Genomic DNA, 72,089 nt, shown 5'->3' on the forward strand with positions numbered 1-72,089 from the left:
ATTGAGGTGAGCTGATCGCTGTGCTGTGACATGGCCTCCTCCACTCCCTTCATCTTCTCTCCCTGCTCCCTCACCTCGGCCGATGTCTTCGCCACAGCCAACTCACCGGGGCAAGTGCCTTCTCCTTCAAAGCCACCGCCATCTCCTTCAGCAACACCTCCATATATTTTGCGAACTGCTTCTCCAGCTCCAAAGACATCATCTCAGTCATCCTCTCTGCTATAAGCAGTGCGGCCCCACCCATTCGCCATCTTGCTAGCTCCCGGGCTGGCCCTCTCACTCGACGGTGAACCCTCACTCCCTCCCTTCTTCACGGCTGTTTTCCTTAAACCTTTTGACATTCTTTGCCTTCATTATGTCCTCCGACACTCAATCATTCACAAATTGCCCCCAGGACCGGACATAAAAACTCCTAAAAACATGCCGCAAGCGGGAGCCACCCAACATGTGATTTGCCCTCTACATGCTGCCGCCGGAGGCTAGTTGAAACAACTCTCATCCAATTTTCATGAACATTTTCCTGCATCATTTTTTAATGTGAGGTGAAAAAGTTGTAACTCATCCCTTATTCTAAATTGACTCTTTTTATTTCTAATCAATGACAAATCTGTAAAATATTTCAGTTTACACTCTTAAAATTTTAATAATTATTACATTTTCTATTGTCTTTTCCGACCCACAAAGCCATCTTAACTATAAGCTCTCATTACTGATAATATTCTAACGATTCTGACACCAAGTAATGTCGGCCAACCTTTCTTCCTTCCTGCAATGAAGCACACAGAACAGAGGACGATATTCAAAGTTGGCCTGCCAATACCTTGTACAAATATACCATCACCTACTTACTTTTATGTTCAATCCCCTGCCAAACACTTAAGAATGGTCGGAATCCACTCAGTTCAATCTCTCTTGGCTCTACATTGCTCTTTGATCCATCCAGACCATAAAGGATCAAACAGGCAAAATACTGACTATACTCAACCAGCTCCTGGTTGCAAAACTCAGAACAGAGTGTCCAACATTAGATGGTGACCAATGAGCAATATTTGATGCACAATCCTGATTGTGCTGACGACCAGTTAGTTTGGCTCGCAGTGTGGCTCACTTACATATGCTCGAAGCTATTCTCACACAGGGCCTGTCCTTTGCAGACCTTGTGCCTTTTTCAACGAACCAGAAGATTAAGGGACAGCCATTCCCTGGTTCATTCCCCAGGGCAGCGACTTGACCAGTCGGCCTGCCTGGTTTGAATTTAAGCAAAAGCTTGGCAGTTAACTGTTCCATTCTCCATGGCAATACCTCCGCCAATCAGCACCCTTTTCTCATGCAGCATGAATCCCTTTATATTTGCTACTCTTGCGAATCTGTCCTGATTGGCCAAAGTTGAAAAGCTTCACCAGCATGTCTTTTTTTCAGCAATACGCAAATGAAACATTTTAAGATACATTCAATCGGGTATTGTTTCAGCCACTTTAAGGCTTTTACTCAGTCGGTGAGCCTAGTTTGCAGTCCTCCAAGGGACCTTGTTTTAGTGTGAGGCAAGATGTCAATATGACTCTGCAGAGTACACCCGAGTACAGCAAAGAAAGTTTATTGAAGGTTATCAACTTCACTTATCTGTTTTCCACTGATTATCAACCTCTTTGTGTGAATTGATTATCGCACAGTGACCGTGATGTTTTGGTGCCTTTCCAAAGCCTGAATAACAAAACCTCGAGGTGGGTATCTGTGATATTTCAATTTACATTGGCTATTTTTGTGTCTTGTGTATACTATGTGGGCAGCACGGCAGCACAGTGGTTAGCGCTGTTGCTTCATAACGCCAGGGTCCCAGGTTCAATTCCTGGCTTGGGTCACTGTCTGTGCGGAGTCTGCACGTTCTCCCTGTGTCTGCCTGGGTTTCCTCCGGGTGCTCCGGTTTCCTCCTGCAAGTCCCGAAAGACCATACGACCATAAGACCATAAGACATAGGAGCGGAAGTAAAGCCATTCGGCCCATCGAGTCCACTCCACCATTCAATCATGGCTGATTTCAACTCCATTTACCCGCTCTCTCTCCATAGCCCTTAATTCCTCGAGAAATCAAGAATTTATCAACTTCTGTCTTAAAGACACTCAACGTCCCGGCCTCCACCGCCCTCTGTGGCAATGAATTCCACAACCCACCATTCTCTGGCTGAAGAAATTTCTCCTCATCTCTGTTCTAAAGTGACTCCCTTTTATTCTAAGGCTGTGCCCCCGGGTCCTAGTCTCCCCTGCTAATGGAAACAACTTCCCTACGTCCACCCTATCTAAGCCATTCATTATCTTGTAAGTTTCTATTAGATCTCCCCTCAACCTCCTAAACTCCAATGAATATAATCCCAGGATCCTCAGACGTTCATCGTATGTTAGGCCTACCATTCCTGGGATCATCCGTGTGAATCTCCGCTGGACCCGCTCCAGTGCCAGTAGGTCCTTCCTGAGGTGTGGGGCCCAAAATTGCTCACAGTATTCTAAATGGGGCCTAACTAATGCTTTATAAAGCTTCAGAAGTACATCCCTGCTTTTATATTCCGAGCCTCTTGAGATAAATGACAACATTGCATTTGCTTTCTTAATTACGGACTCAACCTGCAAGTTTATCTTTAGAGAATCCTGGACTAGGACTCCCAAGTCCCTTTGCACTTCAGCATTATGAATATTGTCACCGTTCAGAAAATAGTCCATGCCTCTATTCTTTTTTCCAACGTGCAAGACCTCGCACTCGCCCACGTTGAATTTCATCAGCCATTTCTTGGACCACTCTCCTAAACTGTCTAAATCTTTCTGCAGCCTCCCCACCTCCTCCATACTACCTGCCCCTCCACCTATCTTTGTATCATCGGCAAACTTAGCCAGAATGCCCCCAGTCCCGTCATCTAGATCGTTAATATATAAAGAGAACTGAACCCTGCGGGACACCACTCGTCACCGGTTGCCATTCCGAAAAAGAACCTGTTATCCCAACTCTCTGCCTTCTGCCTGACAGCCAATCGTCAATCCATGTTAGTACCTTGCCTCGAATACCATGGGCCCTTATTTTACTCAGCAGTCTCCCGTGAGGCACCTTATCATAGAATTTACAGTGCAGAAGGAGGCCATTCGGCCCATCGAGTCTGCACTGGCCCTTGGAAAGAGCATCCTACCCAAGGTCAACAACTCCACCCTATCCCCATAACCCAGTAACCCCACCCAACACTAAGGGCAATTTTGGACACTAAGGGCAATTTAGCATGGCCAATCCACCTAACCTGCACATCTTTGGACTGTGGGAGGAAACCGGAGCACCCGGAGGAAACCCACGCACACACGGGGAGGATGTGCAGACTCCGCACAGACAGTGACCCAAGCCGGAATCAAACCTGGGACCCAGGAGCTGTGAAGCAATTGTGCTATCCACAATGCTACCGTGCTGCCCAAAGGCCTTTTGGAAGTCAAGATAGATAACATCCATTGGCTCTCCTTGGTCTAACCTATTTGTTGTCTCTTCAAAGAACTCTAACAGGTTTGTCAGGCATGACCTCCCCTTACTAAATCCATGCTGACTTGTCCTAATCCGACCCTGCACTTCCAAGAATTTAGAAATCTCATCCTTAACAATGGATTCTAGAATCTTGCCAACAACCGAGGTTAGGCTAATTGGCCTATAATTTTCCATCTTTTTTCTTGAACAGGGGGGTTACAACAGCGATTTTCCAATCCTCTGGGACTTTCCCTGACTCCAGTGACTTTTGAAAGATCATAACTAACGCCTCCACTATTTCTTCAGCTATCTCCTTTAGAACTCTGGGATGTAGCCCATCTGGGCCCGGAGATTTATCAATTTTTAGACCTCTTAGTTTCTCTAGCACTTTCTCCTTTGTGATGGCTACCATATTCAACTCTGCCCCCTGACTCTCCTGAATTGTTGGGATATTAGTCATGTCTTCTACTGTGAAGTACTGCAAAGTACTTATTTAGTTCCTCAGCTATTTCCTCGTCTCCCATCACTAGATTACCAGCGTCATTTTGGAGCGGCCCAATATCTACTTTTGCCTCCCATTTGTTTTTAATGTATTTGAAGAAACTTTTACTATCATTCCTAATGTTACTGGCTAGCCTACTTTCATATTTGATCCTCTCTTTCCTTATTTCTCTCTTTGTTGTCCTCTGTTTTTGTTGCCTTCCCAAGCTCCTGACTTCCCACTACTCTTTGCCACATTATAGGCTTTCTCTTATGCTTTGATGCATTCCCTAACTTCCTTTGTCAGCCATGGCTGCCTAATCCACCCTCTGATAACCTTTCTTTTCTTTGGGATGAACCTCTGTACTGTGTCCTCAATTACTCCCAGAAACTCCTGCCATTGCTGTTCTACTGTCTTTCCCACTAGGCTCTGCTCCCAATCGATTTTCGTCAGTTCCTCCCTCATGCCCCTGTAGTTACTTTTATTTAACTGTAACACCTTTACATCTGATTCTACCTTCTTTCTTTCAAATTGGAGATTGAATTCTACCATATTATGATCACTGCCTCCTAAGTGTTCCCTTACTTTAAGATCTTTAATCAAGTCTGGCTCATTACATAACACTAAGTCCAGAATGGCCTGTCCCCTCGTGGGCTCCATCACAAGCTGTTCCAAAAAGCCCTCCTGTAAACATTCAAATAATTCCCTATCTTTGGGTCCACTGGCAGCATTATTTACCCAATCCACCTGCATATTGAAGTCCCCCATGATCACTGTGACCTTGCCTTTCTGACATGCACTTTCTATTTCGTGGTGCATTTTGTGCCCCTGGTCCTGACCACTGTTAGGAGGCCTGTACATAACTCCAATTATGGTTTTTTTGCCTTTGTGGTTCCTCAACTCTACCCACACAGACTCCACATCATCTGACCCTATGTCGTTTAGTGCTATTGATTTAATTTCATTCCTAATTAACAAGGCAACCCCGCCCCCTCTGCCCACCTCTCTGTCTTTTCAATAGGTTGTGAATCCCTGGATGTTTAAATGCCAGTCCTGAACCCCCTGCAACCACGTCTCTGTGATGCCTACCACATCATACCTGCCAGTCACAATCTGGGCCACAAGCTCATCTACCTTGTTCCGTACACTGCGCGCATTTAAATATAGCACCTTTAATTCTCTATTGACCGTCCCTTTTTGTTTTCTAAGTGTGGTGGACCTTGGTTTACTGAGCCTTTCCATACACTGTGTCATATTTTGTGGGATGGGGACTATCGTAACCTCTCCTGAGTTCTGTCTTTTCGTGCTTTTTTGTATTCCTAAGCAGCTACGCCTCCCACTGATTACTTCATCTCTTGGTTCCCTGACTTTCCCTTCCCCCCCAATCTCTAGTTTAAAGTCCTATTGACCACCCTATTAACTCTTTTCGCCAGAACACTGGTCCCAGCTCGGTTCAGGTGGAGACCATCCCAACGGTATAGGTCCCCCCTGTCCCAAAACTGATGCCAGTGTCCCATGAAAAGGAACCCCTCTTTCCCACACCACTCTTTCAGCCACGTGTTAACTTCCCTTATTCTTGCCTCCCTATGCCAATTTGCACGTGGCTCGGGCAGTAAAGGGCCTGTTCCTGTGCTGTACATTTCTTTGTTCTTTGTTCTTTGTAATCAGGATTATGACCCTTGAGGACCTGTTTTTTAATTTGAATCCTAGCTCTTTATAATCTCTAAACAGGTCCTCTTTTCTAGACTTGCCTATGTTGTTGGTACCGACATGGACCACAACAACTGGATCCTCTCCCTCCCTCTCCAGTATCCTTTCAAGCCGGTCAGAGATGTCCCGCACCCTAGCACCGGGCAGGCAACATACCATGCGGGACTCTTTATCCTGCTCACAAAGGAGGATAAAGAGTCCCGCATGGTATGTTGTCTGCCCGGTGCTTGTTAGGTGAATTGGACATTCTGAATTCTCCCTCTGTGTAACTGAACAGGCGCCGGAATGTGGTGACTAGGGGATCTTCACAGTAACTTCATTGCAGTATTAATGTAAGCCTACTTGTGACAATAAAAAAGATTATTATACATAGTGCCTCACACCATACTCCTCAATTAGTCTCCACTCCCAACTCCCCTTCCCATTTCTCCTTGACCTTCACCACCCGCTCGCCTCCCTGCCCCCCCCAGCCACTTATATATAACCCAATTCTTCCCTCCCCTTCCACATCCAGAAGCAGCAGTCACTCCAGCAGGGTGTATCCCAGCAACCTAGGGAACCCCTTCCAGACCTTTCGCGTAAAGTTCCGAACCTGCAGATACCTGAACTCACTCCCCCTCGGCTGCGCTACCCTCTCCGTTAGCAAGAATAAGATAAGAGTTAAACTGTTGTATGTTCTGCCCAGTTAATTATAGATAGACATAGATCTAGAATTTACAGTGCAGAAGGAGGCCATTCAGCCCATCGAGTCTGCACCGACCCCTGGAAAGAACAGCCCACACCTCCAACCTATCCCTGTAACCAAATAACCCCACCTTAACTTTTTAGACACTAAGAGCAATTTATCGTGGCCAATCCACCTAACCTGCACATCTTTGGACTATGGGAGGAAACCAGAGCACCCGGGGGAAACCCACGCAGACACGGGGAGAACGTGCAGACTCCGCACAGACAGTGACACAAGCCGGCAATCGAACATGGGACCCTGGAACAGTGAAGCAACTGTGCTAACCACTGTGCTACCGTGCCGCGGTATTGTTATTAATAAAAATTAATTGTTTAAATTTACAAACCTGGTGACTGAGATTATTGGGCAGCCAAAGACCAAAGACTTTGTGTATTTTCTAAGAATTAATAGACAATTTGAATTGTGCTGCGACTCCGGGTCGAGTGGGACCAGTGGGGCACTAGCCCAGGGTGTGATAACAATATATAATATATTCCCGTACGAACCTCCCCGAACAGGTGCTGGAATGTGGCGACTAGGGGCTTTTCACAGTAACTTCATTTGAAGCCTACTTGTGACAATAAGCGATTTTCATTTCATTTCTTTCATTCTCACTCCACAGTATAAATATTTCCCACTTTCTCTGTCTTTTAGCTTTGACAAAGAGTCATCGGAGTCGAAAACGTTCGCTCTTTTCTCTCCCTACAGATGCTGCCAGACCTGCTGAGATTTACCAGCATTTTCTCTTTCGTTTCAGATTCCAGCATCCGCAGTCATTTGCTTTTATTTTTCAATATATAATATATTATGGTCCAGAGTTTGTTAAGGCTGAGTTCTCTTTATCCTTGTTTGTTGAAGGCACCGGCCCTCGCGGTGGTATCCCTGATTCACTTCAACCATTGGTGGCCCTGTCTTCAGTTGTCTCGGTCCTAAACTCTGGGATTTGCCCCCTAGAACCTCTCTACCCCTCCCTCGGTTTTAAGATGTTCTTTGTCCCTTTGACTAAGCTTGTGGTCACTTGCTCTAATACCTTCCTTATATGACTCGGTGTCTAATTTTTATTGGTAACGCTCCTGCAAAAGTGTTGTGGGGCATTCTACTACTTCAAAGGTGCATTATAAATGCCAGTTGTTTGTTTGTTGTTTGTTTCACAGATGGCCATCACTTTCTAATGCTCCCAACTATCAGTTATTGAAGTGTGAAACTTGACTGTGAATACCAAAAAGTTAACAAAGTGAGCAAGTGGCCAGAAATGGGGATGTCCAGGATGTAGTCTCCCAGCAGGAATTGGTGCATGGCAATCAGGAGCAGGAACAAGTATCATTTTTCTCTTCCCTTGCCCAGGAATGCTTTGACTAATTGTGTTCACCTTAATAGCGCCTGACTGAGATCAGCGAACTCAGTATAGATTGGAGTTTATACATCTGACTTTAACTCTGACCTTTCAGGTGAGACGAGTTGGAGATTTCCGGTAAGTATTCTGTTTACCAAGCCTGATTGATTTTCTTTGGTGCAGTAATATGAGCTATATTTTCTCAGCTGTGGCACAGGTTTCAAAGAATTTAAGAACCCATATTTACACCTATACAGGTAAAGTCGCCATAGTCCCAGATGACCAGAGGCTGCTTTCCCCTTTGAGGGGTGAGAGCTGGCTGGTGGTGATTTAACCTGAGGGTCACCACACCTCAGGCGAGGGGCAACGTTGAGAAGGCAGAGACTTCATGAAAACCTCAGCGTGTACGGGAATTGAACCTGCGCAGCTGGCCTCGCCCTGCATCACGAACCAGTCTACCCAAGCTCAGGTTTGTGATGCAGAGGGAGGCTAACAGTATGGGTTCAATTCCCGTGAGCTTTCTCAACAGTTTTGAGACCAGGAGGATGAAAGGCCAAAAGTTTGTCGAGTAATTGATGGTGCATCAGTTCTAAAACTTGTACTTCTACAGTGAAATAATTACTTGGGAGTTCAACCAGTAAATGTCACCCTTTGATTTCATTCTTTAGAGAAACCAATCCATTTTATATGGAGGGACAGTGAGAATTTGCATTGGTAGCTGTTTAAGGTGGGAGATCTCAGTGCTTCATGCAATTAGAATGAGTGCACGTTTTAGTATATCCACTGCTTGTGCGGAAGCTCAAAGTTCCTCAGCCTGAGGAACTGAAGGCAGTATTCTGTGGCATTTTGGCAGCTAAAGATTCTTGGAAAGCACATTATTAGGTGTGGTCAACCAATGGCGAAGTTTATTGCTGTGGCAGGAGTTTGAAAAATAGCACAGAGGACTGTGAAAGACCATTAGAAGATATCTTGTCCATGAGACCCACTTACTGCTCCCTTGGCTCTATTCCCACTAAACCGCTGGCCCCCTAACTTCACCACCCGGCTCCCATATTAGCTGATGGTAATTTTCTTTCAAATTAATTCACGGGATGTGGACGTCACTGGCTGGTCCAGCATTTATTACCCAGCCCTAATTCCCCTTCAACTGAGTGAGTGGTTGCAAGGCCGCTTCAGAGGGCAATTAAGGGTCACCCACATTGCAGTGGGTCTCGAGTCACATGTAGGCCGGGAGGGCAGATTTCCTACCCAAAAGGACATCAGTGAGCCAGGTGGGTATTTTATGTCGAGAACTTATTCCGGAATTTTATTGGATTCGCCTGCCATGGTGGATATGAACCTGGGCCCCCAGAGCATTACCCTTGCTCTGTGGATTACCATTCCAGCGACAATACCACCATCTCCCCGTTGTTCACGCTGTCCTCACTGCTCAAGTTCTGAAACCCCCTCTTCCAAATCTACCTTCATCACCCCATTTCTCAAAAAGGCCCCAACACTTAACCCCTTTGTCCTTGCAAACTTCCGCCTCATCTCCATCCTGCATTCTTAAATAAATGCAAGACTTTTTTGGGGAAGAATATAAATGCACGCACTGTTGCCAACTGAATGGAATAGTCCTCATTCTCTACCGAATTATATTAAAACACCTTTACCAGTCCAATTCTCATCAGGATGGTTGATGCTTGTCTTCAGATGTAAACCTTCTGACCACAAAGAATTTTCAAGGTTGAAAGAGGTTGAAGTACTTTCAGGTGACTTTGTTTGTAATAAAAAGAGAACCATGAAACTGTATAATTTATCAATTGCGATAAAATGACCTTCATTAGTGAAGTTGAAAGACAAACAAATCACCTGTTTACTTGCGAGTATAAAAGCACCCAGCCCACTGCAGTCTCCAGCACAATTCGAGGGATTGTGTGGACCTCAATTGCCTCCCATTTTCAGCGACACTACATCGAGAAGCAAAATGAAATGGTTAATCATTGCCTTGGCCTGTATCCAACTCTCTGAGTGCTTCCACAAGTAAGTCATTCAGCAATTTAAAAACTGGACACCACTTGAAATTTTTACCAGATTATATGCTAGTTGTGCATGATATGAATAGGGATGTTTGCTTAAAAGAAAAGTTAATTCCATCAGATAACTAAGCTTAATTTATGGTTACCTAGATTAGAAGCAGACAAACAAAAGGTTGGTTATTGTCGTACTTTCCAAACTGAGCGACACGCTTTGAAATTCTCAATCCCAGCGGGCTGTGGATGCTCCAACATTGAGCACACTCAAGACAGGTGGATAACTTTAACGTCCCGCACTAGCCCTGGAGATAAGGTTTAAAATCAGTCATGATATTGAATAGTGTGGCAGGCTGGAGGGGATGGATGGACTACAACTGCTCCTATATCTTGTGTTCTTATAATGGACAACCCAAGGATATGAGCAACATGTTTAAGGCAAGATGGGAATTGCCTTTTCCAGTTTGGATAAAGAAGTCTCTGTCTCATTTGATCGTATCTGACCACAATACCTATCCTGTCATCGGGGACATGGTCGGGTAGTAGCACCACCACTGGATTGGTTACCCAGTGGCCCAGTCTAATGCTTTGGGTTCATGGGTTCAAATCCCTCCCAATGGCAGCTGGTGGGATTACAATTCAATGAATAAATATTGAATATAAAGCTAGTCTCAGCAATGGCAGCCATCATCGATTGTCCCCAATAAACCCATCTGATTCACTAATGCCCCTTTAGGGAAGGAAATCTGCCACCCTCACCCGGTCTGGCCTATGTGTGACTCCAGACCCACAGCAATGTGGTTGAGTCTTAACTGCCTCTGAATTATTCAGTTAGGCATGGGAAACAAATGCTGGCCTTGCCAATGATGCCCACATCCGTGGAACAATGAAGAAAAACTGTCCATTAACATGCACCGAAAAATAGAGGCAAGACCTGAACATCTTGCATGAATAAAGGGACATCTGAGAAATGGAGCGCTGTACCAACGCAGCAGGTTGCTAACGACTAACCTGGATTGCATTACTTCAATAATCCAAGCAAATAGTTGAGCATCTAATGAGGAGGGAGACTGAAGCCTGCAGAGACAACTTTGGCAAAAGATGAGCAATAATTCCTGAAACGTCCTGGTTCCTGTGTAGCTGAGACTAAGGCATTGTCACCTGTGCAAATTAAGGAACCTTCAAGGCTAAATAGTGGAACGCAGAGCTCGAGGTACAGAAATTATGGGATACATTTTACAAACTTCCGATCAAAGATTAAATAGGTAGAATCCATTGTAAACGTTGACTGGAGTTGGTTACTGAACTGCTAAAATCCTGGGTATTTTTGAGAATGATTCTTCAAAATAATTACTGAAGCACAAACACAAATTTGTATGAAGTCTGCAGCAATTAAATTTGATTCTGAACATGTCACTATGTGTATAATCTGGAAGAAATGGCAAGTTTAAGGGCCCTACCTCAATGGTCTAGATGGCTTTGGAATAACACCAACAGGGTAGGTTCGATCTCAATTCTAGCTGAGTTAGAACAGGGCCCTGCCTCCTCGTCCTGCCACGTAGCAAAGTTACAGTGGAAACTGTGCTTCAGTGACTCTCAAATAGAGTCAGAGAACTTTACAGCATGAAAACAGGCCCTTCGGCCCAACTTGTCCATGCCGCCCAATTTTTACCACTAAGCTAGTCCCAGTTGCCCACATTTGGCCTATATTCCTCTTTACCCTGCTTTCCCATATAACTTTACAAATGCTTTTTAAAAGACAAAATTGTACCTGCCTCTACTACTGCCTCTTGGGCCCCGTATCTAAGGAAGGATGTGCTTGGAAAGGGTCCAGAGGAGGTTTACAAGAATGATCCCTAGAATGAAGAGGTTGTCATATGGGAAACATTTGAGGACTCTGGGTCTGTACTTGTTAAAGTTTAGAAGGATGAGGGGGGATCTTATTGAAACTTACAGGATACTGCGGGGCCTGGATATAGTGGATGTGGAGAGGATGTTTCCACTTGTAGGAAAAACTAGAACCAGAGGGCACAATCTCAGACTAAAGGGACAACCTTTAAAACAATCAAGGGTGATCCCCCCAGAAGAAGTTTGTGTGAGAAAGGATCTAATTTCCCCACTCTTAATTCTCATGGGGACCTGAACTGTCTTGAATTGTGCCGAATCGCGGAATGACAATGCAGCTCATGATTCTCATTTTCAAAGTAAGTTTGCTCCAACCCATGATTATTTGATCACCATTGATTTGGCTTTTTAACATTTCAGAGTGATTTTACACCATGGCAAATCTGTGCGGCAGATCCTGAGGGAGCGGGGGGAGCTGAAAGAATTCTTAAAAACCCACCAGCGTGATCCCGCCTTGAAGTACCACCACCTCTTCCCTGAATACCAGTCGGAGGCTGCAAGTGAACCACTCCAGAGTTATGTTGACGTAAGAAAAGGAAAATCAATATAGAGTGGAGAGTGAGGCTGAGTTAAAATGCTATTGGTTTGAATTCCAACAGAGGCTGACTGTCAAACTCACATACCAGCAGGTACAGTGAGCAGTCAGACTGATTATAAGCTCTCATGGAGTCCCTACCGTGCAGAAGGAGGCCATTTGGCCCATCAAGACTGCACCAGCCCTTGTAAAGAGCACCCTACTTAACCTACACCTCCACCCTATCCCCTTAACCCAGTAACCCCACCTAACCTTTTTGGACACTAAGGGCAATTGATCATGGCCAATCCACCTCACCTGCACTTCTTTGGACTGTGAGAGGGAACCCACACAGACGCTGGGAGAAAGTGCATACTCCACACAGATAGTGACTTGAGGTTGGAATCGAACCTGGGTCCCTGGAGCTGTGAGGCAGCAGTTCTAACCACCTGGGCAGTGCCCACTCTGTCCACACTTTGATATCTCAGGGTTTATAATTCATTCTAAAGCTGCCACTTTGCCAAGGAGACGAGCACAGGAATGCCCCAGTGCAGGGCTCACCAACCTTAATAACAGGAACAGCTACTTAAAAGAATATTTAGTCAATAATGCAATAACACGAGAGCTGCCAATCTGCTACTCAAGTGCAGAAATAAGCAAAAACAGGACAGAGGCACGTTTCAACATTTTAAAGGATTAAATAAAGTAAATTGTCAGCTGAATTGTACTTTCTCACAACCCGAACAATGATTTCAGAAAAGAATCAATCCGTGATTACCATTAAATGACCGATCAAGGTTGGTACCTGGGGCCAGAGCTGCTGTTTGCTGACCCATCCCCCAGTCTAATGAGCCAATAGCCAAACCTTTCCTCAAGCTCTCATCTCGCGACCTCTGCCCTTTTTAAACGTTCCTATTTTTTTAATGACTGAAGCTTGAAATAATTTGAGATTGTGATATTTTGGCCTCTTCCACAGGTTAATGACAAAGTATGATTCTTATCCAGAGTGACAGTCATCAAGATTGATTCCGGGGATGAAGGGGTTGACGAATGATGAGAGATTAAACAATTTGCGCTTGTACTCGCTGGAGTTTAGGAGGATGAGAGGGGATCTGATTGGGTATATAAAATACTAAAAGGGATTGATTGATGGCATGGTAGCACAGTGGTTATCACTGTCGCGTCACAGTTCCAGAGACCGAGGTACGATTCCCGCTTGGGTCGCTGTGTGTGCGGAGTCTGCCCATTCTCTCCGTGTCTGCGTGGGTTTCCTCCCACATGTCCCGAAAGACGTGCTGTTAGGTGAGTTGGACATTCTGCATTCTCCCTCTGTGTACCCGAACAGGCGCTGGAGTTTGGCGACTAGGGGCTTTTCACAGGAACTTCATTGCAGTGTTAATGTAAAATGACTTGTCACAATAAAGATGAATAAAAATAAAAGTAAACATAGACCAAATGTTCCCCCTTGTGGGGCAATCTGGAATGAGTGGTCACAGGTGTAGGTTGAGAGGCGGTAGATTTAGCACAGAGATGTGGAGGAACTACTGCCCGGGGAGGGTGGTGAATTTGTGGAACTTGCTGCCTCAGTGCAGTGGAGGCTGAATCATTAAATGGTTTCAAGAGGGAGATAGAGAGATTTCTGATTTTTTTTAAAATCGAGTTAAAGGGATATGAGAAACGGGTGGGGAGGTGGACAGATCAGGAAGACATCGGCAATGGTCTGATTGAATGGTGGAGCGGGCTTAAGAGGCAGAATTGCCGACTCCTCCTAATTCCTGTGTTAATCAGTTCTAATTTTTGTTTCTCAATTTACACCAGAACTTCTATTATGGAGCCATGACAATGGGTTCCCCACCCCAGAGTTTCGAGGTCCTATTCGACACTGGCTCCTCTAACCTTTGGCTCCCATCCATCTACTGCAAGAGCCAAGCGTGCAGTGAGTATAACTCAAACAAGTGGTTATTTTCCCAGTTCTTCTTTGTCATTGGATGATCATATAACTTGCCACAGCCTTTGAGAGAAAGAAATCGTGATTCATTCTTCTCTTTTCAGTGAACCATAAGAGATATAATCCAAATAAATCCTCAACGTATTACACAAATGGACAATACTTCAGCATTGCTTACGGTTCGGGGAGTTTGACTGGATTCTTTGGATATGACACGGCTAATGTAAGTGTTACACAGCACGAAGCGAAAAGGATACCAGTCACTGAAAAAAACTTTGCATTTTTATGTCGCCTTTAATGGTCTCGAGACGTCTGAAAGTGCTTTACAGTTAGTTTAAAAACTTTTGAAGTATGTTCACTTTTTTAATACAGGAATCGTGACAGCCAATTTGGACATAACCAGGTCCACAAAAAAAATGAGGGAGTTACCAGGCAATCTGTTTTACATCATTCTGTTTGAGGGGTCTCTGCTCTTCTTTAAGATAGTGCTTGTGGGAACTTTTAAGTCCGCTTGAGAGGGCAGGCGGGGCCCTGGTATTAAGGTCTCATCCAAAAGATGGCACCGCTGATGGTGCTGCACCCCCTCAGTACTGTGCTACAGTGTCTGTGGAGTAGGACATGAACCCAGAATGCTCTGGCTCCAAGACGAGAGTGCGATGTGCTAAGCCATTGCTAATTAGTCCACGCTTAATACCTCCGTGATTGATGAAGTGGCTCCTTCAACCTCCTGTCGACCTCCTGCTAATTCCAGCTGTATTTCCAATCCAAGGATGATTAACCTGTAGGAGGTAGGGTAATACCAGGGCACACAAGGTTCGCCAGGGAGTTACGCCAGTAGAAGAGAGGAGACATATTGGGCCAGGTGTGATGATAAATCACTGTTTCCCCAGTTTTCTTTCATCAGATGGTCAATTACCTTTCTCCAACCTTTTATGAAAAAGATGATATATCAAACCTCGATTTTCAATCCTTGACAGAAGAGTTTTTCTGCAGATTTCTGAATTTCAGTCCACAGGACCCTGTGGCCAACGTTCAAAAAGCACAAACCCACTTGTATTTAACATGGATGGCACAGTGGCACAGTGGTTAGCACTGCTGCCTCACAGCTCCAGGGACCCGGGTTCGATTCCAGCCTCGGGTGACTGCCTGTGTGGAGTCTGCACATTCTCCCCGTGTCTGCGTGGGTTTCCTCCGGGTGCTCCGGTTTCCTCCCACAGTCCAAAGATGTTCAGGTTAGGTGCATTGGCCATGATAACATTGCCTCTGAGTGTCCAGGGATATGTGGGCTAAGTGTGGTTACGGTGTTGATGGTCTAGAACCGGAGCTTGGTTAGGGTGCTCTTTCAGAGGGTTGGTAGATCTTCGATGGGCCAAATGGCCTCCTTCTGCACTGCAATAGTTCTATGATTCTATGCAGCTGCCCAACGCAGTGTCGTGGGTTCGGATGAATCAATCGATGGATATGGATTTGGAATCATTAGTCGGTTGGATTTTAACTTCTTTCTAAGTTTAGTGTAATATTTTCTTTTATTTTTTTGAAAATCTTTTTGTTTTTGTCTTTTCTCATATTTATAAACAGTTGTTGCTTACAGACATTACATTTTTCTTGCCCCCGCTAATTTGTGTAATTTTACAGAGAGGTTTGTTTTGTCCTTCATTTGACTAACTGTACGTACATTTTGCAGCCCTCTGGATCGGTCTATGATATCCCCCCCTTCCTCCCCCTCCCATTGGTTTCAGCACCCTCCCTCTGCTCTTGTGATTTACCCATTTCTCTCCCCCCCCCCCCCCCCCCCCCCCCCAGGTTGCACAGTCCTTTGGTTCTTCATCTTTTTTTTCCCCTGACTTACTCCTCGTTGCTGCCCTCGAACAGGTTTTGGAACAGGCCGTCGAACTGCCCCCAAGTATCCAGGAAGCCTTCCTCTGACCCTCGGGTGACGTACTTAATCTTCTCCAGGTGGAGAAATTCCGAGAGGTCAGCGAGCCAGTCTGCAGCTGTGGGTGGTGCTGCCGATCGCCAGCTGAGCAGGATTCTCCGCCGTGCGATTAGGGAAGCGAAAGCAAGGGCGTTGGCCCCCTTCCCCATGTGTAGCTCTGGCTGCTCCGATATCCTGAAGATTGCCACTATTGGGCATGGTTTCACCCTCACCCCCACCCCCACAACCTTGGACATTGCCTCGGAGCAGGCTGTCCAGAACCCAGCAAGCTTGGGGCAAGCCCAGAACATGTGGGTGTGGTTGGCTGGGCCCCCCTGGCACCGCTCACATTTGTCCTCCACCTCCGGGAAGAACCTGCTCATTCGGGTTCTGGTCAGGTGCACACTGTGCACCACTTTGAGCTGCATTAGGCTTAGCCTCGCGCAGGAGGAGGTGGAGCTCACCCTGCTCAGTGCTTCGCTCCAGAGTCCCCATCCTACCACTGTCCCCAGTTCATCCTCCCATTTTTGTCTGGTCTTGTCCAGTGGAGTCCGGGCTCTGTCCAGTAGCTGTCCGTATATTTTCCCACATAGCCCCCACTTCACGCTGCTTGTGCTTATCAGGTCCTCTAGTAGTGTGCTTTCTGGGGCCCTGGGGTACCCTACTGTCTCTTGCGGAGGAAGTGCTTTATTTGGAGGTGTCTCAATTCCTGTCTTTTGTTAGTTTCCACTTTCTCGTCAGTTCGTCCAGTGTCGCCAGTCTGCGCCCTACGTAGACGTCCCCGACCGTCAGTGCACCCCCGTCCCGCCTCCATCTTTTGAAGGTGGTATCTAGCATGGCTGGGGGGAATCTATTTGGATCCCCAGGTAACGGAATCTGTTCTGGACCGTTTTGAACGGGAGCCCCTTCAGTTCTGTCCCTCCCCCTTTTGGGTTCACTGGGAATGTTTCGCTTTTGCCCAGGTTAGGTCTGTAGCCCGAGAAGGTTCCAAACTCTTTCAGTATTTGCAGTATTGCCTTCAGTCCCTCCTGTGGCTTTGCGACAGAGAGGAGCAGGTCATCTGCATAGAGTGAGACTCTGTGCTCTCTGTCTCCTCTCCAGATTCCCTTCCAGCTTTTCGCATCCCGCAGGGCTATCGCCAGGGGTTCGATCGCTAGCCGAACAGGAGTGGGGATAGGGGGAAGCCCTGTCTTGTTCCTCTCTGTAGCTGGAAGTATTCAGAGTTGGTGGTGTTAGTTCGGACACTCGCTTTGGGAGCGTTGTACAGGAGCCTCACCCAGGCTCCTAGCCCAAACCGTTCCAGTACCTCGTGGAGGTAGCTCCATTCAACTCTGTCAAAGACCTTTTCTGCGTCCAGGAGATGATCAACTCTGGTGTTCTCTCCCCGGGGAGGTCATTATCACATTCCGCAGTCGCCTGATGTTCGCTGTGAGCTGCCTACCCTTGACAAAGCCGGTTTGGTCCTCTGCGACCACCTCTGGTACGCAGCACTCCAGCCTTTTGGCCAGGACCTTTGCGAGTATTTTCGGGTCCAGGTTCAGCAGTGAAATAGGTCTGTATGATCCACATTCCATCAGGTCTTTATCTTTTTTGAGTATTAGAGAGATTGTGGCCTGCGCTATAGTTGGGGGCAGGGTGCCCCCTGCCAGTGAGTCCGCAAACATGTCCCTCAGGTGTGGGGCCAGGACTGGTGCGAATTTTTTGTAGAAGTCTGCCGGGAACCCGTCGGGCCCCGGTGCCCTCCCCTCCTGCAGATAGCTGATACTCTCCATGATTTCCCCCATGTCTATTGGTGACCCAGCTCTCCCGTCTGTCTTCCTCCACCACTGGTAGTCCCAGTCTGTCTCGGAACTATTTCATTCCCGCATCTCCGTTGGGGGGCTCGGAGGTGTACAGTCCCCGGTAGAAGGTCTCGAATGCCCGATTGACCTCCTTTGGTTCTGTTACCAGTCTGCCTTTGCTATCCTTAACCTGCGCTATTTCCCTCATGGCTGCCTGCTTTCTCAGCTGGTGAGCCAATAGGCGGCCAGCCTAAGGTAATATTTTCTGATTCTCTTTTTGTTTCCCACCCAAGGTTGCTGGCATAACTATTAAAAACCAGGAGTTTGGCCTCAGTGAGAATGAACCTGGGACTTCTTTTTATTATTCCAAATATGATGGCATCCTTGGTCTTGCATACCCATCACTTTCAGCAGGATACGCCACCCCAGTGTTTGATAACATGATCCATGACAATCTGGTGTCATCACCTCTGTTTTCTATATACCTGAGCAGGTAAGACGAATTAGGACCATACTGAAGTAATGAAATCAACTGAGGGGGGCTGCCTACATTGAACGGATAGATTTTGGTCAAAACACAGAAAGGTTTCTTAAGAAATCATGGGGAATGTCACAGCCTGAAAGCCAAAATGTTGATCAAAGCAAGATTTATCGCCAGCTAACAATTCAGAAAGAGCAGTCACTGCTGTCATGATATTCAAACACACACATCATGATAGACACACCAACAGACAAATCAGAACACACAACACCACAACCAATGACAGAAAGATATAAAAGCACAGACACGACCCCCGGTGGTCAGTATTAGCTGCAGAGGAGGACCAGGACAGATCTGTTACCAAACACACTCAGGGAGACAGCACGTGCAGAGTATCCAGAACGAACTGTATTATAAGAGTTAAAATAAAATAGAGTTGTACCACATACAACTGTGTTGGCTCATCTGTGCACCAGAGCACCCAACACCACATGGTACAGGAGTGGATCGATACCTGCCGGCATACCTCAGTGTACACAGACAACCAGCAGTGCCCAGGCAAAATGATAGAGCTCCCGGTTCCGCAGCCGCTCCAGTGCTACGGCAATCTCCGCGAAAACTGGCGGCGATTCCGGCAATGGTTCGAATTGTTCCTGGTGGCAGCTGAACTCCAAGACCTGGATGATAGCGAAAAAATTGAATTTCTCCTCACCATCGCCGGTGCAAGGGCAAGAGAAATATTCACAAGGTTCAGGTTCTTCAGGAGGCAGCAAAGGTACGATTACCAGGCAGTCCTGGACAAATTCTCCAAGTACTGTGAAGAAAACGCAATCCAATCGGCAAGTAAAGGTAAGAAAAGCTGCAGTACTCACCTCGTGGCTGGGATCCCGGAGCCCGAATTCCCAAAGGCCGAAATCCCGGGCCTGAGAGAGGGCTGGGTCGAGGTCGGCGGCCATCTTGCTAAAGGTATCACGCTAGCACAGTTGCGCGAGCAGTGCGCAGAACCGGAAGTTTCGTTTGCGCATGCGCGAGATGCTGCGCATGCGCAGTCCAGAAAACGGCCATCGGTAAAGGAACAGCGATCTGAGCATGCGCAGTCGCTTCCTACGTGCTACATACCGAGCGTCAGGATGTCAGAGGCCCCAGATTGCACCAATTTAAAAGGGAAACGTCCCAAATCAAAAAAACAAAAATCTGTTAAAGCTGTAAAACAACCTTCCCTCACCTGGAATGACAGCACATTGCCGCAAATTGACCCAGGAGATGAATTTGACCTCCGAAGAACCCTCCGACAAGCAGTTACCTACGCACAAGCCGATGATTCCGACCTCGAATACTTCGATGACGATCTTTACAGTGTTTCCGGACCTCGCGAGCCCAATGATAGCTCCGTGGTCCTATACGACTATGACTCGGACGAACCTTTCGTGTTGCACATTGGCGGCCCCCACATTGAATCCGACGCAGATGCGGATTCATTTTTCGGATTTGAGGATCTTCAATCCAGCAGATATGACGTTCCAATTTATCAGTACCGGATGATGCTGCAGCCTGACATTAACAGACAGGGAGCGGTGCAAGCACACGGAGAGCGCCCTGCTGCCACACAGAGCGTGGTCCATGTCCCGCTCAACGTTCCCGACTCTATGAAAGAAGACATGCAAGACTCCAGAGTGCAGTCCTCGCATGAACCAGAAGTGACTCCAGTGTCACAAGCTTCCACAGCAAGCTCGTGGACAGACTCCACAATTGCAGAAATGCAAGACTCCAGAGCGCAGTCCTTGCACGGACAAGAAGTGACTCCAGTGTCACAAGCCTCCACAGAGAGCTCGTGGACAGCCTCCACGATAGAAGCAACGCAAGACTCCAGAGCGCAGTCCTTGCACGAACAAGAAGTGACTCCAGTGTCACAAGCCTCCACAGAGAGCTCGTGGACAGCCTCCACGATAGAAGCAACGCAAGACTCCAGAGCGCAGTCCTTGCACGAACAAGAAGTGACTCCAGTGTCACAAGCCTCCACAGAGAGCTCGTGGACAGCCTCCACGATAGAAGCAACGCAAGACTCCAATTTGCAGTCCTTGCAGGAACAAGACCATGAGGGTCTAGCAACCTCTCCTGACCAACCAGCGGCAGTTGATGCAAGTCTGCCATGCTCACGTGAACAGCAAGAAGGCTATAACAGCCTACCATGCTCCACTACACAGCAGCATGACCATGACGGTCTCTCATGCTACAATGAAGGGCACAGCACTGAAGACTGTTCAAGCCCAACTGAAGACAAGCCAAAGGAATCGCCTCGTCCAAGCCCGAAAAAAAAAGGTTTATGCGCTGACCTTCAGGATCATTATAGCCGAACAGAGATTAATAATGCTGCACGGCCACAGAAGGATGCTGAGGATTTGCTAACGAAATTAATTGAATGTTTAACTTGCAAGGAGCAGACTGAGAATTGCCAGTGTTTTAGTACGGATCGGAAAAATGGACAAGACATTGATCCTCAGGTAATGGAAATAACACAACCTGAATCATATCTACAGCAGGGACAAATGTCTCCCTTCAACACAACACCGCAAAATCCCAACTTCGGAGACCAGCAGTTAGCCAGTAATGACTCTTCAAACCTTGAGGGGAACATTAATTGCATTGAACCTATACACATTCCACTGATTATTGAGCAGAACATTGGAGCAAGAATCCTGAGGACACCGACATCGAGTAGCCAGATAACGAATTTAAAACCCACAGCAGTTTCAAGTGAACCAAGTGTGCTTTCCACTAATGGTGAAGATGCAGATAAGGTCGACCCGATTATCCATTGTACCACACTAACCCCAGTGATTAAGCAGTTATGTATGGGGAGTATAATGTGGGCAATTGAGAACAGTAAAAGAGAGACTGTGACCATGCCAGTCCCAGCAAAATCAGACCCAGAGACCATGAAGGCATGTACATTAGACAAAGATACATATGAGGTACCTGAGAAGAAAAGTGAAACGGAATGTTCTTTGGAAAATAGTACAATGTCGATAGAAACATTGGATCCTATATTCGAGACCATACATATGGGAGAATTTGGGGGTAATAAACAAGGTTCTGCAATGTCTGGGGGAAGATTTAAAATTCCAAAGAAGAAAAGCCCAAATGAAGGACAACGGCAAGACAATGACAGTCCACCGACATGGTGTGCACCACCAGATGAAAACTCTGACAATTTACCCAACCCTAGTGAACAGCAAGCTGCTAATGAGGATCTATCCACGGGATGTGAGACGAGTGACGACAGCATCCCACTTCCCATGCAAAAGGTGCAAGGTGACAGACCTCGCCTAGTGCGTACCGAGGCACTCGACGATCACGGTGGGACCACTGACGACTGCGGTGGCAGCGCACCGCTTCCACCCTCGATGGCTCGACCCTCTCCACTGGTTGGTGCATTCCTGCATGTTCCGACTCCAGAAGTGCAGCTTCAGGGAATCTCGGCTGCCTCCAGTGAACCTGTTGGGACTCCGGACGGGGGGCATCGACGGAAGGCAGACCGGACTCCAGATGGGGAGCAGCCAAGCGCCGACTCTGATTTGCGCATGCCAGACCTTGCTCCGGACGGGCGGTGTCGCGGCCTCGGTGATGGCACGCTCAGGGTGACGGCGGATGCCACGGCGACAGGGAATGGATCGCGTGGCAGTCCCACTGGGTCGGCAGTGGCAACCAGCACCGGCGGTCCAAGATGGACACACCAATTCGCGCCATCGCCAGACGTTGATGCGAGCAACAATTCTCTCTCCAAGGCGACATGCTTCGACGTTTCTCTGCGGAGTCACCCTTCCGGCACAGCAGGTGGCCGGAACCAGCGTGCACGGTCTCGGCCAACTTCCACATCTGGCACAGTCATCGCCTTGCATGATATTAGTGATGGTGCTACTTCGATGGCAACGACCCATCGGCTACAAGATGCCGTCCACCACAAACATAAAAAGAAAAAGACTCCACCTTGTTCCTGGCATGCAGGGCGGATGGATTGGTGCGTAGGCGCAATCAGCGAGCTTTGCGCCGCCTTCCACGCTCGCAACTGAACCGTACGCACACGCCGGATCCTCCACTGGTTCCCAAGGATGACTTCGTGGAGATGCCACGGATCATGCCCCTTCCATCGCCACCAGAACCAAACCACAGCCAAGGCACCACTAACAAAGATGTTGAATGTTATATTTGCACGAATGAAAAAACCAAGCACTGCACGAAGTACAACAAATGGTAAAGTAGAGACTTCGGCAACAGCATCACCTCCAACAGTCCAAGGTGAACCAGTGTGACCCCAAATCTCCACAGCTGAACCGGCTTGAGGACCAGCCCATTCTTGAGGCGGTCACCCATTAGACTGGATTTATAACGCTGTTCATACGTTCAAAAAGTCAAACACTTCTGTATTATAACCTGTTGTTGTTTATTGTTCCAGATATCGTCTGACCAGACCAATGTTCAAGTTTTTTTTTCTCTCGCATCCAAGTTTTGTTATGGTACAACCTTGTTAGTGTGACGCACCCGACATCGCCCCATGTAAATAGTTACGTCATATACACACGCTGTACACAACACACACACACACTCTTAGATGCACTCACGACACAATTATATTTATAACCACGTAAGCACATATCTTTGTAAAAAGGGGGGATGTCATGATATTCAAACACACACATCATGATAGACACACCAACAGACAAATCAGAACACACAACACCACAACCAATGACAGAAAGATATAAAAGCACAGACACGACCCCCGGTGGTCAGTATTAGCTGCAGAGGAGGACCAGGACAGATCTGTTACCAAACACACTCAGGGAGACAGCACGTGCAGAGTATCCAGAACGAACTGTATTATAAGAGTTAAAATAAAATAGAGTTGTACCACATACAACTGTGTTGGCTCATCTGTGCACCAGAGCACCCAACACCACATGGTACAGGAGTGGATCGATACCTGCCGGCATACCTCAGTGTACACAGACAACCAGCAGTGCCCAGGCAAAATGATAGAGCTCCCGGTTCCGCAGCCGCTCCAGTGCTACGGCGATCTCCGCGAAAACTGGCGGCGATTCCGGCAATGGTTCGAATTGTTCCTGGTGGCAGCTGAACTCCAAGACCTGGATGATAGCGAAAAAATTGAATTTCTCCTCACCATCGCCGGTGCAAGGGCAAGAGAAATATTCACAAGGTTCAGGTTCTTCAGGAGGCAGCAAAGGTACGATTACCAGGCAGTCCTGGACAAATTCTCCAAGTACTGTGAAGAAAACGCAATCCAATCGGCAAGTAAAGGTAAGAAAAGCTGCAGTACTCACCTCGTGGCTGGGATCCCGGAGCCCGAATTCCCAAAGGCCGAAATCCCGGGCCTGAGAGAGGGCTGGGTCGAGGTCGGCGGCCATCTTGCTAAAGGTATCACGCTAGCACAGTTGCGCGAGCAGTGCGCAGAACCGGAAGTTTCGTTTGCGCATGCGCGAGATGCTGCGCATGCGCAGTCCAGAAAACGACCATCGGTAAAGGAACAGCGATCTGAGCATGCGCAGTCGCTTCCTACGTGCTACATACCGAGCGTCAGGATGTCAGAGGCCCCAGACTGCACCAATTTAAAGGGGAAATGTCCCAAATCCAATTTAAAAGGGAAACGTCCCAAATCAAAAAAACAAAAATCTGTTAAAGCTGTAAAACAACCTTCCCTCACCTGGAATGACAGCACATTGCCGCAAATTGACCCAGGAGATGAATTTGACCTCCGAAGAACCCTCCGACAAGCAGTTACCTACGCACAAGCCGATGATTCCGACCTCGAATACTTCGATGACGATCTTTACAGTGTTTCCGGACCTCGCAAGCCCAATGATAGCTCCGTGGTCCTATACGACTATGACTCGGACGAACCTTTCGTGTTGCACATTGGCGGCCCCCACATTGAATCCGACGCAGATGCGGATTCATTTTTCGGATTTGAGGATCTTCAATCCAGCAGATATGACGTTCCAACTTATCAGTACCGGATGATGCTGCAGCCTGACATTAACAGACAGGGAGCGGTGCAAGCACACGGAGAGCGCCCTGCTGCCACACAGAGCGTGGTCCACGTCCCGCTCAACGTTCCCGACTCTATGAAAGAAGACATGCAAGACTCCAGAGTGCAGTCCTCGCATGAACCAGAAGTGACTCCAGTGTCACAAGCTTCCACAGCAAGCTCGTGGACAGACTCCACAATTGCAGAAATGCAAGACTCCAGAGCGCAGTCCTTGCACGGACAAGAAGTGACTCCAGTGTCACAAGCCTCCACAGAGAGCTCGTGGACAGCCTCCACGATAGAAGCAACGCAAGACTCCAGAGCGCAGTCCTTGCACGAACAAGAAGTGACTCCAGTGTCACAAGCCTCCACAGAGAGCTCGTGGACAGCCTCCACGATAGAAGCAACGCAAGACTCCAGAGCGCAGTCCTTGCACGAACAAGAAGTGACTCCAGTGTCACAAGCCTCCACAGAGAGCTCGTGGACAGCCTCCACGATAGAAGCAACGCAAGACTCCAATGTGCAGTCCTTGCAGGAACAAGACCATGAGGGTCTAGCAACCTCTCCTGACCAACCAGCGGCAGACGATGCAAGTCTGCCATGCTCACGTGAACAGCAAGAAGGCTATAACAGCCTACCATGCTCCACTACACAGCAGCATGACCATGACGGTCTCTCATGCTACAATGAAGGGCACAGCACTGAAGACTGTTCAAGCCCAACTGAAGACAAGCCAAAGGAATCGCCTCGTCCAAGCCCGAAAAAAAAAGGTTTATGCGCTGACCTTCAGGATCATTATAGCCGAACAGAGATTAATAATGCTGCACGGCCACAGAAGGATGCTGAGGATTTGCTAACGAAATTAATTGAATGTTTAACTTGCAAGGAGCAGACTGAGAATTGCCAGTGTTTTAGTACGGATCGGACATTGATCCTCAGGTAATGGAAATAACACAACCTGAATCATATCTACAGCAGGGACAAATGTCTCCCTTCAACACAACACCGCAAAATCCCAACTTCGGAGGCCAGCAGTTAGCCAGTAATGACTCTTCAAACCTTGAGGGGAACATTAATTGCATTGAACCTATACACACTCCACTGATTATTGAGCAGAACATTGGAGCAAGAATCCTGAGGACACCGACATCGAGTAGCCAGATAACGAATTTAAAACCCACAGCAGTTTCAAGTGAACCAAGTGTGCTTTCCACTAATGGTGAAGATGCAGATAAGGTCGACCCGATTATCCATTGTACCACACTAACCCCAGTGATTAAGCAGTTATGTATGGGGAGTATAATGTGGGCAATTGAGAACAGTAAAAGAGAGACTGTGACCATGCCAGTCCCAGCAAAATCAGACCCAGAGACCATGAAGGCATGTACATTAGACAAAGATACATATGAGGTACCTGAGAAGAAAAGTGAAACGGAATGTTCTTTGGAAAATAGTACAATGTCGATAGAAACATTGGATCCTATATTCAAGACCATACATATGGGAGAATTTGGGGGTAATAAACAAGGTTCTGCAATGTCTGGGGGAAGATTTAAAATTCCAAAGAAGAAAAGCCCAAATGAAGGACAACGGCAAGACAATGACAGTCCACCGACATGGTGTGCACCACCAGATGAAAACTCTGACAATTTACCCAACCCTAGTGAACAGCAAGCTGCTAATGAGGATCTATCCACGGGATGTGAGACGAGTGACGACAGCATCCCACTTCCCATGCAAAAGGTGCAAGGTGACAGACCTCGCCTAGTGCGTACCGAGGCACTCGACGATCACGGTGGGACCACTGACGACTGCGGTGGCAGCGCACCGCTTCCACCCTCGATGGCTCGACCCTCTCCACTGGTTGGTGCATTCCTGCATGTTCCGACTCCAGAAGTGCAGCTTCAGGGAATCTCGGCTGCCTCCAGTGAACCTGTTGGGACTCCGGACGGGGGGCATCGACGGAAGGCAGACCGGACTCCAGATGGGGAGCAGCCAAGCGCCGACTCTGATTTGCGCACGCCAGACCTTGCTCCGGACGGGCGGTGTCGCGGCCTCGGTGATGGCACGCTCAGGGTGACGGCGGATGCCACGGCGACAGGGAATGGATCGCGTGGCAGTCCCACTGGGTCGGCAGTGGCAACCAGCACCGGCGGTCCAAGATGGACACACCAATTCGCGCCATCGCCAGACGTTGATGCGAGCAACAATTCTCTCTCCAAGGCGACATGCTTCGACGTTTCTCTGCGGAGTCACCCTTCCGGCACAGCAGGTGGCCGGAACCAGCGTGCACGGTCTCGGCCAACTTCCACATCTGGCACAGTCATCGCCTTGCATGATATTAGTGATGGTGCTACTTCGATGGCAACGACCCATCGGCTACAAGATGCCGTCCACCACAAACATAAAAAGAAAAAGACTCCACCTTGTTCCTGGCATGCAGGGCGGATGGATTGGTGCGTAGGTGCAATCAGCGAGCTTTGCGCCGCCTTCCACGCTCGCAACTGAACCGTACGCACACGCCGGATCCTCCACTGGTTCCCAAGGATGACTTCGTGGAGATGCCACGGGTCATGCCCCTTCCATCGCCACCAGAACCAAACCACAGCCAAGGCACCACTAACAAAGATGTTGAATGTTATATTTGCACGAATGAAAAAGCCAAGCACTGCACGAAGTACAACAAATGGTAAAGTAGAGACTTCGGCAACAGCATCACCTCCAACAGTCCAAGGTGAACCAGTGTGACCCCAAATCTCCACAGCTGAACCGGCTTGAGGACCAGCCCATTCTTGAGGCGGTCACCCATTAGACTGGATTTATAACGCTGTTCATACGTTCAAAAAGTCAAACACTTCTGTATTATAACCTGTTGTTGTTTATTGTTCCAGATATCGTCTGACCAGACCAATGTTCAAGTTTTTTTTTCTCTCGCATCCAAGTTTTGTTATGGTACAACCTTGTTAGTGTGACGCACCCGACATCGCCCCATGTAAATAGTTACATCATATACACACGCTGTACACAACACACACACACACTCTTAGATGCACTCACGACACAATTATATTTATAACCACGTAAGCACATATCTTTGTAAAAAGGAGGGATGTCATGATATTCAAACACACACATCATGATAGACACACCAACAGACAAATCAGAACACACAACACCACAACCAATGACAGAAAGATATAAAAGCACAGACACGACCCCCGGTGGTCAGTATTAGCTGCAGAGGAGGACCAGGACAGATCTGTTACCAAACACACTCAGGGAGACAGCACGTGCAGAGTATCCAGAACGAACTGTATTATAAGAGTTAAAATAAAATAGAGTTGTACCACATACAACTGTGTTGGCTCATCTGTGCACCAGAGCACCCAACACCACAACTGCTACGCAGTAGTAAAGGTAGCAGCAAGTTTGTGCCCAGTAAGATCTCAAAAACAGCAATGACCAGGTTATCTGCTTTTTAATTACGGAGGTTGAGGGGTAATTATTGGCTGAGGTCACTGGGAGGAATCCTAAAGTCTTTCTTCAAAATACCACCATGATATCATTTGTATCAATTCGAGAGGTAAATGGGGCCTTGTTGTAACACGGATCTGAAAGCCAACAACTCATAGGTGCAGCACTCATCCCCAACTGGAGTGTCAAGTGAGATTTCTTACTTCACAAGTTTCTGGAGTGGAATTTCAACTCAACCCTTTGATTTAATAGTGAGAATGTTACCAGTGCGCCATGGTTGAAGCTGAACCATGTCCTGAAAGTTGAATATGCCTCTAGCACACTTTTCACGAGGATCAGTATATCATCATGAGTTACTCAGACATGTTTGTCTGGAGCAGCGTCATGTGTGAGCAATAATCTTGATCATTAAGTGGATTTCTTGATTAGTAAGGGGATCGATCGGGGATTATGGGGAGAAGGCAGGAGACTGGGGATGAAGAACATATCAGCCATGGTCAAAAGGCGGAGCAGACTCGATGGGCCGAATGGCCTAATTCTGCTTCTATATCTTATGGTTTTGTGAGCCTATACTATAGAACACCCAAAATAATGCTAAACCTTTGATAATTAAAACACAGTGTCAGGAAATATGGTTATATTGAAAGTCGAGAGTAATTTTCCTCTGAAAACTTTAACAGAGTGATTTTTTTTTTAAACGACAGCCCAAAAACAGTTGACAAAGGTTCAGCTAACAGGTTAGGGGTTAACTAACAATGATCAAAACCAAAATTTGGACCATAAAAAGGAAGCACCTCAGACAATTGAGAAACGACACTTACACATGAGAAATGAATTGTGCAGTTTTCAAAAATGATGCATTTAGAAGAAATTGGATAAGATAGATTCACTGAACCAGCTCGGGGGAGTGTCATTCACTCGGGAGAATTAAGGAATATGTTACTTTGAAATTTGATAGATATCCTTAAAATATTTCTCCTTGAACAATTAAAAATGTGAAACTGGATCCTCTGTTAGATATAACATTTTACCATCTCTTGTTTTCCTGGATCCTATCTAATGTTGTGATTCACTATTTCCACTGAGCCTTTAAGTTGGATGTTAGGTTCTTGACTGAACTTTTTATATTTTAGAATTTATATTGTCACACATTGTCTTCTGTATCACTAACTATTGAGCCTGACATTGTAATCCCATAGATGAGGGAATACAATGAGAAATTTTTACCCACACTCATATAATATCGGAGAAAATTATAATCTGGCTTTAGTTTACTGAAAGACTATGTGAATAGGGTAAGTATCACGGCTGGCACTTACTCTTTAAAGGAGATGGACCAGTCCTTCAAACTCATTTAAGTGATTCTGGGATCCACCTTTCTCAATCTGAAGTTAAGGGGAACCATCTGAGAGGTACCCCTGACCTGGGATTGTCCCAAAAAGCAGTGAGGGTTATGATACAGTCCGTCACAAACTGTTGGCCACAGATTGTTGGATGCTAATTGTGGTGCTGAATGTAAGGCAATATATTTAGCTCAAGCCAGATATGGGACCATGTCAGTGCGTGGAGTAGACAGTGAGACTTGTGTTTCAGTCAGTAACTTGGAGCTAGATGACGGCAACTTATGTCTCAATACTGAAGCACTAATTGAAGTATTAGTAAAGCTGAACATACTTCTTTTCTCCAGGAAACCAACAAGTCAAAATGGAGGTGAAATGATATTTGGAGGAATCGACAATAGTCATTACACTGGTGCAATTACCTGGGTCCCTGTTCTTCAAGAAATGTACTGGCTTATCGCCATGGAAGGGTAAGTATGAATAAGTGGTTACTTAATACTGGCTTGTACTGGCAACAGATCACCATGAAAAACAGGTGATATAACTTTAATGTATGAGACCAGACAAGGATCTATAAAACATAATTTCTACAGAACAATAAACCCAAGCTCTCACGATTCCTGCTTACATATGTTTTTAACCTCATCTCTGTACATATACTTTTAAACTTGCTTTATTAAAAATGGTGCGAGTGCACAGGGCCGTTTCGTCTATCCAGCTCATTGTGACCAGTAACTTCTCATCCCGAAGGTTGTGTTGCCGGCCTGGAGATCGGTTTCGGGATATCTCATCTGGGCTGCAGACAAACTTGGAGTGGGAGGGTAAAGGTCAAGTTGTCGTGGTCCACGTTGGTACCAACGACATAGGCAGAACAAGGATAGAAGTTTTACTGAAGGATTATGGGCAGCTAGGAGCTAAATTAAAAAACAGAACCAAAAGGAATAATCTCGGAATGTCTCCTTGTATAAAAACAAAACTGTGCAGCCAGAGAGGAATTCTCCGGCCGTTCGCTGGTCCTGCTGGCAGCGCACGTTCGCCCGCGGCTCGCCCGCGGGTTTCCCAGCAGTGAGGGGTGGTTTCAGTGGGAACTCCCATTGACAGCGGCGGGAACAGAGCATCTCGCCGCCAGCAAACGGCACGCCTGCTCCCGCTGCCGCGGAACACTCGGCTGGTAGGCCGGAGAATCCACCCCAGAGTTTCAAAAAATAAATTTAGAGTAATCAATCATTTTATCCAATTGAGGGGCAATTTAGCGTGGCCAATCCACCTCCCCTGCACATCTTTGTGTTGTGGGGGTGAAACCCACGCAAACACGGGGAGAATGTGCAAACTCCACACGGACAGTGACCCAGAGCCGGGATCGAACCTGGAACCTCGGCGCCAAGAGACTGCAGTGCTAACCACTGCGCCACCGTGTTGCTGTATTCCACCCCAGAGTTAACATTTCCAGTTCAATGTGACTCCTCTTCTTTTGAGGATTTGTCCTTGTTAAAATAGGGAAATTCAAAGAGGATATAACGAAAGCAGGCAAATAAAGGTCTCGCAGAGTAACTGCTACGTGGTTCTAAATTACAACTTAACATAAATGAATACATCAATAATGGAATTCTGTTTTTCAGTGTGCTTCTCAATGGTCAGCCTGCCTTCTGTAGCCAAGGATGCCAAGCTATGGTTGATACTGGCACTTCCTACCTCACTGTACCAAGTCAGGAATTAGGACAACTCCTTCAAACCATTGGTGCCTATAAGGACGAGTATGGTGAAGTAAGTTTTTGTAACAAGTGCAAATGGATACAGATTCTGGGACAGTATCATAAGAAGGAGCACGAGTCGGAAATTCAGCCCCTCGAGCCCACTCCGACATTCAATACGATCATGGCTGATCTCTCGGCCTCAACTCCACGTTCCTGCCCGTTCTCCACAACCCTTCACCCCGTTACTAATTCAAAATCTGTCTGTCTCCTCCTCAAATTTACTCAATGTCCCGGCATCCACCACACTCTGGGGTAGTGAATTCCACAGATTCACCGCCCTTTGAGAGAAGTAATTTCTCCTCATCTGTTTAAAATCTGCTGCCCCTTATCCTTAAACTATTACCCCTTGTTCTAGATTGCCCCACAAGAGGGAGCATCCGCCCTACGTCTACTTCGTCAAAAATAATAATAATCTTTATTATTGTCACAAGTAGTTTGCTTTAAAGCTGCAATGACGTTGCTGTGAAAATCCCCTAGTCGCCACACTCCGGCACCTGATCGGGTACACTGAGGGAGAATTCAGAATTTCCAATTCACCTAACAAGCACGTCTTTTGGGACTTGTGGGAGGAAACCGGAGCACCCGGAGGCAACCCATGCAGACACGGGGAGAACGTGCAGACTCCACACAGACAGTGACCCAAGCCGGGAATCGAACCTGGGACCCTGGCGCTGTGAAGCCACAGTGCTAACCACTGTGTTACCGAACTGCCCATACCTTTTATCAGCTTACATACCTCAATTAGAACTCCTCTCATTCTTCTAAACGCAAGAACACTAGGACACATTTTGGAAGCAATTGGCTCATTCATATGTGTGAATAAAATGCTGAGTAAGACCCTCTCCTCTCTGGCAAAGCACCCCTCGCTGCAACAACTCTGTGTTAAGAACTTCCCCTTAATCACTATCCCGACTCTCTTAGTACAGATTTTAAATTGAGAAAGCATTGACCTGCACTCCATAGCTGATAGAAATGGTATTTTCTAATGCACTCTACCAAAGCTCTTCAATTTAAAAACTTCTCTGAAGGTCTACCTTCTCAACCTTTCCCCTCACCTGAGATGTGGTGTTTCCCTGGTTAAACCACCACCGGTCAGCTCTCCCCCTTAAAGGAGAAAGCAGCCTATGGTCATCTGCGACTATGGCGACTTTACCGTACCTTTACCTTTATTAGCGGAAATGAAGCTGCACGAGATAGGTTATCTGTGCAATAATACTTTACCCAATGATTTCTTGCTGTACGTTGTTTATTCAAGTTAAGAACACAGGCATACTGAATGTTTTCTTCTTTATGTCCTAGTACTTGGTCAACTGTGATACCGTTGGAAACCTGCCTTCATTGACGTTTATAATCAATGGAGTTCATCTCACTATTCCAGGCTCGGCCTACATCCAACAGGTATGTCCAACACCTGTCTTTTATTCTTTAAACCAACATTTGACGTGACTCAGTTTAGTCAAAATAGCCGGGAATTCTGCCTGCTTTGTTAATTCAGGGGATGTGGCTGACGAGGGAAGTCAAGGACAGCATAAAAGAAGAAAAAGCAGACAAAGTGGCGAGGATTAATGGGAATCCAGAGGATTGGGAAGTCTTTAAAAGCGAGTAGAGGACAACTAAAAAGCAATAAGGGGGGAGAAGATGAAATATGAGTGCAAGCTAGCTAGTAATATAAAAGAAGATAGGATGAGTTTTTCAATATATAAAAGGTAAGAGAGAGTCAAAAATAGTCATTGGACCACTGGAAAATGTGGCTGGAGAAGTAATAATAGGAAACAAAGAAATGGCAGAGAAACTGAATAGTTACTTTGCATCAGTCTTCATGGTGGAAGACACCAATGGGATGCCAGAGCTCCAGGAGAATCAGGGGGCAGAGGTGGGGGGCGTGGCCATCACTAAGGAGAAGGTTCTGGGGAAACTGAAAGTTCTGAAGGTTGCTGAGCATAAGTCACCTGGATCAGATGGACTACATCCCAGGATCCTAAAAGAGATAGCTGAGGAGATTGTGGAGGCATTAGTGGTGATCTTTCAGGAATCACTGGAGGCAGGGAGGGTCCCAGAGGACTGGAAAGTGGCTAATGTAACACCACTGTTTAAGAAGGGAGGGAGGCAGAAGACGGGAAATTATAGGCCAGTTAGCCTGACTTCGGTCATTGGTAAGATTTTAGAGTCGGTTATTAAAGATGAGATTGCGAAGTACTTGGAAGTGCATGATAAAATAGGACTGAGTCAGCACGGCTTTGTCAAGGGGAGGTCATGTCTGACAAATCTGTTAGAGTTCTTTGAGGAAGTAACAAGGAAGTTAGACAAAGGAGAACCAGTGGACGTGATTTATTTAGATTTTCAGAAGGCCTTTGACAAGGTGCCGCAGAGGATTGCATTGGATTGGATTAGATTTGTTTATTGTCACGTGTACCGAGGTACAGTGAAAAGGATTTTTCTGCGAGCAGCTCAACAGATCGTTAAGGAGTATAGGTTAAGTTAAAAGTGGATCTGTTTGGGAGAGCTCGCAGAGAGTCGCCTCGCTCCGGCGCCATCTTAATCCTGTTAAATAAGTTAAGAGCCCATGGTGTTAAGGGTAAGATCCTGGCGTGGATAGAGGATTGGCTGACTGGCAAAAGGCAGAGAGTGGGGATAAAGGGGTCTTTTTCAGGATGGCAGCCGGTGACTAGTGGTGTACCTCAAGGGTTGGTGCTAGGACCACAACTTTTCACAATATACATTAATGATCTGGAAGAAGGAACTGAAGGCACTGTTGCTAAGTTTGCAGATGATACAAAGATCTGTAGAGGGGCAGGTAGTATTGAGGAAACAGGTGGGCTGCAGAAGGACTTGGACAGGGTAGGAGAGTGGGCAAAGAAGTGGCAGATGGAATTCAATGTGGAAAAGATTGAGGTTATGCACTCTGGAATGAGGAATGGAAGCATAGACTATTTTCTAAATGGGGAAATGCTTAGGAAATCAGAAGCACAAAGGGACTTGGGAGTCCCTGTTCACGACTCCCTTAAGGTTAACGTGCAAGTTCAGTCGGCAGTTAGGAAGGTAAATGCAATGTTAGCATTTAAGTCAAGAGGGCTAGAATACAAGACCAGGGATGTACTTCTGAGGCTATATAAGGCTCTGGTGAGACCCCATTTGGAGTATTGTGAGTAGTTTTGGGCCCCATATCTAAGGAAGGATGTGCTGGCCTTGGAAAGGGTCCAGAGGAGGTTCACATAAATGATCCCTGGAATGAAGAGCTTGTCAAATGAGGAACAGTTGAGGACTCTGGGTCTGTACTAGTTGGAGTTTAGAAGAATAAGGGGAGACCTTATTGAAACTTACTGGATACTGCGAGATCTGGATAGAGTGGATGTGGAGAGGATGTTTCCACTTGTAGGAAAAACTAGAAGCAGAGGACACCATCTCAGACTAAACGGACGAACCTTTAAAACAGCAATGAGGTGGAATTTCTTCAGCCAGAGGGTAGTGAATCTATGGAACATTTTGCCGCAGGAGGCTGTGGAGGCCAAATCACTAAATGTCTTTAAGACAGAGATAGATAGGTTCTTGATTCGTAAGTGGATCAGTGGTTATGGGGAGAAGGCAAGAGAATGGGGACGAGAAAATATCAACCATAATTGAATTGGGAGCAGACTCGATGGGTCGAGTGGCCTAATTCTGCTTCTATGTCTTATGGTCTTATGTGGGTGTCACTGGCAAGGTCAGAATTTGTTACCCATCCCTAAGTGTCCTTGAGAAGGTGCGGGCGGCCAAGCCACAGCATTGGATACAACTGAGTGGCTTGCTAGGCCATTCCCAAGGTCAACCACATCGCTGTGAGCCTGGAGTCACATGTAGGCCAGATCGGGTGAGGGTGACCGCTTACAATCACTAAACGACACAAGTGAACTAGATGGGTTTTTGTAACACTCTGGTAGTTCCATGATCGCCAGTACTGTTGGCAACTTTATAAATCCAGATTTCATGTAACTAATTGAATTAAAACTTCCCCTTTGAACTAATGTCTCTGGATCATTATTCCAGGCCTCTGCTTTACTAGGCCAATGAGATAACCACTGTGCTACTTCACCCCCATTAATACTTTGTTAACAGGGAAGCATTAGAAATACAGTACTGGTCAAAGATTTCCTTTGTATGCTGGTTGCAGTAAATTCACAAACCTTTTATAAGGAAGATGTTTATGAAGTTGAAGTTCTGTGGAAGGGTCATATTGACTTGAGACGTTTACTTCCATCCCTTCCTCCTTGATTCCCCTCTTTGGAATCCATGCCATCGTGCCACAGACCATTCTACTCACTGGTGCAAGAATCATAACATTCCCATTTTCAAATGGCTGAAGAATTGAAGACCCAAACTTGAGCTATTTCAATGGGAGTCAAAAGCCTTAAGCCAGAGATAGCTGCCTACCAACAATAATAATGCAAAAAAGATTCACATTAACATGAATCACTTTGAGCAATTTGTGCAATTATTATCATCAAGTCTTTTTAAAAAATCTTTCTTTTGGCAGTCTTTCTTAATAAGGCTGGAAAAGTGTAAGCTTAAATTATTTCTGTAGGATTTTATTCTTGAAAACTGAAGTTAATAAACCTTTGCTAAATATTTGCTTCTTTAATCTCTTCATGAGTCTAACGCAGTGCTGTCGTCCCATGTTTTCCAGGTTTCTGGTTATTGTGTTGTTGCCATTTCGTCCACCTACCTGCGTGCTCCTACCCAAAATGGCCTCTTCTGGATCTTGGGTGATGTCTTCCTGCGGGAGTTCTACTCAATTTATGACCGGGGCAACAACAGAATGGGATTCGCTACGTCTGCCTAAACTCTTGTCATTTATGCCTCTAGCCCTGCAAGTAAAGCAGTATCTTCAATTGACTCCCTGTCTGACATCAATTATCTTCCTTCACGGACTGATTGCAGTATATTCCGTCAAACACTTTGGAATGTCCATAATTGCAAATTAGGATATGACCCGGGTGTGACAGTACTCATTAGCCTTGGTTTTGCCTAGTTTCTGCTACAACTCTTAACTGAAATATTCCATTCTTTATTTGATAAAGCCTTTTCTCCTGAAGATTACCATTTCCTCTTGTGTGTAAACAGGGAACACAATAAAGCATTGCAAAATATTCTTCCTGGTTTGTCTGCTTTTTGTCTTGTTAACGTTCAAATATGGTCACGCACCTGTAAACTAATAGATTTCCTATTCCAGTCAATCTCTGGTGTTAAAGTACAGTCTGTTTTTCATGTTCGACCCAAGTGATTTCCTTTTCCTTGTGACCCAATCTGGCAAAGCCTTAATTTTAAAATTCTCAGCCTTATGAAAATCTCCCTCCATAGCCTCACCGCCCCACATCTCTGTAACCCCTTCCAGCCTCACCGCCCCACATCTCTGTAACTCCTTCCAGCCTCACCGCCCCACATCTCTGTAACCCCTTCCAGCCTCACCGCCCCACATCTCTGGAACCCCTTCCAGCCTCACCGCCCCACATCTCTGTAACCCCTTCCAGCCTCACCGCCCCACATCTCTGTAACCACTTCCAGCCTCACCGCCCCACATCTCTGTCACCCCTTCCAGCCTCACCGCCCCACATCTCTGTAACCCCTTCCAGCCTCACCGCCCCACATCTCTGTAACCACTTCCAGCCTCACCGCCCCACATCTCTGTCACCCCTTCCAGCCTCACCGCCCCACATCTCTGTAACTCCTTCCAGCCTCACCGCCCCACATCTCTGTAACCCCTTCCAGCCTCACCGCCCCACATCTCTGGAACCCCTTCCAGCCTCACCGCCCCACATCTCTGTAACCCCTTCCAGCCTCACCGCCCCACATCTCTGTAACCACTTCCAGCCTCACCGCCCCACATCTCTGTAACCCCTTCCAGCCTCACCGCCCCACATCTCTGTAACCACTTCCAGCCTCACCGCCCCACATCTCTGTAACCCCTTCCAGCCTCACCGCCCCACATCTCTGTAACCCCTTCCAGCCTCACCGCCCCACATCTCTGTAACCCCTTCCAGCCTCACCGCCCCACATCTCTGTAACCCCTTCCAGCCTCACCGCCCCACATCTCTGTAACCCCTTCCAGCCTCACCGCCCCACATCTCTGTAACCCCTTCCAGCCTCACCGCCCCACATCTCTGTAACCCCTTCCAGCCTCACCGCCCCACATCTCTGTAACCCCTTCCAGCCTCACCGCCCCACATCTCTGTAACCCCTTCCAGCCTCACCGCCCCACATCTCTGTAACCCCTTCCAGCCTCACCGCCCCACATCTCTGTCACCCCTTCCAGCCTCACCTCCCCACATCTCTGTAACCCCTTCCAGCCTCACCGCCCCACATCTCTGTAACCACTTCCAGCCTCACCGCCCCACATCTCTGTAACCACTTCCAGCCTCACCGCCCCACATCTCTGTAACCCCTTCCAGCCTCACCGCCCCACATCTCTGTAACCCCTTCCAGCCTCACCGCCTCACATCTCTGTAACCCCTTCCAGCCTCACCGCCCCACATCTCTGTAACCCCTTCCAGCCTCACCGCCCCACATCTCTGTCACCCCTTCCAGCCTTGCAACCCTCTGAGATCTCGACATTCCTCCAATTCTGCCCTCTTGCATGTCCGCAAATTTATGTCCACCATTGGTGTTTCAGCATCCGAACGTCTGCAGTGTTTTGCTTTGCAAGTCTGAATTGACAGAAAGATACTGCAGAGCAGGAGGCAATTCCCACATTACGCCTAAAATGCTGCTGCCCTCTCCCCAGAGATGTACAGATATTTCCTTCTCAAGCTTTTATCTCTTTAAAATTTCGAGCACCCAATTATTTGTTTTTCAATTAAGGGGCAATTTAGCATGACCAATCCTCCTACCTTGCACATCTTTGTGTTCTGGGGGCGAGACCCAAGCGGACACGGGGGGAATGTGCAAGCTCCACACAGACAGTGACCCGGAGCTGGGATCGAACCTGGGTCCTCAGCGCCGTGAGGCAGCTGTGCTAACCACCGTGCTGCCTATCTGTTTGAAATGTAGATAATCAAAATTAACAGATTTATTTTTCCTGAACCCAAAGTGAGCCTGCAAACTACTACCTGCCCAGTAAATAAGACATTAATAATTAATAATATTTATTGTCACAAGTAGGCTTACATTATTAACACTGCAATGGAGTTACTGTGAAAAGCCCCTAGTCGCCACACCCCGGCACCTGTTCGGGTACACTGAGGGAGAATTCAGAGTGTCCAATTCACCTAACAAGCACCTCTTTCGGGATTTGTGGGAGGAAACTGGAGCACCCGGAGGAAACCCACGCAGAGACAGGGAGAACGTACAGACTCCACACACACAGTGACCCAAGTCGGGAATCGAACCTGAGACCCTGGCGCTGTGAAGCAACAGTGCTAACCACTGTGCTACTCTGCCGCCCAGGTTGTGGGGTTGGGCGGTTGGTTTGGGCTGAAAGGCAGGAGAGTTGATGCGAGCCAAATTGAAAGGTAGGACAATATTGGAAGCGGTTGAAATGTCTCTTCTCCAGGTGCCTATGTTGGAATGTATGGCAGGGATGTCGAGGCAATTGGACATCATCAAAATGGAAAATAAGGAACTAATTTGAAAATTGTAAAATAAAGTTGTACATTTAATGTTGAGTTGATCTGACAGAGAGCCAGCTTTGTTAGGGTTCATCATGTGGAAATAATCCAGTTAAAGTTTTGAGATTGTCACTAATAAAGTAGATCGTGTGATAATGACATTCAGTAGGCACTCAAAGCTGACAATACAAAGTTAACTGGAATAGGACGATGCAAAAGGATATTGAGGGATGAAGTGACAAGGCAACACTGGAATTCAGTGTGGGAAAGCATGATGCCATCCACGTTGGACCTAAGAAAGTTGGCCAGAGTAACTTCGAACAGGTGAGAAAGTGGGAGTGTGGATGAGCTGAGTGAGACTCAGGAGTCCAAGTACAGAAATCACAAAAAGGTAGTTAAAAAATAACTATTGGAATGTTGGCCTTTATCTCAAGAGGGTTAAATGCGAATGTGTGCAATGCACAGGAGCGATAGACAGACCCCTTCAGGAGCACTACATTGAGTTTGGGCATTCCACCTCACGAGGGGCATATTGGCTTTGCAATAGGTGCAGTGCAAAATTATACCTGGGCTTAACGAGTTCAGTTATGAGCATAGGTTGAACAGACCAGGCTTGTGTTCCCTGAAGTATTGAAAATTAACGGGGATCCAGTTCAAGTATTAAGATGAGAAAATGATTTGATGGAGCAGATAGAAACGATGTCGTCTGTTTGGGAGTCCAGAACAAGAACAAAGAACAATACAGCACAAGAACAGGCCCTTCGGCCCTCCAAGCCTGTACTGGTCATGATACCAACCTTAGCCAAAATCCTCATCACTTCCTAGTGCCGTATCCCTCACTACAATCCTATCCATGTATTTGTCGAGATGCGTTTTGAACGCCGTTAATGTATCTGCTTCCACAACCTCCCCTGGCAACACGTTCCAAGCACTCACCACCCTCTGTGTACAAAAACCTGCCTCGCACGTCCCCTCTAAACTTTGCTCCACGGATCTTAAACCTATGCCCCCTCGTGACTGGTCTCTCAACCCTGGGAAAGAGTGCCTGCCCATCCACTCTATCCATGCCCCTCATAATCGTGTAGACCTCTATCAGGTCACCCCTCAACCTCCGTCTTTCTAATGAGTCCGAATCTATTCAGTCTCTCCGCATAGCTAACACCCTCCATACCAGGCAACATTCTGGTAAATCTCTTCTGCACCCTCTCCAAAGCCTCCACATCCTTCTGGTAGTGTGGCGACCAGAATTGTGCGCAATATTCCAAATGTGGCCTTACCAAGGTTCTATCCAACCGCAGCATGACTTGCCAGTTTATATGCTCGATGCCCCGTCCAATGAAGACAAGCATGCCGTATGCTTTCTTGACGACCTTGTCCACTTGTGTTACCAGCTTCAAAGATCTGTGGACCTGTATGCCCAGGTCTCTCTGACTTTCTATATTTCCAAGAGTTTTGGGATTTACGGTATATTTCCCCTCTACGTTGGACCTACCAAAATGCATTTGCTCACATTTGTCTGGATCTAACTCCATTTCCCATTTCCCTTTCCAAATCTCCAACATGTCCTGCTGTATTCTCTGACAATCCTCAACACTATCTGCCACTCCACCAACCTTGGGTGTCATCCGTGAACTTAATCAGACCGGCTACATTTTCCTCCAAATCGTCTATGTACACCACAAACAACAGAGGCCCCAGCACCGATCCCTGTTGTACACCATTAGTCACAACCTTCCATTCAGAAAAACACCCTTCCACTGCTACCCTCTGCCTTCTGTGACCGAGCCAGTTCTGTATCCATCTGACCGCCTCACGTCTGTGCTTGGGCCTCTGGCGATTGTTGCAGAAATGGCCACCGATTCCCCGTTTGACGGGGGGCTAGCATGCCGGCACCATAGAACACCCAGCCCTAGCTGCCGATACGGCCCGGAGAATTGCCGGGTCCGTGGCCGCGCATGCGCATGGTGACGGCCTGCAGCGGCCACGCCGTGCTTCACGGCGGAGGCCGCTCGCGGATCCGGCCCGCGAAATTATGTATCCCCTTTGGCCGGCTCGCCCGCCCTGGACCACCCGCCAACAGTGCCCCCAGCCCCTGGTAAAGCTGCCCTGCCCGTGGATCGGCCCTCCCCCGATCGTGGTTGCGCTGGACTAAGTCCCTAGCCGCCACGCCGAGTTCGTGGCGGATGAGACCACACACGACCGACACTGTTGGGAACTCGGCCGGTTGGGGGCGGAGCATCAGGCGGTGGGCTCAGGCAATGTCCTGAGGCTGTTGATACGTCGCGCAGCGCACTCAAAACAGAATAGAATGTTCCGAGGAAGACATCTCCCAGAATCCACAGTGGTCCATCATTGGTCGGGGGATAGACGTAGGTTGGCTCCAACCCAGCAATACAGTATCCATTTTGCTGTAAAATAATGACATGACATTCGCCGAGGTTCTTGTGCGATTTAACCATCTTTATTTCAGCAAATTGATCAACATCAGGTCAGGCGAATATGTTCATTGAAATCTATCATTCCCTGTGCCAAGGCGTGTGATGAGCAATCATTCTAGAACTTTACCAGAAAAAACTGAAACATGGTATGTTATCCTGATGTCCTTTCCCTGGTGGGGAGGGGGCAGACAATCAAGATGAACGTACTGCCCAGGTTCCTCTTCCTGTTCAGATCCATACCGATCGATATCTCCAAGTCTGGGCAGACATTTCCATTCAATAGACGATGATTATGGCATTTGTCTGGGGGGGGGGTGGGGGAGGAATCCAAGAATCCCCAAAACAGTCCTCATCAATCTCTGCCACAGTCTGATCCTTGCCTGCCTGCTGAGTGATCGCTCACACCCATCACCTGCACGCGATGATGTATTGCGGAAGAAAGTGACAGAGGAATGTTACTGGTAGCGCACAAGGGTGTTTCTTGTTCAATATGTCTCCCCACTCTCCCGATGGCGCAGCCCGCAAGCCCCCCACCATGTCACTCCCCCACCTACCCCTCCCCCGGTGCCCTCAGTGATCCTCAATGTGCTTTGCCCTCCGAGCTCTACCACTATGTCGAGGTGTGTCCCCAGGAGGCACATCTGAGGTAGAGGCAGTCAGCTGCTTACCTCGTCCCGTGGCCTTCGCTGGCTCTGGTGGGCGCCCTCTGGGGGCGGAGGGCCCCAGCTCACTTGTCGGCGTCACATGCACAGCCGGCAGGTTGGCACTCAGTGCCCCATACTCCCGGTCGGTTCCCATAGGGCCCTGGGATTCACCTGGGGACGGAGGGGCAGCTGGTTCGAACCTGGCTGCCCCTGCATCACCTGGCTCTGCCAGCCCTGGCGGGTCCCCATGGTCTGCGCCATCGTGGCAGCTCCCTTGGTGATGATCCTCAGTGATTGGGCCATGCAGCCCCTCAGCCATGCGACTGGGACAAGCTTTGGCAGTGCCCACCTGAGAGCGGGACATGTCACCAATGTTGGTCTGGTTCTGGGGGACATCCCCCAGTGAGTCGGGCATTCTTCCGAGACCCTCAGCCATGACCATCACCGACTACGTGACACCTTGGACACGTTCACTCTGGGTGCCAATGTCGTACACCAGACTCTCCACTGCGTTCGCCACTCTAGCTGTGTTGGCCTCGGACCACGCATTTCCAGTGCCATGCCCTGCGTCCGACTCCTCCAAATGGATCTGCTGGAGTGATGGTGACATCTACTTCTGAATATCCCAGCCGCTCCCTATCGTCTTCATCAGCTCCGGGTAACTCTGTACCAGAGGCTCAGCATCAGGCTGGGACCCAGCTGGCTCCTGCCTCCACCTGATGTACATCAGCAGCAGTGGTGCTCACCACATTGTGCCCAGATGCCTGACGACTAACATGTTCCACTGAGGTGTGTCTATCTGCGCTGGTGGAGGGTGGGATTGACAGCTGTGCCGTGACGATAACAGTTGCTTCCTCGGAGCTCTCCTCCAATGTGTCCTCCTGGAAGGCTGGAGAGGGAGCCGCCCGGAATGGGCCGTCGCCGTCGGCTGGAGGACCTGTGGGAGAATGGACATGTGGTCAGTGGGAGGTGATGTGTTGGGTGTTCTGGATCACAAACAGGTCACCAACACTTGAAGTGGTGCAACTCTATTTTATTATAAGGTTAACTATTTAAACATACTTGAACTGTGGGTAAATACGATACCAGCTTTAACTAAAGACCTTTGCCTAGTCCTAACCAGTTGATGCACTCAGCACATGGTGAATGTCTGTGTTGCAGGCTGCAAGCTCTGTGCTCCTTATTGGCTGCTACTCCCAAGAGCGGGAACTCTGATGTCCCCTGTCTTTATCGTGCGTGTACTCTCACTGGTGACTGGCTGCGATGTTGTGTGTGTTGATTGGTCCCACTGTGTGTACATCAGTGTGTGTCTGCACCATGATATGCTGGTGTATATTATGACAGGAGGGATGGGTCAGTTTATAAGGCAACAACAACTGATGTTTGACTGGTGCCCCGGGTGGAGCCCGGTGGTCCCTCACCTCTGCGGCATCCACCAGCCTCCGTGTGGGTGACCATCCTGTCCTCTGTCACCCCAGTCACCTCCAGGGCCCACCCCTCGAAGGAGGTGAGGACTCTCAAGTCCGGCACCTCACCCTCAGTCCGAACCCTCTCCCGACGATTGTGGGGGAGCTTTTCCTGAGGAGACACAGAGAGGACACTGTTACCCACACGCGTGGTTCACAGTTGTGGGCGGCGTGGTGTGTGTGAAGGGAGTGGACTTCAGTAAAGCCTTTGACAAGGTGCTTCATGGCAGACTGGTACAAAAGATGAAGTCACACGGGATCAGAGGTGAGTTGGCAAGATGGATATAGAACTGGCTCGATCACAAAAATTGTAGCTGGTCTGATTAGTAAGTTCATGGATGACACCAAGGTTGGCGGAGTGGCTAATCCGGACAAAAGTGAGGTAATGCATTTTAGTAGGTCTAACATAGAGGGGAAATATAGAGCAAATGGCAAAACTCTTAGGAATATAGAAAGTTAAAGAGATCTGGGCGTACAGGTCCACAGATCTTTGAAGGTGGCAACACAAGTGGACACTGCCCTCCCTTCATCAATCATCTTGTCACCTCCTCAAAAAACCCAATGAAGTTAGTGAGGCATGACCTCCCCTTCACAAAACCATGCTGTCTATCGCTAATAAGTCCATTTGTTTCCAAATCGGTATAAGTCCTGTCCCTGAGAACTCTCTCCATTAATTTACCGACTAGCAACGTGAGGCTCACCGGCCTATAGTTTCCTGGATTATCTCTGCTACCTTTCTCAAACAGCGGTACCACATTATCTATTCTCCAGTCCTCTGGGATCTCACCTGTAGCCAATGAGGAAACAAAGATGTCAGTCAGGACCCCCAGCAATTTCTTCCCTTGCTTCCCTCAGTATTCTGAGGTAAATCCCATCCCGTCCAGGAGACTTATCTACATTAATGTCTTTTTAAACACCCAATACCTCTTTCTTTTTGATATCAACATGACCCAGGCTGTCCACACACCCGACCCAAGAATCATCTTCCACAAAGTCCTTTTCTTTGGTGAACACTGATGCAAAGTACTCATTTAGTACCTCTCCCATTTCCTCTGGCTCAACACATCGATTGCGCCCACAGACCTTAAGTGGTCCAATCTTTTCCCTGGCCACCCTCTTGCTTTTTACATATGAATAAAAAGCTTTGGGATTCACCTTAATCCTACTTGCCACCGACTTTTCATGACCCTCCTAATTTCCCGCTTCAGCACCTTCCTACTTTCTTTATACTCCCCAAGGGTTTCGACTGCCCCCACCCTTCTAGACCTTTCAAAAGCCACCTTTGTTATTGTAATTTGCCTTCCCCAGTTTAGCCTTAGCGCGAGGGTTACCCTCATCCCCGTCCATAGGTACCCTAAAACGTACTGAATTGTGGTCACTACTCCCAAAATGTTCCCCTACTGAAACCTCAACCACCTGTCCAGGTTCATTCCCCCATACCAGGTCCAGTACTGCTATCCCTGGTTGGACCATCTACATATTGTATCAAGAAACCTCCCTGGATACACCTTACAAACTCCCCCCCCCGCCCCCCACCCTGGGAGTGGCATGGCTACTAATTATCAGACCCGGCAGAAGATTAAAGACCTGGCCAAAAACTGGAGGAGACCTGCGGCGCAGTAACAATTGGAAAGATAGCGGCGTGGGAAGGGTTGTCACTAGTTGGAAATCCCCAGATGGAGCAGCTGATGGTGTTTGTCAGAGAAGAATTCTGCCAGCAACGAAAGGAGATGCAGGAAGATCGGTCAAAGGCCATCGAGGGAGCGGTAACACCCTTGAAAGGATCCTTGGAGCGAGTCGAGAAATGTTTGGAGGCACAGGGGTCGCAGATCCGGGAGATGGAGAAGGTGATGTCCGATCACAGTGATCGGGTGGTGGCATTCGAAGCGTAGGTGGGACTCCTGGGGGGCCTTTGCAAGTCGCTGAGGGCAAAGGTGGAGGAGCAGGAGAATAAATCCAGAAGGCAGAACCTGCATATCGTTGGCTTGCCTGTGGATGTGGAAGGCACGAGAGCCACGAGATACGTCTCAAGAGTGGGGGAGCCGCCGTGGCGGTGATTATGAGGCTCCACAAGCTCATGGAGAAGGAGAAGATCCTGCAGTGGGCCAGGGAGAAGCGAAACTGCGAATGGGAGAGGAACAGGGTATGAATCCATCAGGAAATTGGAGCTGGCGAAAAGGTGACTCAGGTTCAACAAGACCGAAGCGGTTCTATCCCGAAGGCAGATCAGGTTTGGGGTACTGTACCCAACGGAACTGTAGGTGACTTTCAAAGGCCGGGTGTGATATTTTGAAACCCCATCCCTCCATCACTGCCCCTACAGCCCTTTACCCCTCCCATTTCTCATCTGCATGCTGTTTCCCGGGAACATTCCTGGGGCTTGCAGGCATTGTCACTGAACTAGTAACCCAGAGACCCAGCACAACGCCAGGGGAAACCCAGATTGAAATACCAGCACTGCAAATGGCAAAATATGAATTCTATAAAATCTGTAATTAAAAGTGACCTTGAAAACCTTGTTGATTATAGAATATACAGCCCACGATGTTGTGCCGACCATTTATCCTAATCTAAGATCAACCTAACCTACACCCCTTCAATTTACTGCTGTCCCTGTGCCTGTCCAAGTGTCACTAATGACTCTGACTCCACGACCTCCGCTGGCCGTGCATGGGATGAAAATCGCTTATTGTCACGAGTAGGCTTCAATGAAGTTACTGTGAAAATCCCCTAGTCGCCACATTCCGGCGCCTGTTCGGGGAGGCTGTTACGAGAATTGAACCGTGCTGCTGGCCTGCCTCGGTCTGCTTTCAAAGCCAGCGATTTAGCCCAGTGTGCTAAACCAGCCCCTGTAAAAATTGCTTATTGTCACAAGTAGGCTTCAAATGAAGTTATTGTGAAAAGCCCCTAGACGCCACATTCCGGCGCCTTCCACACATGCACCACTCTCTGTGTAAAGAACCTACCTCTGAACAGGAGAGGCGAGTGGGAGAGCTGCCGTTTAGGTTAGTAGAGGGAAGTTTTAGGTGCCTAGGCATCCACGTGGCGCGGGAATGGGACCGGCTGCATAAATTGAATCTGGCCCGGCTGGTGGACCAAATGAAGGACGATTTTTGGAGATGGGACGCGCTCCCATTGTCTCTGGCTGGGAGGGTGAAAATGGTGAAGATAACTGTCCTCCCGAGATTCCTATTTGTATTTCAGTGTCCCCCCATTTTTATTCCGTGGTCCTTTTTTAAGTGGGTCAACAAAGTGATCATGGGCTTTGTCTGGGCGGGCAAGACCCCGCAGGTAAGGACGGTAATGCTTGAGCGGAGTCGGGGAGAGGGCGGGCTGGCGCTGCCAAATTTTAGCAACTATTACTGGGCGGCTAATATAGCCATGATCAGGAAGTGGGTGGTGGGGGAGGGGTCGGCATGGGTGCGCATGGAGGTGGCTTCATGTAAGGGCACCAGTTTGGAGGTGTTGGTAACTGCACCTCTGCCGTTCCCGCCGGCACGGTACTCCACCAGTCCAGTGGTGGTGGCGGCCCTGAGAGTTTGGGGCCAGTGGAGGCGGCCTGTGGGAGCATCGGTCTGGGCCCCAATCTGTGATAATCGCCGGTTTGTCCCGGGGAGTATGGACGGGGGGGTTCCGGTTATGGCGGAGAGCGGTGATTGAGAGGATGGGGGATATGTTCATAGAGGGGAGCTTTCAGAGTATGAGGGCGTTGGAGGAAAAGTTTGGGTTGGCGAGGGGAAACAAATTCAGGTATCTGCAGGTTTGGGACTTCCTTCATAAACAGGTGTCAACCTTCCCGCTCCTACCGCTGTGGTATTATAGGTATTACGGTACCTGAGAGGCTGAAGTACCATTGGTAGAACCTGTATGCTTGCTGTTGGCTAGATTGTATAATAGCTCCACCCTGATAGGCGGGGTATAAGAACCCGTGCCATCCCAGCAACCCTCATTCTGTACCTGAGCTGCTGGGGGAAACATCTAGCTTATTAAAGCCTTCAGTTGGACTACAACCTCGTTTTAGTGGTCATTGATCGTGCATCAACCGCTAAGGGGGATTCAGGACAGGGTAGTTTTGACGAATGTGATATAAAATAGTTACTTTAGAGTTACTAGTTAATGTAATGTAGAAATAAGCCACTTTGATTCTTGCAGTTAGGGACAAAGGAATTTGAGACCGCATGGAAAAAGCAGGAAGAGGTGTGTCTATGAGAGTGATGCTTCATTGATAGGGGCCAGAGAAAGGGATTGGAAGTGAGCCAATCAGAATAGATCGAACAGGTCAGGAGGGACATAGGCTGACCTATGTCCGTCGAGTATGTGAAACTTGATACCATTTGAATTGATTTTGCAGAGATCCCTTTGTCTTTTAGTTCAGTCGTTTTCTGGAGTGTAAGAGGCTGGATGTCCTGTTACATTTCTGTAAAATGATTCAAGCTTGCAAGCTAAATAAATAACTTCTGTTTACGTGCGAATCCGTCTCAACTTTTATTGAGGCCAGACTGACAGAGAAAGAAATTTGGAGATCAACATTTGGTGCCGAAAACCGGGATTTCTCTGGGCGATCCTGATCCAACTGCGAAATCAGAATTAGACTGATTATGAACAGGAGGACGGGAACAAAGGGCCCTCAATGTAGAAATGGAAAACGACCAGCATTGATTGTTCCCCTCTTCTTATCGTCTGATTAGTCTGGTCACTCGCGGTTGGCACAGAAAGACCGCCTCGACGAAATCACAGGTCAGTCTGGGGATTAGCACTTTAATTGATGGGATTTCATATTGTTGTTTCGGCTTGGGTTAGGGTTTTGGGCTGATGGGACTTTAAATAATAAAGGTTCAGTCTATTATCAGGGTTCAGAGGCTGATGTGACTTAAATAATAAAGGTTCCGTCTATTATCAGGGTTCAGAGGCTGATGTGACTTAAATAATAAAGGTTCAGTCTATTATCAGGGTTCAGAGGCTGATGTGACTTAAATAATAAAGGTTCAGTCTATTATCAGGGTTCAGAGGCTGATGTGACTTAAATAATAAAGGTTCAGTCTATTATCAGGGTTCAGAGGCTGATGTGACTTAAATAATAAAGGTTCAGTCTATTATTAGGGGTCAGAGGCTGATGTGACTTAATTAATGAAGGTTCAGTCCAGTATAACTGTTTTTAAATCTGAAGATGGTTCAACTCTATGTGTGAGTGTTTTAAATATATAGTTGATTAAGCTAAAATTGTCTCCTTGGACTGTAAAGTTCCGAGGTCTAGTTGAGATTGTGAGGTTGAAGCAGAAGTCTCTCAAAGGGTTAACAGCAGCAGGCGGAGTTGAAAACAGACAGTGCTTCTCACTCAGGCCTTGAGATAACAGCACCAGTCTGCAGTGTAATCGGATACCTTTCCTTTGAGTCAGTGAACACCAGCAAAGTTACGTTTTGAATTAATTAAAGGAAACCAGTGGGTTTCTCCACCTCTTTGATAAAAGTTATTATTTTCGAAAGCAATTGATTGAAATTGCCAGAATCTTAAATTTTACTTACTTGAAATAAGGTTTATCTCATTTTATCTGGAGATTAATAGAAACTTAAAGAAGATCATGGACACCATTTTAAAAAGTGTCAATCTGGAGATGATAGTTGATTTTGCTAATACTTATGTGTATGTAACAGAAAAAAACTTGTTAAAAGAAAAATTGTTAAGATAAAGAAATAATTAAGTTGTAAATGTTATACAAGTTTGTGTTAAGCAAATTGTAAATTTAGTTCTGAGTTGAGATCAGAGCTAAGCTTGCAAGTTGCAGTAATTCAATTTGAATTTTCAAACATTTTTAAGTTTAAAAAAAAAAAAGAGAGCAAATAGAGAAAAGAAGGACACAGTTCTTGAATGCGTTGAATAGCACATTTCAAAGGCCCATAAATCTTTCTGTTATCTTAGACCTAAAACCTAGGAAGATTGACGAGCCATAGGAATGTCTGGGGCGTTTTAATGAAATCTACCGGGGGCAGTCAGGCGATTTGCTGTATCAAAATGGTCAGAATTCCCCTCAATACTGTGCTATGTTAATGCATTGCCTACCACCTTCTGTGGTTACTGCTGTGAAATGTAATAACATGAATTGGACAGAGAACGACCCTTCCCAGATGGCAAGGGCAGTCAGATTTTACTGGAAGGAGGGTGTAGGCCAAGAAGGAGGCTCAGTTACAAAGGTTAAGACTGAGTATGTAATGAAAAAGGATGATCTGCGATCCCAACAAGCGGCAGAAATGGTAGTTTACCAGCAGGAGCTCCAATATAGTGACTTTGGGTGGGTGGATCAGCGAAGAGGAGGATGAGACAACAGTGCTATATTTCTATCACCCCCCAGTGGTGGACGTTAGACATTGAACAGCCACTATCACTGCATCACGTTACCCTGGCCTATGACAGAACTGGACGAAACAGGGAGTTGGAGGACAAATACCGGCCATTACTTGAGACCGAATGGCCAGTCAAGGTTACAGCCACAGTCACGGGAAAAGAAGGTACAGCCGATTTTGTTACAATATCACCACATTTATGGCCACAGTCAGCTTCGGTAAGCCCTCATATTACACGTCAGGTCCATGACCAGTACCATGCCAGGGATATGGGGCGAATGGTCAGCATCTTACCGCAGCTCGTCAGAATAGGTATGAGATATACCTTTTGAACAATCCACGTCTGACATTTAAACACTGTACCACTATCAATCCAGCCTGTTTTCTTAGTGGTCCCCCTGTCCATGAAGACGCACCTGGCCACGACTGTTTAGCCTTGATTCAGGAAACTACCACAAAAGGGGCGATTTGAGTGACATTTCGTCAGAACAACCTGACATGATTATGTGTGGTCAAATATCCCACCGGGGTTTAGTTAATGACCTACTGCAGGCCCCCCTTATGCCAGCGCATATTTCCGTTATTAAATGCGCTGCCCACACGAATGGTACAACCCCAGTTGACGTTGGTAATGAACGAGCAGATTGTGCAGCGCGCACAGCCGCACAAATTCAGCAAGTGATGGTGCCTAAAATGTTAAGTCAGACTAAACGATCTACTATGAATGTGTCTGCTTCTGACAAGCCAATGCCAACCATCCAAGACGTCATAAGGTTACAGGAGGACGCTCCTGAGAGTGATAAACAAATGTGGAAACGGTTAGGTTGTACATATGATTCTGTTTCCTCTTTATGGACCACGCCTGCACATCAGACTTGTATGTCTGATGTACTGGCTTTATGGGTCATCGAATGTGTACACTTTGCAACTCATTGTGGGGCTCGGGGGACTAGTGATTTGTTGCTGGACACTTGGTGGCACCCTAAAATGCAGGGGTTGGCCCAAAGTATCAGTAATCGGTGTTTGATTTGTCAGCAATATAACACCGGAAAAGGTATCCCTTGTGGGAAGGGGCAAACCCCGTTGCCCAGTGGTCCCTTTGAGACGCTCCAAATGGATTACATTGAGTTGGAAAGGTGTCAATGTTACAAATATGTTTTGGTCATTGTGGATGTGTTCAGCAGATGGGTCGAGGCATATCCGACTATCTATAGTAAAGCTGCTACTGTGGTTAAAGTCTTGATGAGGGAAATCATTCCCCGGTACGGTATACCAGCTCAGTTAAGTTCTGATAATGGGCCTCATTTTATTGGACAAATTAACAAGGAGTTTTGCTCCCAGTTGGGCATACGCCAGCAGTTACACTGTGCTTACAGACCGCAGGCAGCCGGGGTGGTTGAAAGACACAATCAGACCCTCAAAACTAAATTGGCTAACTTAAGAGCAGACACGGGACTGACATGGCTTAAGTTGCTCCCCGTTGCCCTCTTCCAGCTGCGGGTTACACCTGCGGGACCAGCCCGGCTCTCTCCCGCCGAGATTCTCTATGGCAGGCCTCTTAGAACTCCTTGGAGCCTGCAGGTTCCCAGACGGGTTCAGTTTCATCAGATGACTGAGGAAATGACCACCTATGTTCTGGCCCTTACGCAAGTGCTCAAGGAACTCCATGGCCAAGTCCGCGCGGCTCACGAGCCATTGCCCCCAGTACCTAGCTCACTTTCAGTCCAGCCCGGTAGTTATGTCATGGTCAAAAAATTGGACTAGGAAGGGGTCGGAGCCGCGATGGGACGGGCCCTTCCAAGTTCTCCTTACCACCCCCACAGCAGTTAAAGTGAAGGGGCGAAGTGCTTGGGTCCACCTACATCACTGTAAATTGAGTCCATCTCCACTACTGTAAAAGGTCGGATACTAACCTGCCTCCCTTCTCCAGTGCTATTTTACAGGTGTGGAGCATGATGGAGTGGCTACGCATCGTCTCTCTGATATTTGGCCTCACTTCGCTTGGCGTGTTATTGGCGATGGACATGGAAAAGGGGAATATTATGTATCTGTGTAGCCCCAACCAATCTACAAGGATACATCACCTATGCAAAGGTGATGTTCTTCACTGCCCCCATATACGAGGACATGGTATCGACTCATGGAAGGTCATCAAAGTTAAGGAGAATGCGGGAGTCATGAAGCAGCTGCACCGGCCCCGGCGATGGGAAGGGAACATTATATGGACATTGCCTTGTTTTTGGAATACATGTAAATTTGATTTTGGATGTGTTAAAAGTGGTAGCTATCGGCTGCATCTTTGTGGGCCTGGCCATCCTTAAATGTGTGATGGGTAGAATGCGGGGTGCACTAGATCAGATCACCGCCCCAATCACCGAGAAAAAAAATTTAACTGTTAAAATCCATGAGGGTGAGGCAGATGAAGGGGGGCTAAGGCAGGAATTGGAAATGCAGCGACGGATCTTTTTAGATGAGGAACCGTAGCTATAGATTGGATAGTTCGGTTATCATGGAATGATAAAAGGAGGGAATGACGAATGTGATATAAAATAGTTACTTTAGAGTTACTAGTTAATGTAATGTAGAAATAAGCCACTTTGATTCTTGCAGTTAGGGACAAAGGAATTTGAGACCGCATGGAAAAAGCAGGAAGAGGTGTGTCTATGAGAGTGATGCTTCATTGATAGGGGCCAGAGAAAGGGATTGGAAGTGAGCCAATCAGAATAGATCGAACAGGTCAGGAGGGACATAGGCTGACCTATGTCCGTCGAGTATGTGAAACTTGATACCATTTGAATTGATTTTGCAGAGATCCCTTTGTCTTTTAGTTCAGTCGTTTTCTGGAGTGTAAGAGGCTGGATGTCTCTTACATTTCTGTAAGATGATTCAAGCTTGCAAGCTAAATAAATAACTTCTGTTTACGTGCGAATCCGTCTCAACTTTTATTGAGGCCAGACTGACAGAGAAAGAAATTTGGAGATCAACAGTTTCCAGAGGGTGGGTAGGAGCAGGAAGAGTCTCGGACATTTACAAGGACCTTATGGGGTCAGAGGAGACGGCGACCAAGGAGCTGGAGCGCAAGTGGGAGGAGTAGCTGGGAGGAGAGATAGAGGATGGTCTCTGGGCTGACGCGTTGAGTAGAGTCAACACGTCTGCAACATGTGCCAGGCTCAGCCTGATACAATTCAAGGTCGTTCACTGGGCTCACATGACAGTGGGCCGGATGAGCAGATTCTTTGGGGTGGAGGACAGGTGCGCAAAATGTGCGGGAGGACCAGCGAACCATGTCCACATGTTTTGGACATGTCCAAAGCTTAGGGGATTCTGGGAGGGGTTTGCGGACGTCATGTCCACGGTGTTAAAAACAAGGGTGGCGCTGAGTCCAGAGGTGGCGATTTTCGGGGTGTCAGAAGACCCGGGAATCCAGGAGAACAGGCAGACGTTCTGGCCTTTGCTTCCCCGGTAGCCCAGAGACGGATACTATTAGCACGGAGGGACTCAAAGCCCCCGAAGTCGGAGACCTGGCTATCGGACATGGCTAGCTTTCTCTGTTTGGAGAAAATCAAGTTCGCCTTGAGAGGTCACTGTTAGGGTTCACCCGGAGGTGGCAACCGTTCGTTGACTTCTTTGCGGGAAATTATTCGTCAGCAGACGGGAGTGGAAGTAGTTTAGATTAGAGTAGGGGGGTCAATAAGGATGGGACGAGAGGTAAATGGCTTTTGCACTATGTTTATGGTTTCATGTATATTGTTTATTTTGTTGTTGTTACTATACCGAAAATACCTCAATAAAATCTTTATTAAAAAAAAAAGAACCTACCTCTGACATCGTCCCTATACCGTCTTCCAATCACCTTAAAATTATGTCGCCTCGTGACAGCCATTTCCGTCCTGGGGAAAAGTCTCTCATCACCTTGTACACCTCTATCAAGTCACCTCTCTTCCTTCTTCACTCCACTGAGAACAGCCCTAGCTCCCTCAACCTTTCTTCATGAGACATGCTCTCCAGTCCGGGCAGCATCCTGGTAAATCTCCCCCGTACCCTCTCCAAAGCATCCACATCCTTCCAAGAATGAGACGACCAGAACTGGACACAATATTGCAAGTGTGGTCTAACCAGGGTTTTATAAAGCTGCAGCAAAACCTCGTGGCCAACACACCATACGCCTTCTTAACAACCCTATCAAACCTGGGTGACAACTTGAGGGATGTATATACGTGGACCCCGAGATCCCTCTTTTCCTCCACACTTCCAAGAATGCTGCCTTTAACCCTGTATTCAGCATTCAAATTCGACCTTCCAATATAAATCACTTCACATTTATCTAGGTTGAATGCCATCTGCCACTTCTCAGCCCAGCTCTGCATCCTGTCAATATCCTGTTATAACCTGCAACAGCCCTCGACACTATCTACAACTCCACCAACCTTCGTGTCATCGTCAAACTTACTAACCCACCCTTCCACTTCCTCATCCAAGTCATTTATAAAAACAGTACGAAGGCTTACAACACCAGGTTAAAGTCCAACAGGTTTGTTTCGATGTCACTAGCTTTCAGAGCGCTGCTCCTTCCTCAGGTGAATGAAGAGGTATGTTCCAGAAACATATATATAGACAGATTCAAAGATGCCAAACAATGCTAGGAATGCGACCATTAGCAGGTGATTAAATCTTTACAGATCTGTTTCTGGAACATACCTCTTCATTCACCTGAGGAAGGAGCAGCGCTCCGAAAGCTAGTGACATCGAAACAAACCTGTTGGACTTTAACCTGGTGTTGTAAGACTTCGTACTGTGCTCACCCCAGTCCAACGCCGGCATCTCCACATCATTTATAAAAACCACACAGTGCAGAGGTCCTAGAACAGATTCTTGCGGGACACCACTGGGCACCGACCTCCAGGTGGAACACTTTCCATCCACTACCACTCGCTGTCTTCTTTTGGCCAGCCAATTCTGTATCCAGACAGCAAAGTTTCCCTGTATCCCATGCCCCCTAACTTTCTGAATGAGCCTACCATGAGGAACCTTATCAAATGCCTTACTGAAATCTATATACACCACATCCACTGCCCGACCTTTATCAATGTGTCTCATCACATCCTCAAAGAATTCAATGAGGCTTATGAGGCATGACCTGCCCCTCACAAAGCCATGCTGACTATCTTTAATCAAACTATGTTTTTCTGAATAATCATAAATCCTATCTCTCAGCATCCTTTCCAATATTTTGCTCACCACAGACGTAAGACTGTTGGTCTGTAATTCACAGGGATTTCCCTATTCCCTTTCTTGAACAGTGGAACAACATTCACCTCCCTCCAATCATAGGGTACTACTCCAGTGGAGAGTGAGGACGCAAAGATCATCGCCAACGGCACAGCAATCTCCTCCCTCACAGCCCGTAGTAACCTTGGGCATATCCCATCAGGCCCAGGGGACTTATCTATCCCGAAGTTTTTCAACATTTCCAGCATATCCTCCTTCTTAATATCAACCTGTTCGAGTCTATTCACCTGGTTCACACTGTTCTCATGAGCAACAAGGTCCCTCTCTCTAGTGAATACTGAAGCAAAATATTCATTTAGGGCCTCCCCCATCTTCTCTAAGCACATTGTTATAGAAAACCATCTGGTTCACTAACGTCCTTTCGGGAAGGAAATCTGCCGTCCTTACCTGGTCTGGCCTGGCCTACATGTGACTCCAGATGTGGTTGAAGGGCAATTAGGAATGGGCAATAAATGCTGGCCATCGGCTTTTCAGCAAGTTTGGGGCAGGGAAAGGGAGGGGGAAGAAAGACAATGGGTGGGATTCTCCGCGGTCGGGATTCTCCGTTGCGTCGGCAGCCCGAGGATTTCCAGATGGCGTGGGGCTGCCCACAATGGGAAGCCCATCGGAGAATCCCGGGGGCGCGCTGCACCATGGAGAATCCAGCCCACGGTGTGCCGGGACGGAGAATCCTGCCCAATGTCTTTGATAGGGCGGAAGACTGATTAAATGAGAAAAGGATGAAGCCCAACACATCCCATTCAGTTTGAAGTTAAAAGCCTTTCACCCACCTGCAGTTACAATAAACAATTTGGAGCAGATTCACAACTTGATATCTGGCCGTAAAACCCACTTTCCCCACCTGCTGCTAATTGTAGAAACTGCCTGATATTCATCCCTGTTGAAGTCAGTGTGTCAAAGAATTGAAACTTAGTCCGAGAGAATTGTATGCTTTAAAAGGTCTTGCTTTATTCGCTGAAATGTGGATCGAAATGAGAACACATGTCCCTTAGACAGCTGTAGCGAATCCCATTCTGTTATTCCCCCTGTCGAAAACAGAATAGAATGCTCCGAGGAAGACATCTCCCAGAATCCACAGTGGTCCATCATTGGTCGGGGGATAGACGTAGGTTGGCATAAACCCAGCAATACAGAATCCATTTTGCTGTAAAATAACGACATGACATTAGCTGAGGCTCTTGTACGATTTAACCATCATTATGTTTTTAAATATAAATTTAGAGTACCCAATTTATTTTTTTCTCCAATTTAGCGTGGCCAATCCATCTACCCTGCACATCTTTGGGTTGTGGGGGTGAAACCCCGCAAACACGGGGAGGATGTGCAAACTCCACACGGACAGTGACCCAGAGCTGGGATCGAACCTGGGTCCCTGGCGCTGTGAAACAGCAGGGCTAACCCACTGCAACACCGTGCTGTCCTTAACCATCTTTATTCCAGCAAATCGATCAACATCAGGTCAGGCGAATATGTTCATTGAAATCTATCATTCCCTGTGCCAAGGCGTGTGATGAGCAATCATTCTAGAACTTTACCAGAAAAAACAGAAACATGGTATGTTATCCTGATGTCCTTTCCCTGGTGGGGAGGGAGCAGACAATCAAGATGAACGTACTGCCCAGGTTCCTCTTCCCGCCGCGCCACATTTCTGTCCCGACCTGCCAGCGGGATAGCGGGATCATCCGTTACGTCGGCCGGTCAATGGGGTTTCCCATTGTGGGGCAGCCCCACGCTGTCGGGAAAACCCCTGGGCGCCGACAAAATGGAGCATCCCACCGGCGGAGTATCCCGGGCCAAATCCTTACGCTGGAGTGCGAACGGTGGCGTTTTACGACTGAAAAAGTAGTGCAAAACAGCCACTGATCGATGTCTGGTGATGGTGGGGGGGGAGGGTAGCGGGGTGGGGGGGGGGGGGTAGCAGGCACGCAGCATAGAGCACCCGGCTCTAGCTGCCGATACGGCCGGAGAATTGCCGGGTGCGTGGCCGCGCATGCACACGGCTCGGCTTGCAGCGTCCGTGCCGTGCAACATGGCACCGGCTGCGCGCGGACCCGGCTGCCAAATAGTGCTCCCCTTTGGCCAGGCTCACAAGCCACGGACCCCCCCCCCCCGCCCTCACCCAGTGCCTCCAGCCCCTGCCAAAGCACCTCCCCCGCCTGTGGATCGGCTCCCCCCCCGCCCCCCCCCCGACTGTGGCGGTGCTGGACTCAGTCCGCAGCTGCCACGCCAAGTTCGCGAAAAAAATAGCATGAGTGACCCACGCCATCGGGAACGCAGGGACAGAGCATCGGGGGGAAGGACCTCAGGAGGGGGTGGAGCATCGCAAAAGTGGGACAAGTGGGACCACCCCCGATTTCGACGTCAACGTGGATTCTCCAGCCGATCGCGAAACGCGATTTTGCCGTCAGAGACCGGAGAATCCCACACGATGATTATGCCGTTTGCGCGCGGTTGGGGGAAGAATCCAAGAATCCCCAAAATAGTACATTTGGAAGTGAATGGTGTTATTAGCGGCAGACAGCATGGTTTTGTACGAGAGAGGTCATGTCTCAATAATTTGACTGAATCTTTTGAGGAGGTGACAAAAATGATTGACAAGGGAAGGGTTGTGGATGTTGTCTCCATGGACTTTAGTAAAACATTTGATAATGTCCCTCATGGCAGGCAGATTCAAAGATTAGATCACATGGGGTCATGGGTGAACTAGCTGGATGGGTCCACAACTGGCTTGGCCATAGAAGACAGAGGGTAGCAGTGGAAGGGTGTTTTTCCAAATGGAGGTCTGTAACTAGTGGTGTTCTGCAGGGATCAGTATTGGGACCTCTGTTCTTTGTAATATATATAAATGACTTGGAAGACAACGTTGCGGGTCTGATTAGCAAGTTTGCGGATGATACTAAGATTGCAGGAGTTGCGGATAGTGATGAAGATTGTCAGAGAATACAACAGGATATTGATAGGCTGCAAAATAGGGCAGAGAAATGGCAGATGGAATTTAAGCCGGACAAATGCGAGGTGATGCATTTCGGTAGATCCAATTCAGGTGGGTGCTTTAAAATAAATTGCAGAACCATCAGGAGCGTAGAGACACAGAGAGATCTGGGCGTGCAGATCCACAGAGCCTTAAAAGTGGCAACACAGGTGGAAATGGTGGTGAAGAAAGCATGTGACATGCTTGCCTTCAGAGGACGGGGTATCGAGTATAAAAGCTCGAAAATTATGTAACAATTATGTAGAACGTTGGTCAGGCCACATTTGGAATACTGTGTCCAATTCTGGTCACCGCACTACCAGAAGAATGTGGAGGCTTTGGAGAGAGTACAGAAAAGGTTTACCAGGATGTTGCCTGGTAAACAGCTGAGAACTGCTCACTGTACAGTGAGAGAACCAGGAGAGGACTCTGAAACAATGAATGAGGGAGTAGGGGAGGGGTGGGGGTGGGGGGGGGGGGGTACAAGGTGGGTGGGGGTGAGGGGGGGATCGGCACAGCAGAAAAAGACGTGTACATTGTAACCGGCACATTTATCCTGACCGAATATATAGAGTATCAAATGTAAAAACTTCAATAAAAACATTGAAAAATCTATTATCCTGATGTCTTTCTTCCTTCAACACAAGTTTATGCCGTGGTGAACATAGATTGCTACAGCCCAGAATAAGCTTCCCATGTTGTCGATTCATCCAATGATGCAAATCATTGGCTGAGGGGGGCTTATTTGTTCTCAGTCAGTACCTTGGTTGCACAGCTCGACACCAATCTGAGTCGTACCATAACGTGCAACAAACAGTACGCGCACAAAAAAGAAAAATTAGAGAGAGGGTTGGTATGGGATAGATGAGGATGACAAAGTGAGTTAAAGCGGAAAAACATCATTCTCCTTTCCTCTAATGTTAGTCCATAAAAAGCATCTAGCATGGGACCATTCTGACCCACCTTGGCCCAGTGACAGGGAAAACTAATCCACCGTGACTTGTTTTTGTTGTCCATTTGAACACCTCTGGTTTTAACCGCTCTACCATTTCTGGCTTTTGTCTAGGCCCTGAGCCCGGCAATTCGCTTCGTCAACTTCTCCACCTCTTTTCCCTTCTTTAAGATTCTACTTAAAACCTATTTCTATGACTAAACATTTGGCCATCTTTCCAAATATCGCCATGTGCTGCCATATTTTATAGCACTCCGATTACACACCTACCTGTGGTGATATACCAGTGCACAGTTCTGTATATAGTTAGCAATGCAACCTCCAACCAGCTGGTGGCGTTAGAAATCTATCACATGACTCAAGACACCCGCCAGTTGGTAGTGAGACGTACAAGAGAATAGTCGCACTCACAGTAGCTCCAGGGGAAATTAATTGAATTCATTTAATAGCCACCATTCGTATTGTAGTTCCAGAGTTATCTTTTCTACATGTTTCTTAAAAAAAATCATCTTTATAGTTAATCAACTATATGTTCTGTGTACATCATTACAACGGTAACATCACAGAACACAACTATAGGGACATTTGATGACATCAAAGGGTCAAAATAAAGACAAGTTGTTGTTAGTACATACATACCCGAATGACATATACTGATGGAGGAAGTGGAAACTCAACACCATTGATCACAAAGGTCAAAGTAGGCATGTTTGGGACGTTGTCACAGTTGACCAGATACTGTTGAATAGAGCAGATGACACTGAAGTTTCACATATGATTGGTACAAATGGAAAATGAATAGCATGAGACATAACATGTTTTTCACAAACAACCTGTCAAATAGATCATCAAACTCAAGTTTGAAATGGTGCTAATGCTACACTTCAGGGCCCCCACTATATGTTCTCTCTGGATCGCATTAACATGAACATCATTATGCAGGTCGAGGTACTCGAGTAAAATTCTAACATAGGAAAACTGGTTTCCATATGTTGCTACCATGACAACTGGTTCCTTGGTGAATGAGCTTCTGTGGGTTGGATGGAATCCTAAGTATCTAATTGAAAAAACATCATAAAGATTTTTTTAAATTACAACTTATAGTCCTCGAGGTTTATGACCAGGCACTTTGAAATCAAACATTTCTCTTTTTGACACCCATTTTGAGCATCAAGATTCCCAGCAGTGAGTTTGGCATCATTTAAAACACAAAGTGAAGCTCCCATTAGACTGAATTGCACATGAACTATAACCAAAGATGAACACTCCCTATTACATCAATCCTATTAGTCCCATTTCCTACAACACATGATATTTGAGTTCTTTGCACTTGGAGGCCCATTGTTACTGAGGTAGATGTGCGAGGAATTGAAGTTTAACCTCATTTTCCTTAAGATCCTTCCAACTGCCAGAGAGAAGAAACCTTAGTTCTGTCATTTTGAATTGAATTTGAATCTATAATCGCAGAACTGAATACGTAGACACCTAATCCTCCGTGTCATCCATTTTACTTTAAGTGCCGTGAGGCAATGTTAATCCTTAAAACAGGATGCATGCTGTTTGGAAATATATGTTATTGACCATCTTCATGGTCTTGTGGTGGAGTGGGTAATGCCCCTGCCTCTGAGCCAAAAGGTCTGGGTCCCACCCCAGAACCTGACGGCCAAGGAGGTTGCTTTCACAATGCGGTCAAACAGGTGGAGCGACAACCTGCAAATCCTTTCAAACATGCTAATGGCTGGTGGTGAGAGTGGCAGAGACACCTGGGCCGGGATTCTCCCCTACCTGGCAGGGCGGGGTGTTCCGGCGGGATGGAGTGGCGGGAACCATTCCGGCGTCGTGCCGCCCCAAAAGCGTGGATTTCTCTGCACCTTTAGGGGCCAAGCCCTCACCTTGAGGGGCTAGCTCCCCGCCGGAGTGGTTAGCATCTGCCAGCCGGCGGGAAAAACCTTTGCCGCCACGCCAGCCGGGGCCAAAAGGACTTTGCCATTCGGCGGAGGTCCGCGCATGCGCGGGAGCATCAGCGACTGCTGACGTCATCCCCGTGCATGCGCGGGGGGGGGTGTCTCTTCCGCGTCGGCCATGGTGAAGGATGTGGTCGAGGCGGAAGGAAAAGAATGCCCCCACGGCACAGGCCCGCCCACGGACCGGTGGGCCCCGATCGCGGGCCAAGCCACCGTGGGGGCACCCCCCGGGGCCAGATCACCCCGCGCCCCCCCCAGGAACCCGGAGCCCGCCCGCGCCGCCAGTCCTGCCGATAAGGTGGGTGGTTTGATTCACGTCGGCGGGGCTGGCATGACAGCAACGGGACTTCGGCCCATCGCGGGCCAGGGAATCGGCGGGGGGGGGGGGGCGCCGACCGGCGCGGCACGATTCCTGCTCCCGCCAAATTTTCAGTGCCAGAGAATTCGGCGGCCGGCGGGGGCGGGATTCACGCCGCCCCCCCGGCGATTCTCTGACCCAGCGAGGGGGTCGGAGAATCCTGCATCTGGTGAGCCAAACATGATGTGCAGTGGCGCCTATCAAGCTTGGGAAACATTTTCATTAATCGTTGAAATATTATTTTATAGTGACAAATGTGACCAGATAAACATTAATTATTGATGACATCTAACAATTTGCAGCCCTTCCACTGTCAGCATGGTACAACATTCCTAATTGTTCTGCCAGCCCAGAATTAATTGATGTTTGTTACAACAACTTACATCAGTAGACGGATTCACTTGCACACCAAGTTCCTGTAAGAATGTAGTGAGGTACTGATGTGGAACGGTGATTCGGGGAGTTCCAGTGTCGATTGTCGCTTGGCACCCTTGGGAACAGAAGGCACTTTGGCCATTGATAAGCACACTGAAAGGAAGAATTGCATTCATGATAGTTCCTGCAGCAAAAACATGGCTGCAGTGCGGTTGAGCAGTACTTACAATCATAGAATTATCGCAGAATGATACAGCGCAGAAAGAGGCAATTTAGTCCACCGTGCTGCTTCCGCGTCTTTGATCGAACTGTCCAATTAGCCCCACACCCCCTCCAAATGATTTCCACTTTCCCCATCCTGTTGAGCATATCTCACAAAAGACTGCAGGTTAATCTATTTTCCACTTCCCTTGCGAACCATCATTATGGGCTGGATTCTTCGGTTGTCCAACCAGGCATTTCTCAGCCGCGCACCGTTCGCTGGCTGCGGGATTCTGTCTCCCCGCCGCATGTCAGTGGGATTTCACACTGAAGCCTCCTCATTTTGCCGGGAAACCCGGGGGCTGGGAAGGGGTGCGCTGCCAGTGGGAAAAGTGACTCGCAACGGCTGGGGAATTCCGGCCTGTAGCTTTCTGAGTGAAAGGCAAATTGAAGAAGAGTTTTGTGCCGTTTATTCATACTCTCAAGGTGTCTGCCCAAGACGGCTCAAAATTATTTCACACAGGCAACCAAGATAGGACTTTCAAGCGATTTAACCTTAATATGAAACATAATTCCTCCACAAATTAATAAAAGTACGTAATTTGATCTTTTGCTTAGGTAAAATGGGACAAAGAGCTAGAAGAAATATTGGCATTCACAGTGCTCTGTGCTGTTAGTGAGCACTGAAATAGCTACAAAATCACCAAATTACACAAAAACTCAAAATCTGCAAAGGAATCATTCGCTAAGTTCTTAATGATGAAAATTGAAAAGTGGTTTCTCTTTAGTTCATGCTGGTGAATTACAAAGTTAACCTGAGCAAATTGTTCATTGTGCTGAAGAGTTGAGATAGAAATTGGGAAGTTGGGAGAGAGAGGGAGAATTATAAAGATTTATTGAATGCAATCTTGCGCAGTAAGTTATTCAAGAAGGTAGTAGAAGTATAATTGGCTTCAAGATGCAGCAAGCTGCATTTAATAATAGCAATCACTTATTGTCACAAGTAGGCTTCAATGAAGTTACTGTGGAACAGGCGCCACATTCTGCCGCCTGTTCGTGGAGGCCGGTACGGGAATTGAACCCGACTGCTGGCCTTGTTCTGCATTGCAAGCCAGCTGTTTAGCCCACTGTACTAAGAGATTTGCGAATAGGATGAACATTTGACTGTATAGGATTGTGTTTGATTTAAAAAGGGCAGGCTTGTGGGGCTTAAATATAATTCTATTTTGCCACAAATTAGTTCTTTCCTAGAATAAAATCTCAAGCAATGTGTACAATAAGGCAGTGTAAGGAGCCTACCGTTAATCCCTGCCTGTCCCTTGTTTTCCTTTCAATTTTTTTGCCTGGACAATTAATGAGACCTATGCCTTTAAGATGGACTTCACCTTTAATTTTAAAAAAAACAGGCCACTCCAGCAGGATTCTGCAGTTTGGTCTGACATTAGTGATGTCACCTCTTGATGGACTTGGCATGCGGAAAATGATCTGCTTCAGGTTGCCGGCATCTTAGCTGATAACCTATGCTGATTGGTGCTGACCATTCTGGAATGTTCCTTCCTCTGTGAGACTCAGTTTCCAGGGTTTAGTTTCATTTTGTACAGCAGCTGGAGGCTCACAGCTCTGATTTCTCTCTCACCTGGTGGATTATTTCTGAAGGTCCAGAGGAAAGACCTTCCTCTCTGCACAGCCAGTTTGAGCTGCAAAGAAAATCCAGTCCAGCACCAGCTGCAGGCAGGGTCAGTTGTTTAAAAACCCTTTTTGAATTCTCGTGTGGGGAGCTCTGCTCTTATCACAAAAAGGTTTTTAGACATTCCAGGGTAGTTGGACATAAATAAGAATTACACAGACTTGAGGCTGTTCTTTTGGGGAGAATGCCCAGGTTAATAAAAGTGAAAGTGACTCCCCACAGGGAATCCTAAAACCTGGGAGTTCTGACTGAATATTACTGCCAGAAGATCCTCATTAGCAATCCAACCACTGGTTTCACTCATTCTGCACCCAGGAAGGACTGCTTACTGCTGCAATGGCTTCAACATCTGAAGCAAGGACACTTATTTCCCATCTTATATTTTAACTCCCATTATTTGTACCCCTCCCTCTGTGTGTGTATGTCTTGTGTGTGTTTGGGTGGGGCGTGGGACGGCAAAATGAGGGAGTAGTGGATTATCTGGCTATTGTTCTATTATAATTATTGCGTGCCTTATCTCTATTTTTGTTATAAATAAATAGTTTTGTGCTTCACTTACGAATCTGCCTGTAAGTCTTTGGACCAGTCAAGGGCCAAAGATCTCAGAAACGTTATATAAATTATTGGTTAATTTGCTTGTGTTGGGACACTGAACCTGTGGGGCTGTAATAGACTGCACGTTCGTCCAGGGTGTCGTAGCAGCAGCAGCAACAACAAAATTACACGTCAATTATTCAGTCTGCAGAACAGCAATCCATTCACTGTTTACGGAATCAAACCTTTCATCAACAAGCAATCTGTTTATTTCAAAGGTTGAATGCCCATTAAAATAGCAGACAAAAGGCATTCATATGAATATTTGATGCATTTGTATGCTAATATCTGCACATTATTACTTCAAAGTCAGAAATGTATTCTGGAGTGTCAATAAAAGCTTCTTGTTTACTTTTGAACGGGGATCTCATCACAGAAATGTACTGTCATCCTTCAAGGGATTTGCACCCAGTGCCAGTCTGCAGAGAGGGTAGTTGTTCAACTGTATTCTTACTGTATCATTTGTTTCTCACTCACCCTTGTATGGCAATGCTCCAGAACACTTCTTGAATAAGTGGCACCCAGGTAATCTGACCTGAGTAAAGGCTATTGTCGATTCCACCAAACAACACTTCACCTCCATCTTGGCTATTTGCATTCCTGGAATAATTGAAATATTTCGGGGTCATTTAATGCATTTCATAGTCCAATACAACTCTCCCCCTTAGTTACTTTCTAACTCCTGACTGAAACTCATTTCCCTCTTCCCCAACCCTCTGGAACATTGGGTGGAATTGATAGTGGCTCGGTTCACCTGTGCCCACACCAGGCTGACAGTTTCTTACTCTTCCTCACCCTCCCGCTGTGTCTAGGTGTATCCCCAGTAGCCATAGCTGAGGCTGAGGCGGCCTGCTGACTGCCCCATGCCTTGTTGCCTGAGGTAACCTTGGTGGGTGTCCCCTGGGGGGCTGGGACCTTGAAGGTCCGGGCCTGCTTTTGGGAACACGGGTTTGGCCCTCGTTAGCGTGCGAGTTAGAGGGGTGTTGCTCACAGGGTCTCCAGTGCCGACTGAAACGGAGAATTCCCGGGCGTTTTCGATGCCAAAATCAGCGCTGAACCCTCACCGGTTCCAGGAGCGGCGAAGGGCTAGCAGCGGGGCCAGATAAAACTCCCGGCTCCCGTGCCAAAAATGGGCGGAGAATGGCCAGGCCCGTGGCCGCCGCCCATGCGCACGCACGGCGATACCTGCAGCGGTCACGCAGTACAACATGGCCCGGGCCATGCGCGGACCCGAGCCACCAAATACAACCCCACAGGCCACCCCATTGTCACCCCCCCCTGCCTGTCCCCCCAGCCCTCGTGAAAGCACCTCCCCGTCCCGACCGCTCAGACCGCACATCAGCCGTGTGGTCGGGAACTTGGCCCATTGAGGGTGGAGCATCTCGCGGGAGGGCCTTCCGATGATGCGCCACGCCAATGTCAACACCATTTAGTTGGGGACAGAGATTCGAAAACCGGTGTCAAACTGGCGCCGACCCCGATTTGGCCGTCGGAAGGGATTCTCCGCCCGATCGACGGTTACGATATCGGCGTCGGGTGGCGGAGAATCCCGCCCCATGTTTTTGCCTATACTTGATGTATAGGCCAAACCTCCCTTTTCAGCCAGGACGTGTTATAGTCTTCTTAGTAGACCCAATTTTTCGCCCCACAAATGGATGTTTTACTTAGCGGTACTTTGTAATTGGACGCAAGGGGATCAATCAGACGACACAGACTGTGTTGCTCGGGTGCACGGGGGTTTCATACTGAGCAGACAGACACTTATATTTGTGATTCACTTTTGTGGACTCAAGAAGATACAAACTGAAAACTTTCTATCTCTGCGGGACAGGTGGACAAGGTGGTCAAGACAGCATATAGAATGCTTCCCTTTATTGGGCGAGGGATTGAATACAAAAGCAGGGATGTAACGCTGGAATTGTATAAAACGCTGGTTGGGCCACAGCTGGAGTTGTGTGTACAGTTCTGGTCACCACATCACAGGAAGGACATGATCGCTCTGGAGAGAATCCAGAGGATATTTACAGGGATGACACCGGGGTCTGAAACTTGCAGCTGTGAGGAGAGATTGGACAGGCGAGGGTTGTTTTCCTTAGAACAGAGGAGGCTGCAGGGTGACTTATTTGAGGTGGGATTAAAATGAGCGGCTAGTTTCTTTTTTCTCGTTTATGGCCGGCACAGACACGATGGGCTGAATGGCCTCTTCCTGCGCAGTAACCTTTCTGTGGTGTTGTAGGCATCGGCCTAAACTGCCATTAACCCATGAAATGTCATTGAAGGCATCTTAATCTATTGGTCCCTCACTCTTGTATCTTACCTCTTCAAATACACAGAAAACAGAGGCTGTTCCACTAGGTTGTCACTTATCATGTTGTCAAACACAGGCGTAGCTCCTCCTCTTGCGAGTGATGGGTATGCCAGACCAAGAACCCCATCAAATGGAGCATATCCAAAATAACTGCCTGGTTCAAGTTTACTCAGGCCCAACTCTTGATGTGAAATTGATATGCCGGCAACCTCGGGAAAGAGAAAATAGAAAGAAAAATAGTGTATTGATTGAAGAAGCACTGTGTGACTGAGCTGACAATGGACTCCATCCATTTTCCCGCTGACTGACCCCCCCTCAAAATAGTTGTGGCAATTTGTGCCTTGCTCAAACTGCTCACTCGGCAAGATCACTTCTAATCGAGAGGAGAGGCATTAACTTGCACAGCGATGCTATTCTGCAACACAAACATTGGACCGGAAGCATTAACTCTGTTTCCCTCTGCGCAGACGCTGCCAGACCTGCTGAGTTTATCCAGCAGTTTCTGTTTTTATTTCAGAGTTCCAGCAGCTGCAGCTTTTTGCTTTTATCTCAGAAGTATATTACCTGGTCAGTCGAAGGAGGTTTGGCTTTGGATGGATGAGCTAAGCTGAGTAATGCTCAGTTTTCTTTTTGTTTAACTTAGTTGTTGGTTTAAATTACTTTACCACGCTGTGATATGGCCCACCCATACGTTACCCAGTTGCATAGCAGACTGCAACACATACTTTTGCATAAGTACATTGTGCTATGAAACTACCAATGAAAACAGTTATGAAAATTAAGCTCAATACATATTGTAGCCTTAATTTAAGATATTAGCTGGTGAACTGAAAATACATTTCACAGTGAAACTTTATTAGAGGATAGAGAGCCGTGCTACTATCCTGGAGCTAAGATCTCATTCTATATTTTAAAAAATATAAAATGTATCTATCTAAATCAGCGTGGTAATTTATAAAATCTTTAAAAGGCTTCACAAAAACTGAAGCCATTGCTGGCTCTGACTCAAACAGAAGGAACCTCCTGACATTCACAACAACTACAATCTCATCACCCCTGTAGACACCTAAACAACCCTGTGTTTGCATGCAGACGCCAAACTCCAGCAGCAACGCAACCTGCCACTTTCCATCAACCAAACAGCAGCAGAAACAAATCTTTCTCCAGGTTCAAATTGCCCTTTAAATTGCCCGGCCTTCATCTACACTGTTTCCACAAGAACCTCCGAACTGTACAAGTGCCACAAGACAAAACCATCTTTATGTGCCTATTCCCATCAGGGTAGTCACCTCTACTAGAAAAGTATATTATCCAGCATCTGTTTTCAACCTGCCGACTCTGTGAAAGGGTGCACCATTGGACTTTGGTTCTGGAATTGGACTTATGTGAAACAATAATTCTCACCTTCTCTGTGATCTTTACCCGGTACCTCTTTCTTCCCCTCATCCCTCTTTTATTGTATGAATGCACCGGGGGCTAGGTAGCGACACCCCCTCCCTCGTTTTGAGTGTGTGTAAAATGAACAAATCCCTTCGAGTTCACCCTATCTTGGGTTGCTGTGGGGCTATGAGTAGAAGTTGAATCTCACCAAAACCGAGGAGTTGGGAAACATGCCACTATTTACAAAAGGGGAAATCAAAAAACAAAAACACCTTTCTGATTATGTTCAGGTTATTAGAGGAGAAATAAGGGCTGTCAAAATTAAACTCCCCCCCTTGTCCGCAGCTTAGGACTGCTGCCGGAACCCCCAGTAAGTGGAAATCGTTTCCTGGTTTGGGTGGATGTCTGAAATGTCCCAATTTCTGTGTCAATTGTGCTTCAGGTGCATTTTGCAACTAGTCTTTGTGGTGCCTCAGGTTGTAACAGTCAGACCTCTCAGTTAGAAGGTCGTGAGTTTAAGTTCCACTCCAACATTCCAGCACAAAGATTTGTTGGAGGTGCCATTTCCTGAATGAGACAAGAGCCAGTCTGTTCTCTCAATTGATGTAAAAGACTGCTTGAAGAACATAAGACAGAAGATTGAGACAAACTCATTGCAAAAACCTGAATTTTGTGCTGTAACACTGCCAATGGAAGCAATTCTGAAAATTAAGCGCAATACATATTGTAGCGTTAATTTAAGATATTAGCTGGTGAACTGAAAATACATGGAACTCTAATGAACAGCTTGAACAAGTGGAAACTTGGAACTGAGGTGCTCAATGCATATTGGTAGCGTATTGTTCACTACTTACATTCACTGTATCATATCCAAAGTATCCAGACAGACTGCCGGCGCCATAAGACATACTGAACGTTTTTCCATTTGAACTGAATGTTGAGGATTGAGTTGGATCAAATTTTGCATGGTTATCTGAAAGAGATAAAAGAATCATCACCTATTACTTCAGAATTCAGGTTCCATAGAAAGTCAGTGGAGTTAGAATCTTAAAAACATGCTCTAATCAAGTAATCACATGTTATCTTCACTTACCACATGATGTACTGTAACAGTAGACTGATGGGACCCAAAGGTTGGATGAACCAGTATCAAGCAGGACAGTGAAGCTCTGGGGTGGGGTACCCACAGTAATGGATCCGTAGTAGAAGGTCTATACAGTGATTTGGAAAACAAGAACTGGATTTTATTTACGTGAATTCAAGGCTAACGACCATAACTGAAACCAAAGATCGCCATAAAAAACACCAAAACAGTGCATTCTCTAATGAGCTTTCGTACTTATAGGTCTATAAAACAATGATAGGTGTATAAAATAATGAGGGGCATAGATAAGGTAGATAGTCAACATCTTTTTCCATAAGACCATAAGACATAGGAGCAGAATTAGGCCACTCGGCCCATCGAGTCTGCTCTGCCATTCAATCACAGCTGATACTTTTCTAATCCCCATTCTCCTACCTTCTCCCTATAAGCCCTGATTCTCTTTTTAATCAAGAACCTATCTATCTCTGTCTTAAAGACGCTCAGTGATTTGGCCTCCACAGCCTTCTGCGACAAAGAGTTCCACAGATTCACCACCCTCTGGCTGAAGAAATTCCTCCTCATCTGTTTTAAAGGATCGTCCCTTTAGTCTGAGATTCTGCCCTCTGGTTCTAGTTTTTCCGATAAGTGGAAACATCCTCTCCACGTCCACTCTATCCAGGCCCCGCAGTATCCTATAAGTTTCAATAAGATCCCCCCTCATCCTTCTAAACTTTAACAAGTACAGACCCAGAGTCCTCAAATGTTCCTCATACGACAAGCTCTTCATTCTAGGGATCATTCTTGTAAACCTCCTCTGGACCCTTTCCAAGCACATCCTTCCTTAGATACGGGGCCCAAAACTGCTCACAATGCTCCAAATAGGCTCACAATACTTCAAAGGTAGGGGAGTCTAAAACTAGCGGGCATAGATTTAAGGTGAGAGGGGAGTGATACAAAACGGTCCAGAGAGGCAATGTTTTGCCTCTGGAACAAGCTGCAAGAGGCAGTAGTAGAGGCGGGTACAATTTTGTCTTTTAAAAATCATTTGTAAAGTTATATGGGAAAGCAGGGTAAAGAGGAATATAGGCCAAATGTGGGCAACTGGGACTAGCTTAGTGGTAAAAACTGGGCGGCATGGACAAGTTGGGCCGAAGGGCCTGTTTACATGCTGTAAAGTTCTCTGACTATTATCAAAATGATGTAAAAACTGAGGTCAAACTGTCATACAAGCAGATTTGTTTTATAGAAGGAGACCAAAACTGCAGACAGTGCTCCACACGCGGTTTCACCAAGGCCCTGTACAGCTGTACCTCCCTACCTCTGTAATAAATATCAACATTCCATTTGCTTCCCTAATCACCTGCTAAACTCACTTCATGATTCACTTTATGGCCAGGAGTTTACGGATTAAGAGATTTCCCAATGCCCTTCACTTATAAGGAAGTCCCGCCTTTGGGGCCTGTCGTCTAACCTGATTGGCTGGCAGCTCTCTGGGTTTTGCAGCGCCAGAAGGTGAAGTGGACACAAATGGAATTCCAGGTGTTCCCTGGAGCCTTTCTCCCAGGAGTGCAGGTAAAGGTGCTTTTCCAGCCTCCCACAGGGGGGGGGGGGGGGGGGGGGGGGGGGTGAATTGGGGACGCCTCGGTGACTGGATAGTGGGAATTGGGGTGTTGGGGGGGGAGACCATGAGGGGGGGAGGAGGGAGCACCACTGGCCATCAGATCTTAAGAGGGTGGGGGTGCCCAAAGTTAGAAAGGGGGTTTCTATTGAAGGCCCTACCCTTCCCACGCAAGTCTGAAACTCAATTATTTTGGGGCTTCCCCCATAACCCAGCATAAAATCACTGAAAGGATGGGACGAAGGGGGGAGCTTAGCGGGAAGCACACTTACGCTATATCATGCTAATTCCCCTGTCTAAAATCTGCTGGTGGGTGAGTGTGAAATTCAGGCCAATGCGATTCAAGTACCAAGATGCCCAGGTCTCTCTGTACCACTGAGTTATGCAATCTCTCTCCATTTAAATAGTATTCCGCTTTTCTAATCTTCCTGCCAACGTGAAGAATTTCACATTTCCCGCATTATTTAATTTTTGCCAACTCAATTAACCTGCTCCCTCCATTTGCAGACACTTTACTTTCCTTCCTACCGAGGTGTCATCAGCACATTGAGCTACTGTACACTCGGGCCCTTCATCAAACCATTGATGTAAATTGTGAAAAGTTGAGGTTCCAACACTGGTCCCTCTGGTACTCCGCTAATTACAGTTTATCAATCTGAACAAGACTGAGGGTTTTGGCCAAGGTTCAGGCTTGGAGGGCCGAAGGGCCTGTTCCTGTGCTGTATTGTTCTTTGTTCTTCCTTAAGACCCATTTATCCCTGTTCTCTGCTTCCTGTTAGCAACCAATCCTCCATCCACGCCGATATGTTATCCCCTACACCATGTGCTCTCATTTTGTTCAGTGAGTTTCGACGTGGTACCTCGTCAAATACCTTTCTGATTCCACCAGGTTCCCCTTTGACCACTTTGAATATTATCTGGTCAAAAACTCTAATAGATCAGTTCCCCATGATTTCTCTTTCACAGAACCATATTGGTTTCGCCTGATCAATTCATAATTTACCTGTTCTCACCCCCTTAATAATGGATTCTGACACTTCCCCATAACAGATGTTCGACTCACTGGCCTACAGTTTCCTGCTACCTGCCTTGCCCCTTTATTGAATTCGAGCTGTTACAGTAGCAATTTTCCAGTCTGCTGGAACCTTTCCAGAATTGAAGAAACTTTGGACGATTATAACTAATGAACCTGCAACCTGTGCCCCCAATTCTTTTAAGACTCTAGTATGTAGACCATCTGGTCCCGGGGACTTGTCAGCCTTTAGGTCTAATCATTTTCCTAGCTCCCTTTCCCTGGTGGTGGTGATTGTATTAAGCTCATCCCTCCCTATTACCTCATCATTTTCCAAATTCTTTGGGAAATGCTCCAAGTTCTCTGCCATAAAAATAGACACAAAGTAGAACCAGAGAATCCCTGCAGTGCAGAAGGAGGCCAGTTGGCCCATTGAGTCTGCACCGACCCACCAAAAGAGCACCTTACCCAGGCCCACTTCCCCCCCTTCCCCCCCGTCCTATTCCCATAACCCCACCTAACCTGCACATCTGGACACTAAGGGGCAATTCAGCATGGCCAATCCATCTAACCTGCACACCTGGACACTAAGGGGCAATTCAGCATGGCCAATCCATCTGACCTGCACATCTGGACACTAAGGGGCAATTCAGCATGGCCAATCCATCTGACCTGCACATCTGGACACTAAGGGGCAATTCAGCATGGCCAATCCATCTAACCTGCACATCTGGACACTAAGGGGCAATTCAGCATGGCCAATCCATCTGACCTGCACATCTGGACACTAAGGGGCAATTCAGCATGGCCAATCCATCTAACCTGCACATCTGGACACTAAGGGGCAATTCAGCATGGCCAATCCATCTAACCTGCACACCTGTGGGAGGAAACCGGAGCACCCAGAGGAAACCCACGCAGACACGGG

General features: G+C 47.2%; 2 protein-coding genes across 2 annotated transcripts in view; one reads left to right on the plus strand and one right to left on the minus strand.

The window, feature by feature from the left end:
* Nucleotides 1–9,608: 9,608 nt before the first annotated feature.
* Nucleotides 9,609–36,027, plus strand: LOC140393691 (gastricsin-like). The gene is made up of 9 exons (XM_072479986.1): nt 9,609–9,759; nt 12,015–12,180; nt 13,987–14,104; nt 14,221–14,339; nt 18,106–18,305; nt 29,498–29,620; nt 30,770–30,914; nt 32,204–32,302; nt 35,565–36,027. Exons 1-9 carry the CDS (start codon nt 9,704–9,706, stop codon nt 35,718–35,720), a joined length of 1,182 nt encoding a protein of 393 aa, XP_072336087.1. The 5' UTR covers nt 9,609–9,703; the 3' UTR covers nt 35,721–36,027.
* Nucleotides 36,028–55,580: 19,553 nt separating this feature from the next.
* LOC140393692 (gastricsin-like) overlaps nt 55,581–72,089 on the minus strand; it is a 17,383-nt gene continuing 874 nt past the window's right edge. Inside the window, exons 3-9 of the mRNA XM_072479987.1 lie at nt 68,541–68,658; nt 68,302–68,420; nt 66,077–66,276; nt 64,237–64,359; nt 61,286–61,430; nt 59,220–59,318; nt 55,581–55,801 (exon numbers count right to left, since the gene is read on the minus strand). Of these exons, the coding sequence (XP_072336088.1) occupies nt 55,646–55,801; nt 59,220–59,318; nt 61,286–61,430; nt 64,237–64,359; nt 66,077–66,276; nt 68,302–68,420; nt 68,541–68,658 (960 nt within the window). The 3' untranslated portion in view covers nt 55,581–55,645. The remainder of the gene's footprint in view (nt 55,802–59,219; nt 59,319–61,285; nt 61,431–64,236; nt 64,360–66,076; nt 66,277–68,301; nt 68,421–68,540; nt 68,659–72,089) is intronic.

This window comes from Scyliorhinus torazame, chromosome 17, assembly GCF_047496885.1.
Source record: "Scyliorhinus torazame isolate Kashiwa2021f chromosome 17, sScyTor2.1, whole genome shotgun sequence".
NCBI classification, from domain to species: Eukaryota; Metazoa; Chordata; class Chondrichthyes; order Carcharhiniformes; family Scyliorhinidae; genus Scyliorhinus; species Scyliorhinus torazame.

Bases quoted from the DNA above. Each gene is read 5' to 3' on its own strand.
- LOC140393691 (XM_072479986.1), top strand. From the start codon at position 9,704: ATGAAATGGTTAATCATTGCCTTGGCCTGTATCCAACTCTCTGAGTGC. The intron at 14,340-18,105 runs GTAAGTGTTACA...TTCCCACCCAAG, and splicing joins TTGGATATGACACGGCTAAT to GTTGCTGGCATAACTATTAA. The intron at 18,306-29,497 runs GTAAGACGAATT...TCTTTTCTCCAG, and splicing joins TTTTCTATATACCTGAGCAG to GAAACCAACAAGTCAAAATG.